General features: G+C 41.6%; 5 protein-coding genes across 6 annotated transcripts in view; 3 read left to right on the top strand and 2 right to left on the bottom strand.

Annotated features, from left to right (window-relative positions):
* Positions 1–17,989: 17,989 nt before the first annotated feature.
* LOC137258845 (coiled-coil domain-containing protein 102A-like) lies at positions 17,990–35,325 on the bottom strand. Of its 2 annotated transcripts, XM_067796539.1 has the most exons (9): positions 35,186–35,325; positions 26,608–27,657; positions 25,482–25,590; positions 24,988–25,011; positions 22,913–23,029; positions 22,320–22,529; positions 21,910–22,080; positions 21,413–21,516; positions 18,288–18,495 (listed from the first exon to the last, which is right to left on the bottom strand). In XM_067796539.1, exons 2-9 carry the CDS (start codon positions 27,363–27,365, stop codon positions 18,375–18,377), a joined length of 1,614 nt encoding a protein of 537 aa, XP_067652640.1. In that variant the 5' UTR covers positions 27,366–27,657; positions 35,186–35,325; the 3' UTR covers positions 18,288–18,374. The 2 variants fall into 2 exon arrangements, with proteins under 2 accessions (XP_067652641.1, XP_067652640.1); XM_067796540.1 differs by lacking the exon at positions 24,988–25,011 and having other exon boundaries at positions 17,990–18,495.
* Positions 35,326–36,305: 980 nt separating this feature from the next.
* On the top strand, positions 36,306–44,818 carry LOC137257777 (adenine phosphoribosyltransferase-like). The gene is made up of 4 exons (XM_067795203.1): positions 36,306–36,412; positions 40,643–40,880; positions 41,456–41,534; positions 42,314–44,818. Exons 1-4 carry the CDS (start codon positions 36,330–36,332, stop codon positions 42,448–42,450), a joined length of 537 nt encoding a protein of 178 aa, XP_067651304.1. The 5' UTR covers positions 36,306–36,329; the 3' UTR covers positions 42,451–44,818.
* Positions 44,819–45,491: 673 nt separating this feature from the next.
* LOC137257778 (NEDD8) lies at positions 45,492–52,827 on the bottom strand. Its single transcript, XM_067795204.1, has 5 exons — positions 51,632–52,827; positions 50,177–50,194; positions 47,970–47,999; positions 46,203–46,285; positions 45,492–45,804 (listed from the first exon to the last, which is right to left on the bottom strand). Exons 1-5 carry the CDS (start codon positions 51,647–51,649, stop codon positions 45,720–45,722), a joined length of 234 nt encoding a protein of 77 aa, XP_067651305.1. The 5' UTR covers positions 51,650–52,827; the 3' UTR covers positions 45,492–45,719.
* A 56-nt stretch (positions 52,828–52,883) lies between these two features.
* Positions 52,884–55,989, top strand: LOC137258185 (uncharacterized). Its single transcript, XM_067795763.1, has one exon. It carries the CDS (start codon positions 52,951–52,953, stop codon positions 55,144–55,146), a length of 2,196 nt encoding a protein of 731 aa, XP_067651864.1. The 5' UTR covers positions 52,884–52,950; the 3' UTR covers positions 55,147–55,989.
* Positions 55,990–66,209: 10,220 nt separating this feature from the next.
* Positions 66,210–72,089, top strand: part of LOC137258844 (E3 ubiquitin-protein ligase TRIM56-like) — a 9,758-nt gene continuing 3,878 nt past the window's right edge. The window contains exons 1-2 of the mRNA XM_067796538.1: positions 66,210–66,390; positions 71,975–72,089. The exon at positions 71,975–72,089 is cut by the window's right edge and continues 177 nt beyond it. Coding sequence (XP_067652639.1) covers positions 66,376–66,390; positions 71,975–72,089 — 130 coding nt within the window. The 5' untranslated portion in view covers positions 66,210–66,375. The remainder of the gene's footprint in view (positions 66,391–71,974) is intronic.

The following is a 72,089-nucleotide window of genomic DNA, read 5'->3' as shown; positions in this document are numbered from 1 at the left end:
ACATAAACGTTTGTTTGGTAGATATATGTAGGCTCGGGCTAACTGAAGTGAAAGTGATGCTATCCATGCACACAACTTCTTGAGAACACAAGTTGTTGTTTTGAATGAAGCTGTGTCCTATCTCCGATGACAGAACACATATTCACATGTCCTGTTCATATATCCTGACTCCAGGTAGTAAGGAACACAGTAATGTGACCTGTGTAATTGCTTTATACAGAAATTACCGGCATGTGAATGCATTCGATGTGCGTAACGTAAATTACACTAAGAAAAATTAGGGGTCAGCTATAACCAACAGCACAGAATTTACTTTCAGAGTTTGAGTCCTGAATATTCATATGTTTACTTTTAGAATGGTGTACTTACACCATGTTAATTTACAAAATAAAATATTGTAGTTGACTTTTCACAAGTTTGTTATGTTTAATGGTGCACATTTCGTGAGAATTGGTGTATGTCTAGATAGACATTATCGATTTTATCTACAGCCCACCCGGACCCCAAGTGTGTGTAGCGTTCTAGGTATTCTCGTATCTGCTGAAAACTGGTATCGATTGATGTATCAATGGTCTCTGTATGTGTGGCGACCTCTTGTTGACCTCGGAAGTAAGGCTGAACATACTCAGTGGTCCCTGTGGGCCCCCCAACCTGCTTATCGAGCGACATTTTCACTGTGATCTGAAACTTGATACTTCCTAGGTTATTTAGTTCCTGGTTGACCTTATCAGCTATCAGAGGCTTGATATCTGTAATGTCTATGTTTCTATCAACGTGCATGCGCCAACCTCTCAAATAGTTGCCTACAGCGCGCTCAGTGCGCACGAACTGTAGGTCAATAGCTCTATTCTGTCGTAATAATTCTACAAGCTGTGGTTTTCTCATACGGGAATACCCGCCTAAACCCAAATCGTGTGCCTCGGCTTTCAGTTGTTTTACAGTGGGAGGTTTTGCTACGGGAGCATGTGATAACAATGCGGTTAACCCGGCTCTCCCCAGGTTTGAATAACCCGTGTATCCAAGCTGTTTTGCTTGAGCTTTTAATTGTGTTACCGTAGGAGGGGCTTCTAAACCTAGTAATCTCAACAATGCTGACTTCCGCATTCGAGAATACCCGATCACACCTCTCTGTTTTGCGACCCGCTTAAGCTCGCGCACAGTAGCCATAGTGTTTACACCTAAGAGAACCAATGTCTAATTGCTTCACAGTAAAGGGAGGTAACCCTTTCACGCATTGGAGTCTATCTTGAGCAGTCGCCTACGTTCTTTTATGTAGCCTTTTTTATTCTCGTAGATGAGTTGATGTCTGACTACGTTCGCTCCGTGAGCTTTACATAGACAGTAGTGCCCTTTAACCCCGATACCACACACAGAACACGTGTAATTAGGACTTCCCATATGGAAACAACAGAACCCCTGATTCCTGCATTTCCTACCACAGGCCTCGGTCTTCCCCATAAGTATGTATTCGCATCGGTATGGAGCGGGTCTCATGTTTACTTATATAGGTATTTTAATTTAATTGCTTCGCAACCAACGCAGTAGCTGCTATACCCAACACTATGAAGACCAGTTCACGATTCATTTGTCCCTTGGATGGTGTGTAGTACTGAGCGAGTGTGGGTTTATTGAGCGGTTCCAATTGTTTACCAGTTAGTAGGTAGTATTCTTTCATTGCTTCATCGACATCGTTGAATGTTTGAACGGCATGGTTTTCACGCGTGAGTTGTTCGTTAATAAAATCGATCCTCTGGAGACGTTTTTTAGCGTACTCGGCTTGTGCTCTTTGTAATTTCTCAGTAGCGAGATCGTGCCGCTTCCTTTCTTCCTGTATTTCAGCCGCGTGATCATCTCGTAGTTTCGAGAAGAGGAAATTACTCCCGGAAAATGCCAGGGCATTCACTAACGCCCCACCGACCATCATAGCTATCGTGGCCATCCTATATTTATTTCATTATATTTTCAGGTATTATTCCTTGTTTTACTAGGATGTCTTTTGTGGCCATCGCCATACCAAGGTTCATTATGAGCATACCCATATCCTGCAGGTTGAAATCTAGCTTGATAGTTGGTTGTTTAAGCACCATTTTAGTCAACCGAGCGTACCCTACGGCTAGACTGGCGACCACTGTGGCGTGGTATGCGTCGTTGACGAACGTTTTCCCCTCAGACATTATGTATATGATATAAAATATTAAAATTATAACATGATATGCGGGTCTACCGTGGGGGTGGGGGGCTCACTGTTGGGTGGTGGCTCACTGTGGGAGGGTAACCCCACGTATAACCATGTTATAAGCACGGCAGCAGTTACACCTACAGCCAACAACAGTCGGGTTGGGTTGGTCACTTTATGTTGGTTACACCACCGTTTTTTACCGGCAGCTACTCTCTTAGGATTCTTCTGCCTGGTTACTGTTGGGGGCACCCCCACTGAAGGGGTCTCCACCGTCACCTCGGGACTCACTGTTGGGGGTGGGGTCTCCTCCATCACTGTTTCCACTGGGGTTTCCTGTGCAGCATCCATCTATACTATTATTATTATTCTTTCTCTCAAATTGACAATGCTTTGCTGTGATAATCGCCGCCGTCACTGGAGCCAACAACATACCATATTTGTGGTACAGCCCGCAGCTGATAGAGCTCACGGCGTGTTCGATAAAAGGGTCTTTCTCGAGGTCCTCCCACAGGTAAAGTCGGCGCTCTGGTGGAATGGGAAGGAAGTGTGATACAATACCGGTGTATATCTGGGTCATAGCCGATCCTATTGTCTTTGTCATTTCTGCTCCGAGCCGGGACTCGTATCTAGCGTACAGCTTATCGATTTCTTCGGCTGACATTTTGTGAATTTTATCCGGAGTGTAGTCTCCAAAGTAATGTTTGGCTTTGCCGCCAACAGCCAACGCCACCAGTTTCTCTCGCTTGGGGGAATCCCCCACACCCCCAGTGGGGGTACCCCCCAACTGTTCGAGCAATTCCTCACACTCCATCTTATAATATAACAAGTAAGATTTAGTTTTAACTATATAATACCCGATGCAGACAAAACACAGAGAAATGAAGGTTAAGTTGCACACGACAAACACTTCAAATATCATAGCTATGCTTAGCATTTGCTTAGCTTTGCTTAGCTTTGCTTAGCTTTGCTTAGCATACTATATATGCTACTGGTTGGTCGGTCTTGAGCACGAGCTTAGCGTGTTTAGTTTCAGCGAGCTGTTTCTTCACCCGTTCCCGTTCTAATTTGCTCATCACATCGTTCTCTCTCAAACACTCCTCGAACGAATCCCTGTCCTTGCAGTGAAATAAGGCCACCCATCGCGTCTGCTCCCTGAGGTCTTTCAACACCGAGTTGAACTTCTGCGTTAGCACCCAGACGCTGTGATTTGCATGCCGGCCGGAGAAGGCCAGGTACGATAGCATGTCTCTCTTTTTTGTTATCTCGCGATTAGCGCTGCAGTCGTCCAGTATGAACAGCGTCGGTTCTCCTTTAAATTTCTCGTGAAGAGCTTTCAACCAGTCCTGCAGGCGTGTTCCAGGGTCGATTTTGTGTAAGTCCGGGTCCGTCATCACCCAAGGTCGCGCGTACGTTTTATTCATGCTCAGAGTAGGGCACATGATAACGATGTTATCGAACACACCCTTGTAGTAACCCTCCAACATATCCAACACGAAAACGGTCTTCCCACAGCCAGTCTGCCCGCATATGATAGCGCAGTGTGGGTCAGTGGGTAGTTGTGGGTACCCCTGGGGGGTGTGGGGGTCTCCCCCACTAGTAGATGGCTTGCACGAATCTCCCATTGTCTATATTAAGTTGCGCGTCCATAATAACGTACAGATATAATTTCAACTTACCAGCGGGTTGAGCCTTCTTAGTAATCTGGATGGTTATCCCTTCGCTGCCGTTATCTATACGGCGCCCGCTACCGTGCAGTTTATCATCATCCATGGATCGCATGTCCAACCATAGGGCGTACTTGGTGGTCAGGTATTCACCGATCTGCACGGAGCCGAGGTCCAGGTCCTTTGTTATGTAATCCCCCACTGGTAGCTTTTTTATCTCATCCCACTGCTGGTGTGGTCTCATACCATGACTGAACAGCTGGTTGGGCACGCCCTCGATGGTCACTTCCACCTTATCAATCTCGGGGTTGAAAAACTTCTCGCTGTCCCTCCGGAATGGATCGTAATACTCCACGGGGACGACCAGGATACCTTTCATCGATCGCGCCGGCACGTTCAGGTTGATATTCCACACAGTGTCGCTCTTATCTCGCACGACTGATCTATGTCTCAGTACGCGATCGTACAGGATAGCCATCTTCCCAGAGTACTGGCTTCGAACCTGCCTGGCCAGCTCCGGGCTAGTGACCATGTCGAACTCCAGAGAGATGTTGTCTATGGCATAACTGGCCTCATCACCGTTCGGCGTACACACTACTTTGCTATAGTCGTTAAACGTGAGCTCGTATTCGAGCCTATCACCCAGCGCGGCCTGGTAAAACGGCGCGTGTCCCGTGAGCAACTCGAAGTCGAGCGGCACGCAGAATCGATTCCCGTATGCTCGAGCGATGGCTTTTTCACCGTCCGATAGCTTGTCTTGCTGGTCTTGCGTGAAGACATACCCTATGCGCGCCCGGGTTGATTTGCTGATGCCCTGGTACACATCATTGACTCGTTCTCCCTCGCTTTTCCAGAGATCCCTGTAGCAGTGAAACACGTCGCTGTCGTCGATGCTCAGCACCTCGTTACCGCTGATCTTGACGGTCGTTTTCTTGATGATAGCTCGACCCACGTTCCGCACTAGCTCGCGTTTGTCGTTGTCAGAGGTCAACGTGATATTGAACGCCAGTCGAACAGTGCCTGGTACAATGAGGTCATTCTCACCAAGGTTTGGAAATCTAACCAGCAGAGTTTGATTCTGGTCTATCTTGCTGGGATTGTTGGTGATGGTCACCGACTGTCGCACGGCTCTGGCGCCTAATGGCTCTCTCAATCTTCTGAAAGGATCTAATTTTCTACCGTACATTGTTATATAAAAGAAATATATTTTTAATACTAATGGATGAAGACATAGATATGACGGAGATGTCGGGCGATAGTGCCCAGGCATTCGATGATGACCAGGAGACCTCATTCTCACAAGGTAACGAGCTCCTTAAGGGCGCCGTCGACGATTATTACAACGCAGTTGAAAATAAATCCAAACTCAAGGGGAAGGAACTATTCCGATTTTACCCTCAGCAATGGCACGCTGCGTTTGAAGTCTCGCCCGGAGATCGATCTCATGAATAAACGCACTAGAGAACCGCTTGCCTTATCAACATTGGGCAGTAAACATGGGAATGACTTTATCCGCGATGAACTAGGCTTCATAGATTACGGTGGCGCGCGACCTAAGCAGTATCCTCCGAAGTTAGTTCAAGGTCTGCAAGACATCAGGGACGCCATATCAGATCAAAACATGACTTATGATATTAAAAAGGTGTTGGCCGACTACGAGAACAAACCCTTCCCGGGGCTCGAATTTACCGTTCGGGAACTGCGGGGGTTGGATCTGACGATGCAAACCATTCGCGGACATCTCGCGAAAAGCACGGCCAAAATGAGTGAGATAGACGACACCATCGCCTATGAAAAGAAAAAACTCGGTGAAACTGATGACGAGGCTCTGAAAGCCCACATCGAGGGACAAATACGTAATTTGGAAGAGGAAAGGCAGACCTGGCTGGAGACAGCATCCTCCTTCAAAGAAAAGCTTCGATCCCAGGTCAACCGTATACGGGAAACCATCAATCAAGTCCTCTACCGAGACACCACGTTAGCAGACAGGATTCGGATATTGTTCCGGGAGCAAGGGATCACCATCGCCAGCATTCTGACTGCATTGGGTTTCATCATATCAACCCTGATGGTGTCACTGGTGGGGGGAACCCCCACACCTGGCGGCGGGGGAACTCCCACAGGCGGCGGGGTTAAAGACTGGATAAAAAAACTCGGGGAAGGCCTAGCTAAACTGGCTGGTAAAGCCGCCGAAGCCCTTCCCGGCATCCTGGGTAGCATCGTCTCGTGGTTGTTGAGCGCTCTGTCTAAAACTGCCATGTGGCTCAGTCAAAACCTGTGGGCAGCCATCGTCGCCGTGGCGGGTCTGGTGTACGTAGCGGCTAAGAAATCTTTAACCAAATAAGTCCCAAAGTTACCCCACCAACCACCAGGGCCGTTTTATTATCAATATGCTGCTGATAGGAGGTCTGAATATGGGGGGTCACCTCCTGTGGTGTTGGTTGAACTTTAGGCTCCGGGGGCGGCGCAACTATACCCGTTTCACGTGGTGGGATGTGTGGGATATAGGGGGCGTTAATATCGGGGTTGATACCCAACTTTTGACCCGCCGTGGCTATGACTATTTTGTTGTTATGACCCACCACTTTTTTTACTCTCAGTTGCATATCACTCGGAGCCATGTACAGCCCCACGCCGAACACGTAGTTGACTTTCGATCTGGCGTATTCTAACACGTTTTGGTAACGGTCGATGGCCCGCGGGAGATCAACTGGAGAATTTATAGCATCCTCAACGTTGGAAACGAACTGTTTCTGAGCGTCGTAAGCAGTTCCCTTACCTAGGATGTTGGAACGCATCATCGACTGCGCACCCAACAACGCCCACACGTACGTTCGAATCGAGTCGTTCAAGCGTATTGTACCAGCACGAGTGAATTCTTTCGATGTTTTTGAGATCATTTTAGTCCAGGCTGTGGCTGCATCAGGATTGGTTTGCTTTATACAGCTGACATGGATCTTTTCATTCGTTGTGGGGCCTGTAAATGTATGACGGTTTGGGTTGTATGAACCATCTTTAGAACCGGCATAATATGTTCCGGACCTGTAGAAGTACACGAGAACTATACCGAGACCATGGTTCACACCAGGAAGGCGAAAGTCTTTATTCGTTGGAATCTCAAACTCCCCACAAACACGTTCATAAGCGCGTTTATCATAGGGGTTATTCGTCATACTCCACGCTTTATCTTGGGGAAGAGGAGCACTTATTTCCTTCAATATTCGTCTCGTTTGATAATAAATATGAAACAAAATAACCGCCATACTCAGTTCGTCTATACCGTAGTCTGGTGTCACACCCGACCCTGTCGTCGCACACCACACAGCAAAGTTGAGTTGGTTCTGCCAAAACTGCATTGGGTTTTGATTCCAGTTTACCACCGCCTGCGCGTTATTAACGGACACGATATAGTTTTCAAAGATATTAATAAAGGTTGTTTTAAACCCCGTACCATCTGCATTCACCACGATTTTCAAGTGTGCTAAATCCATATTATAATATATAAATTATATATTATAATATGTACATAACACTTCCAGGAATAACGAGCGGTGAGGCCGTTCAGCTGACGCACGCGATCGATAACACATCAGGTCAACTCGAAGTCGCACTCTGCGATATCACCTACCTACCGCAATGGACTAACATCAACGCCAGCAACAATAAGCTGTTCGTCAGTGGAACTCGCAGTCAGAAAACTGACGGCTACTACAGCGTGTGCTCTCTAAACGACGAGGTCTTCAAACCCCTGGGAGCCGAACTCAAGATGAACGACTCAAACGGTACAGTGGTGTTAATCAACAACGGAAGAAACCCCTTGAGGCTCGGCCGACCATTAGCGAGGATACTCGGTATGTCTCCTGACGAGATAAAACCAACAACAACCGTCACAGGCACGAAGTTACCCGACCTAGTACCGTACCGAGAGCTGTACATTCATCTCGGTCAGGTGAGCACAACGTACAACATTCAAGGAGGTCACCCTTCCACTATACTGAGAGCAGTGCCGGTGAAAACTGAGAAATACAACGACGGTAGAACCGAGTCGTTTTCACCACGGCAGTATAAGAGATTAATCCAGGGCAACATACCTGAGCTGACAATATCGGTGTTAGATATAAATCATAATCCTGTAAATATAGGATACCTCAGCTTAACGCTTCATGTAAAATGACCAGCGCACAAGGGCCCGGAGTGAAAAAATGCGTCAATATCGGGATCTCCGACCTCGGAGACACGCGCGGTTTCGACGCTCCCGGAGTAGATGGTAAATCGTACGACTTGCAACTGAAAAACAACATTTACAAACGCGTTGAAATCCCCTCCGGTGGAACCCTAAGTGATATAGTAGATACCACAAGAGCAACAGTCAACACTAAGTACGCCCTTGTCAACACCGGTGATAATAATTGGATAATATACCCATCGTTCGGGGGTAAACTGTTCGACTTAGACGATGTTGAGAGCACTACCGTCGTCCAAAACAAACCATATATGCTCGTCTTCACCGAAGATGACAAGTGGGTGTTGTTACCCAATAACGACGACTGGTTTCTCAATATTAGACTCGTCTCTCCCTACGTGTTTACTGATAACAAAGACAACCACCTAAACAAAGTCGTGAACAATGGAACCCTGCTCGTGGCTTACGTCCCAACTCAGAGACGTAGCGTAGTCGTCAGCCCAGTCAACACTATGGCAGCCCACATGCTATCGAGTAAACCGACCATACAAAACGTGACATTGCAGTTGGTGTCTGAATTCGAAGGCGTGGTCAAGATACTAGAGAGTCTACCGGCAAACTCAACACTGATCATCAAAGTCTACCTAGGGGAACCATCGGTGAATGATGTCGAGATCGTGAAGGGGATCAAACTCGGGTGGGTGAAACGACACCAGTATCAAGTTTGCAACGTTTACGTGCGGGTGGGTGTTGGAGCCGACACCAGTATGGAGGGGGTCAACGTGATCGTGGAAAACAAGATATCACTAACCAAGATCTTCCTGCCTGACAACATACACTTCATGGGTATGAAGTTAACCCCTGAATTATTATCAAAAAACCAGTTGGAAATTATATCGTAATAGTATAATAATGACCAGTCATCGTCCCAATACTACGCTTAACGACCTAGGAGATACGGAGGGATTCGATCAGCCTGGTGAGGAAGATGAATTATACATCCTGCACTTCAAAGACAACGTGTACAGACGGGTGCCGTTACCAGATTTAAAAGAGCCCAAATGGCTGATCAACTTAACATTCACCTCACCTTATATCACATTAAATAATGGGGTTGTCTCTAAGATTAAGAACAACGGTATCTGGGCCGGGGATTTCATTCCGGAGAATACATTAGTACACATAGCATCTACTGGTTACGAAAAAAAGGGGTTAAGTGCTTATCCAAACAATAAATTAACATTTAGCAGTAATCTTGATAGAATATCCTCCCCTTTCACCCTCATCATAGAAGTCTTCTTTACGTCTATATTCCATGGAACCCCCCCAATAGTACACCAAATTTTACCCGGGGTGTCAATACGCTGGTCTTACATAGACCAATATTGTCGTATTGTTATACAACGGGATACCACGGGTCCTATAAACCACTTAATAAGCCTCCGTGGGGTTTCTATTACAACAGGAAATTCTATTAGCCTCTCACCTATTGCCCTGACTAGTAGTCTAGAACTTGTAGACTTCAAATTCATTGATAGATTTTTAACTGAAACCCAATTAAAATATCTTTCAAAATATACATTATAGGATGGGTCTGTACCCAGTCGTAGAGGAAGTAGCGAAGACGCTGGAAACCGTAGATGGGTTCCGCTTGAGGCAGTTATGTGATGTGAAACGTCAACTAGAACAAGACCGTGACACGCGGAAAGCTCTATGTAAAAAGTACAATAGAGCTTTCAATATCGTGGACGGGGCTGACACTACCCTTATGGCAACCAGCATGGGACTAGGGGCGGCAGGCGTTGGGTTGTTGGCTACCATCGTGGCTGCACCTATAGTGCTAGGTATTGAAATAACGGCTGGGATGGCAGGGTTGGCAGGATTGGCGCTTAAGTTAGTATCACGCAGACTTAATCGTAAGGCATTGAAACACGACGAGATCAGGGTTCTGGCCGAAGCAAAGCTGAACACAGTGAGTGAGCGTATTTCCACGGCACTCTCTGACAGTAAGATCTCAGAAGAGGAGTTTCGTTCAATCCTCTCTGAACTCAAAAAATATAACGGAATGAAACAAGATATTCGATCCAAGTCTCGTAAGTCTGCTATCAGCGAGGACGAGAAAAAAAAGTACATAGAACAGGGGATACAAAAAGCCCAGCAAGCCTTTATTATGAACACCAAAGAGATCGTAGGCGGTTCACGTTAAACTGTTTCATCGATATAAACATAACATAGGCACAGACGTTAAGTAGTAGGGGTAATGTATCTATACCAGCTGGGGGAACACGAGGGTGATAGCCGTAAGCGAGCCACCGATCCTATATGGTCAGTCAAAACTTACAACATAGATAAAGTGGATATGAAAGCCGACGAACCTAACTTGTACTACTTGAGGGGTGGGCCGGGTAGGGGGTTTGTAAGAGAAGAATTATTGATCGTACCGTACGGCACAGTGTTACCTCCAACACACGTTAAGTAGTAGGGGTAATAGTAGCAAGAGCTAATGACCCAACCAAAGCCTTATTTAGTAAATAAGGCTTTGTAGAGACATTTCTTGAAAGTGGTCCAGAACCCCCATTGTATATACTACTAAAGATGATCCAGAAATATCATTGCAACTGTGTTCATCTTGCACATTCTTCTTTAATCACAGACATAGGTACCAAACGGTAGGAAAACCATTCTCATTCGCCTTTACAACATCTTACACACATCTGTTCCAATGTATGGATAAACAAAGAAAATCCCGATGATTCATACATAGTTTATTTGGTTGTTGTGAGGGACTGTTAGCACTGTGTCACGTACAGTATATTGACATTAGGATCGCTGGGATTACAGGAATACACGAGGAACCCCGTCAAGGTTTGGTCAAACTGCTGGAGAGAACCATCACACTTCTATGAGTATACAGTATTGCTGGTGTTACAGTTGAAATTCCTAAACATGTAATTACATCAAAACACTCACAAATACTTAACGTTGTATATGTTGTGTATCAAAATTAATGAAGCCTTATCTGACTTACATCTGACAGAACCAACTGTTGGATAGTTAAGTGAGTCAGGTTCCAGTCTGAGGCTATACAGTGTATATACCTTCTACAGAGGGACATCAGTGTGGAGTCCTGAATCCTGAACAGTTGATACAAAGTAAAGTTCACAAGTGAAACAGCTGGAAAAAATGGTTTAGCTAACATTTTTGGTGACACTTCCAGAACATATCAGAAACAAACATAAATCTTCAACAAACATACAAAGGAAATCATTGGTATATGACTAGTTTCTGGTTGAAAGTAGAAACCAAATAAATATGCCATTTCACATGTTTTCAGTAGCAGGCAAGGGAGTTACTGGTGAAAACAACAGACTGTTCAAGCTCTTCTCCTGTCAGCCATTTCATTCAATCAAAGCATACATGACATATAAAAAAGCAACAAAGTTAAATTCATTTCTGTAACAGATTTGTTAATAAATCTGTCAATCTAAACATTAAACATGAACAGTCAGTATTAAATTATAAAATGAAAAGTTACTTGTTATCATCACCCTGAAGGCTGTTACGGTTAATAACAAAATCAGTCCTAAAGAAATTCCAAAGCCAATTTCAACAGCAAGTTTTCCCTCAAAACTGCCATAAACACAGCTTCAGTTTCTGCATGTATCTAATAACCACTGTTTCTCTTCAAATGTCACCAGATTGTCAGACACTTGACAAAATCAACAGAAAAAGTATGGTAGCTATACTGAGACAGCTGCAGTACAGGGACACAACAGATCAGTTTTCTCCCAAAACATGCTCACATCGCTCTTTGTCTACATTGAACCACCCCCCAAAAAGTACTAGAAGCAATAGGCAGTCTAAACATAGCATAAGTTCAATAAACACTTTTAGGTAATACAGCACTGACTTCATAATAAAGATGACAAGGGCATTTATTGGAGGACAAAATTAACAAATAAATGCCAGAAACTGGACAGTTCTTTTGCGTCATATTCACATGTAATGTAAGAAGGTTGATAGAAATGTTCCTCAATGTCTAACATACAACAGCATTTGAATGACTTTGCAGATTATGCTGATATCAATTACACAATATATAGCTCAAACTCAATAAAATCAGATATCTGCAGAGATATACCAGACAGTTACCCTCAAGGTGTACCACATGCAATCTATATATTGTGACAAACTGCTGAAAATGATCATACTAATATACATACCATGTCCATGCTAACAGTTATATTCACCTTACCTGTACTAGCATGAACACAGATTAACTACTGACAGCCCCAGGTGTAAAGATACTGCTCCCAATATTGATATTCAGTCTCCTCAGGCACATCCATACTAAATCATCATGATCAAGGGCCTACTCTTTGTACTCTGCATTCTAATCCTGTGAAAACGTGCAGGTATTAACATGTTCTCATCACAATGCAATATCATCACAACATATCAATAACAATTGACCAATAGTGCTAAAACCATTTCTATTTGTACAGTAATATTCACATGGATTTTAGTTTCACAATCTCTAAGCCATTCTTGTACAATGGCAGCATGTCGGTACTAAAAGATATGAACCAAGTACATTAAAACTACAAAAAGAGTATATCAAATGTCTTCCATAAACAGAAGAAAACGAGCGATTATGTATAACGGTACAAAAATGTATAAGATTAAATAAGATAATGATAGTGAGAGGACCGTGTACGGAGGCTAATGACATGGGGTCCTACCCTGCCATGCTGCTGGCAAACATCTCAACATCCCGCAATCAGGTCAGTCTGGAGAGAATGAGTTGGGGTTTACACTGCTTTTAGCAATATTCCTGCGATACCACTGTGGGGTACACCAGAAATGGGCTTCAGACATTGTGCCCACACGTGGAATCAAACTGTCTCATCTCTTAAGGTTACTTTACAAAATGTATCACGACCTCCTTCTGGAGCTTAGTAGAGTACTCTACCCTCTTTTTGTTTTTCTCACCATATAACTGTTTTACAACTGGATACTAATTAGTATCCCCAAATGCACCTGATAAAAAGACAATGATCTTGCATGTTGGCACAATCTCACTGATAATTTATTCTTTGTTATACAAACTAAATTTGCTATGATGTCCCATTCAGTTGGCTTGGCCCCACACAGCAGCATGACAGAGGAGGGCCCCAGGTTTCTCTGAATTACACAGGAAGTACATGGTAAGCCCATGCCTTTGGCCAGTTCTGAAGATATGTGTCAAAATGTTTCTGTGATCAGACAAAAAAATAACCAGAAAACTGGTGTGGATATGTACTGATGGACAAAAGATGAAAGGTCTAGTCTTGGTTTTGTTTCCTGTTTTGCTGTGAGCAATATTCTAACAGCTGTTGTACAATAATCTTATATAAACCAGACAATCCTCAAACCAATCCTGGGCTTCATAGTCTTTACAGTCCAACTGTTCATGCATGGCCTCAAGAAACGTTTTATCAATGCCTGCTACCATCAAGGTGCCTGGAAAGATTGTACAGCTACCACAGAGGTGTCTCATGCATGCACAGAAACATCCACATGCATGCACTGTCTGAGAGTTGGACACATCTTAAACTGCTGCATTCAACATCAGGTACATAATATTAATATGAATAAGAAGTCCTATGAAAACCAGTGTCCTTTGTCGTACAATTCAAACTGTGTTCACAAAAAGATGAACATGCCTTGACTTACTGAAGGCACCCATCACAAAACCAGAGTCCAAGGTAGTTTTCATACCTGATGTATGAATGTAAAATCAGATAGTGTAAGATGCTGGTGGAAATAAGAAACATTTCAGAAATATGAATGAGGGAGAGAGTTTAGTTTTACACTGCTTTTAGCAATATATCAGCCATATCATGACGGCACACCAGAAATGGCCTTCACACAAGCTGCCCCACAATATTGCCTTGGCCAACACTGACAGGGGCTACATCCACCAGTCTCTCGTTACATGACTCCTGGAACCGAGTCCCAGTTTATCTACATGAGACTTGCTGTGCTGGTCATGAACGTTAGTCGATGTGACATAGAATAATACATGGAACTGAGTTAACAACACGCTGGAGGTGCCACAGTTATTGATCTGTACTGTATGATGGCAGTCTGTAGTTCACCAAAAACAGCTAATGGCTGATGACGGAGATTCAAACCAGCTACAGCAGCAGTAGGATTACTCGTAACCTCAACACTCCTGACACTGATGTAGAACAAAGCAAACATTCACCTCTGGAATGAATATATATATACAACATCTGTTAGATTGCCATACAGACAGAAGTCATGAGACTGTGTTCAGTTACAGATATGATAAGATGACAAAACAATAAAGACTTGATGACTTGCTAACACCTTAAACCTATTATCAAAGGACTGTTTATCTAATCTTTCAAACTGGTGCAGTTATATACAAAATAACTTAACACGAAGCACTACATCAATAAACCAGCAGGTGCCACTTCTTGTCCAATGGTTATAATACCTTCCTAATACTAATTCTTCTCAAAATATTTACGCGTATTTTGGCAGTGTGAAGTACATACACTCAATCATGATAAATCCAATCTTTGGTGAATGATTAGTACCATGGAGAGAGAGTATGGTTTGAAGTTACTTTGAACAATAATCCAACAATGGAGTGGGGTACAAGAAAAATGGGCTTCACACACTGTACTCATGTGGAGAATCAAACCCGAATCTTTGGCATGATGCGAGGGTGCTTTAAGGGATGTCCTTTAATAGCATGGAGTCCCATGGAGTGCTGTAAAACAACAGTAACCTGGTCTTACCCAGTTTACAACATCCAGAGTAACCAATGATGGTCCACCCTTGACAACATGGAGTTTCTCCCGTCTCCTTATGAATGATGGGCACTGCTGATCCCGACTGCCACTGCCAGAGCTGCACCTGGCAAAACACCCATAGCATTGCCTCTTCTCAGCTGCAAAGATCTGTTCATTTGGTTTTGTTCAAAACCAGTTTTACCTAAATGACAAGAAAATGGACAAGGTGTTTCAAGCATGTTTAACAAACTACACATCTGTGGGAGCTAATATCTAATACCTTACTGCATCTCATCCCAAACCATTGCCTAAGTATGTTAAAAAGGTCCTTCACATCTTATAAGACTTTGCTACCCTTTGTAGAATCTACTGGAGACTACATGACGCTTACATCTCTATACAATGAGATTGCTGAACACTATTTGGAGAATATTCAGTAGCAGCTTCTTCAAAACACACACATGATATATCAAGCTAGTTCCTGCCCCTACATGACAATAAAGAAGTCTATAATATCCACGGTCAGAATCATATCCAACTTCTAAATGCCTGTTTCTGTACTGAGGAGTACATATCACTAGTAATAGACTAGTCACAAAGCAGTCAGGAAATGGAACGCTCTTCTGCATTTAACAGTCTGGACTACCACAATGCATCTACTCCAGCAGGAAGCACTGAGTATTGAAAACACACGCAACATAAACTGACTTGGGAGACACACATTTGATTCTCTGTTTTAAATATGCTACATGACTATTATATCACAATGCCCAATTCACCTCTACACAAGTGTGTGCCTGCGACTGTGGTCTTGTGACACTATAACACAATATCACAGCAAGGGATGTAGTACTAGGCTTCAGAGTGAGTGAGTGATCCTCTTCACCTAAAAGGGAAGAGGTTAGGTAAACCTTCATTTATCCTTGGAACCACAACCAAGGGTCCCAAGATCTCAAATTACTCACCGTCTTTATCACTGGCTATTTTGATTTGATACACTGTTTACTGGGATGGATCAGTGAGAATGTGAGAAGGGAAGCATCCTCAATGTTGGGTTGGTGCTATTAACAATAAGACTGCTAGTCTCTTTGATCATGATAGAGTTTTCCAGGGGTTAGTTAAGTTTACTGAAATGTGATCCAGAAAAATAGAGGATGTGAGTGAGTCTGTGAGTCAGTGACAGATATATCAACCAGTAGCTGGGTAATGTCCATGTCAACCTAATGAGGGAGAAAAGACTGAGTTTATCACTTCCATAAAACTTTCATAAAAGTATGCAGGCTTAACTGTAAACATAGTCTAGGCAAATATAGAACAAAACCCATATCTGAGGTTTCTGCCATGTCAAAGGGAATAATTCTGTCACATTTGAGACAACTGCACCACCTATGCATCCTGACAAAAGATACAGCTGTCAGACCCAACCTCAATGCAATAACTCCCACATACTGCCAACATGATGAGACAAAGCAAGGTTAAGCATACTGCAAGATAATAAACATTGCGAGACAGGCTAAGATCAGTCACAAAGATTGCATTTGGATGAAGGAACTAAAGAAATAAGGGAGAGAATCACTTGTGACACTTCCACTGGGATGAAGTAGGTATAAGGTCATGCTCTGTACACTCATGTCTTGTCATGGAGGGATTGTGGTGATATAAACCTTATGACGATCATAATGAGATCTGTAACAGGATATACCATTGTTATCATACACTGATCAGATACATTGTAACCTAGCATCAACACATCATCAACATACAGTAAATTTTTACGTAGCACCAGAGGCAGATCCAGGACTTTCAAACACAGGGCTGTACACAAAATGGATAAACAACACACAACAGGTGGGCTGCTGAGGTGTGTGCAGCAGTGTGCACACCATCCTATCTCCCCTGGTCCTGATCTGCCAGTGAGCATAGCAGTAATCTCTCTCTGATAACATTCTGTCTGGATGTGGAACAATTCAAGGGAGATAACCAATCTAACATGCCACAGTGGTTCATCAGTAATGAATGGCAAGGATTGTGCCAGTATTCACAATCACATACAGTTACATCTTCTCTGCAAAGTCTGTAATCAGACTGACAATGGGATCTGTTCTAAATCATGATAAATATACATGAGGAGGGACTTCTCCAACAAACCAACCGTCCAGAGTTAAAATATTCAACCCACTATTGTAATGTTCAGTGGTGAAGGAACAACGAATATAAATCTATACATAATGTTCACTTGTGTTATAGAGTCAAACATATACCACAGCCACTTGCATGTAGTCCACATGTTCTCATGATATACTGACAAGTACGCAAACAGTATTCCACAACTCCAAGTTTCTGAGCAACTTGGCGAAATATGAAGCTTCACAGCTCCCACATCTGAGTCCTGCTCCACAAGCAATCTAATGCAGGACCATTATAATGTCCACTTTTTATTGACGACCACTGATGAGACTCACCAGAAACACATGACATGTGATGTAAACCCAACAATGTTGTGTCGTTGGAAGTTTCAATGTGTTTCTGTTCAACATTTGTCTAATGTGCAACACTGATGACTTCATGCGATGAAGGAGTAAAACTGTTCTCCAAAATGTAGTGTTCCTCAAAATACAGAAGTTGATATCCATAAATCCTTGCCCTTATGGATGACTTGTCAAGATGTGACTTGTAGTCCAACAACAACATGTGGAAGCATGCAATGTCTTTTGTCTAAATGCTGGAGATGGGTCTCATGACAGCTGTTCCCCACGGTGACACAAAAACATATGTCACTAGTGAAGGAATGGGACGGTCAGGTTACCTGATATTTTGGCCAAAGACCTGAATGAGTATCAACCAAAGTATTGAAGTATCTGGAAACTCCTGGACGAAACAAACACTTACAAAAATCTGTAGGACTAAGGCCATAGAAGAGTTTCTGGTCTGGAGTTTCTAACTGAAGACGTCCATGAACTTAAGACTTTTACTGATGTACACTTACAGGACTATGCAGTTCACTGAATCAATGTTCTACTAATCTAGATCCCCTGAAGTCCCCAGATAACTATCCTCAGACAACAGAATTCTGTTTCAGTACAGTTTGTGGTCAATGCAAATCTATTTTGGACATTAATTACCAACTTTACAAAACAGTCAAAACTTGTGAAAACTATTTTGGGATGTTAAAAAAGGATCAGGAATTAACTGCCAAAATTCTGAAAAAGAAAGCACCAGAGAACTTTGATAGAGTTGTGGAGGTACTGGTCTTAAGTGTTGCCATTGCAAATTTGAATCAATAAACAACCTCACAATAAGACATGACATATGTTAACTCAAGAGACCATATCACTCTCTATTCCGTCAAACCTATGTCAGCTTAAATAGAAATGTTTGGCAGTCATACTATAAGTTGTAAATTCACACTCATCCAAATACAAATACAAATACAAATACAAATGTTGTCACAAAACAATTGTAAACCTTCAACATTTTCTACATCTCGACTAACTCGCCATATTTTGATTCAGATTGAGATTCTCATGGGCTGGAGGTCCTAGTCATGACATGTCGTCCATGTCATCAAGGTCACTATCATCAGCATCTGCGGGGTCATCCAGAGTGAAGGATTTTAAACTTGGTGCTCGCCCTGTGGACATCGGCTGGCTGTTTCTACGCAATCTGGAAAATAGGGAACATTGTCAGACTTAAAACCTGTACTCTGATTACACTGTTGATGGTGGATAATGTGCATAATACAGTGAGACCTCAGACATCCTGACACATACATTTTTACGTAACTTGTCCGGATAATTGAATATCCGAATATCTGGATTTTAGCTTTCCATTCACTTCAAGGAAAACCCAAAGTGTTTATAATCCTCAAGCCTTTATTGCACATGTATAGACATTAAAAACAACATCACAATACAACAAACCATCACACCGTGACATTTGTTAATCTCACATTTGGACAGTTATTACTAGCGGCATTGTACAAAAGCAATATGACACGTCTACCACTTGACCTCATTTGACTATCAAAGCAGAGAAGCCAATCGCTGAACAGGTCAGACGTCATCCATGCTTTAGTGTTAGACCTATAGCGAGCATACACCTCAGCATTGAAATCACTTCCAAAACGTGGTCTTCTTGATTTGCCAATAACAAACGATCCAAAATGTTTGCTTATGTTTTCCAAGGTTACTTTGAGATTCTGTTCTTTGTAAAGACAGATCTCTTTCTTTTCCTTGGTTGTCACTGCATATCGCTTGTGTTTAGTAGGTTGACTAGCCATTGTTAACACCAACTGACTTGAATATGGACACAGAGCACTTTTATTGCTTTGACTGAATAAACACTTTAACAGTAGGAACTCTGTGGTTAACTCAATGTCAGCTACGCCTAATAATCACTACGTACACCTTGTGAACCGGTCAGTAATCCAGATGTTAACTCAGTGTCAGCTACGCCTAATAATCACTACGTACACCTTGTGAACCGGTCAGTAATCCAGATGTTAACTCAGTGTCAGCTAGGCCTCATAATCACTACGTACACCTTGTGAACCAGTCATTACTCCAGATGTTAACTCAGTGTCAGCTACGCGTAATAATCACTACGTACACCTTGTGAACCAGTCATTAATCCAGATGTTAACTCAGTGTCAGCTTCGCCTAATAATCACTACGTACACCTTGTGAACCTGTCATTAATCCAGATGTTAACTCAGTGTCAGCTACTCCTAACAATCACTACGTACACCTTGTGAACCAGTCATTAATCCAGATGTTAACTCAGTGTCAGCTAGGCGTAATAATCACTACGTACACCTTGTGAACCGGACAGTAATCCAGATGTTAACTCAGTGTCAGCTACGCCTAATAATCACTACGTACACCTTGTGAACCGGTCATTGATCCAGATGTTAACTCAGTTTCAGCTACGCCTAATAATCACTATGTACACCTTGTGAACCAGTCATTAATCCAGATGTTAACTCAGTGTCAGCTAGGCCTCATAATCACTACGTACACCTTGTGAACCGGTCAGTAATCCAGATGTTAACTCAGTGTCAGCTACGCCTAATAATCACTACGTACACCTTGTGAACCGGTCAGTAATCCAGATGTTAACTCAGTGTCAGCTACGCCTAATAATCACTACGTACACCTTGTGAACCGGTCATTAATCCAGATATTAACTCAATGTCAGCTATGCCTAATAATCACTACGTACACCTTGTGAACCGGTCATTAATCCAGATGTTAACTCAGTGTCAGCTACGCCTAATAATCACTACGTACACCTTGTGAACCGGTCAGTAATCCAGATGTTAACTCAGTGTCAGCTACGCCTAATAATCACTACGTACACCTTGTGAACCGGTCAGTAATCCAGATGTTAACTCAGTGTCAGCTACGCCTAATAATCACTACGTACACCTTGTGAACCGGTCAGTAATCCAGATGTTAACTCAGTGTCAGCTAGGCCTCATAATCACTACGTACACCTTGTGAACCAGTCATTAATCCAGATGTTAACTCAGTGTCAGCTACGCGTAATAATCACTACGTACACCTTGTGAACCAGTCATTAATCCAGATGTTAACTCAGTGTCAGCTAGGCCTAATAATCACTATGTACACCTTGTGAACCAGTCATTAATCCAGATGGTAACTCAGTGTCAGCTAGGCCTAATAATCACTACGTACACCTTGTGAACCAGTCATTAATCCAGATGTTAACTCAGTGTCAGCTAGGCCTAATAATCACTACGTACACCTTGTGAACCAGTCATTAATCCAGATGTTAACTCAGTGTCAGCTAGGCCTAATAATCACTACGCACACCTTGTGAACCAGTCATTAATCCAGATGTTAACTCAGTGTCAGCTAGGCCTAATAATCACTACGTACACCTTGTGAACCAGTCATTAATCCAGATGTTAACTCAGTGTCAGCTACGCGTAATAATCACTACGTACACCTTGTGAACCAGTCATTAATCCAGATGTTAACTCAGTGTCAGCTAGGCCTAAGTACACCTTGTGAACCAGTCATTAATCCAGATGTTAACTCAGTGTCAGCTGAAAACTCAGTGGTTAACTCAGTGTCAGCTAGGCGTAATAATCACTACTTATACCTTGTGATCCGGTCATTAATCCGGATAAGAAGACCACATCTCATGTTAAAACACGTGGGACACACACGCTTCACCTCACATGGTCAGCGGTAGATCAAAGCTGTGTCCGGATATGCAAGTCAATTTTGTGTTGATTTGGTCGGTGGTTTGTAAACTATACCGTCCGGAGACAGAAACCAAATATCCATTCTAGACAGTCACTTTTATATAAATATTGACCGGAAGGCAAGGTTTCCAGATAACTGGGGTCTGGGTATCTGAGGTCTCACTGTAATGGACAAGACAAACCCATGATTAATATTGTGATCCATGGTGTATGTCACACTGACATCACCACCTACAAGCTGTTCAGGTTTACAGGGACCAATTCTACCCCAGAATACTGCCAGATGCAAACCATGTACCAGGAGATGTTGTGGGGGACCTGTCGAAGCTGTAGGGTCATTCATTGTACCTGGACTGTAGGTGTTCCACCTGCACCTGCAGGTTGTCCACCTGTTCCTGCAGCTCATCATTTGCCCTCTGCAGCTTCCTCACACTGTTGGCCTGTGAGTCCACCTAGAAACACACAGGGACAGAAATGCTATCAGTTTCGCACATGCCACAGGGCACTTGTGAAGGCAGCTAGGTACTTATTTAAATAGAACTAGTTAGATGTGTGAAAATTGTGAAAAATCACTGATATTTCTTTAGAACATAATTTCCAAATGTGTCTGTAAAGCACTTGAAATGCAGTCACATGTACTTAAGGAATTTTAGTTTCATTGTACGATCAACTGAGAACTACAAAGAAACATTCATTAATAAATCGGAGGTTTGGTTAAAAAATATATACTTTGCAAAACATGAAAATGTGAGGCTTACAGCAATAATAATATATGTTACATAAGCAAAGGGTACATGGTCTCGAAAATATTAGTCCTTTAACAATGAACCCTGCACAAATACCACCTCGTCCTCGGCTCCCGCCAGCTCCTTCTTCAGTTCCTCAACCCGACAGCGGAGTTTCTTCACCTCCAGCTCGTACTGCTCTGCCCTCCTCTTGGTGTGGTCCAGCTCTGTCACCCGGTCCTGCAGGGTCTTTTTCAGCTTCGCGTGGATGTGACGGAGGTCATTCAGCTCCTGGTTGGGAGACAGTGGGAACACAAATGAAGCTTCTGAGTCATGAAATTTTTTAGTGGCAATTTTAAAACTGGGAAGAGCAATAATGACTTGATTTGTACATCTCCGGATGCCATATGTAATTCCTAACTACCAACAGATTTTATTTTATAATGCTGTTACTAGATGTAACCACATCAAGCCCAAAAAGTAACATTTCTTCCCCTCATAAGTTAAAGAAATTAACAGCAAGTGTGTACCTTATTTTTCTCAGACAGCTCAAACTGCAGTGTTTTCATGTCAGAGTCCACCATGGCTGAAGTCTGCTGGTGCTTCCTCTCCAGCTGTTCCTCCAGGTCCTCCATCTGATGCCTCAGCTTCTTGTTGTCTCTCTCCAGCGCCAGCTTCTCCGTCTCCAGCCGCTCACGCTTGCCCCACTCTGCCGCATTCTCAGCCTGGAGGCGCTCCAACTGACAACAGAGCACCATTACCACTCATGTTATATGCCACAATTTTAGTCAAATCTGTCAGGTAAATAATATTCTAAATCTCAAAGAACTGTTTTTTCTTTCTTTAGAAAAGCATCCATCAAGATTTCCATGACAAACCATTTGAAGCACAATAAAATCATCCTCCTTGCCCATCAACCATGGTCAGACTTCTGGGACAAACTAAATTCCTGTTGGTAAAGGTGAAAATGCCTAAAACATTTCTATAAAAGGTAATATAGGAGACATCTGGCACTTTTCTTTCCCTCTTTAAAGCATTTTGTATGTGTTTTGAACAGAATCAACCACTAAACCATATATCAGATGCACATGCTGTCAATAAAACCAGTCTGATGTCTGCTCACCTCTCTGCGTAGCTCCCCAAGTCTGCGGTCAAGGGATGACCGGTTACAGTTCTCATCCTCCAACTCAAGAGTCATCCGGCCAATCTCATCCTTGTGATCTTCTCGGACCTTATTCAACTGAAACATCATAGTATCAGTATCTTGGGTACTAATCCTCAGTGCTAATCCCACCATTTGAGGCTCAAACCTGGGATTGTCTTTTTGATGATAGTTCTACTATTTGAAAACACAATCATGGCACCAGACAGATAGTTCCACTGAGAACATTTGGTCAGCATTCTAACCATCCATTATGTAAACAGCAGTTGTAACGACTGCAGACTCCTAAGGAACAAAGCGAACTATGGAATTAACAGAATCAATAAAACAGGAAGCATATTAATAAAATGTGCATCTCAGTGTTTTGACAGGTGCAGACTGGGACTAGGAAGAGTGAACACGACCTGTTACTGCTTGAAACAAAACACTATCACCTACCTCATCAAGGACATGTGGCGTCATGGCATCACGAATAACTCGTACAGTATGTCACATTTATAACTTCACACACAAATGTGTGTCATTGTCACCCTTCTTACCCACAGAGGATCATGTGATACACCATTACACACAACATCAAGTCAGTAGTCCCACCTCCAACATAGGCAGACTAGTTCCAGCTATGTCATATCACCTCATAGTTCCCTTGAATACGCTGGGGGAGTATACTGACACAGACACAGACACACACACCAAGGAGTCTGACCATCCAATCCACATAGGTTGCATTACAATGCTTGTAATTGTGGTAACATAGGTCAACATCAAGATGGTACTTAAAAAGTACTTTTCAAAGTATTTCAAAAGAGGTAATTCTAACACCATCAATATTATTCAAATTTCCATATCATCATGATCATGGTTTGTTGGTTTGTTGGTTTGTTGGTTTGTTTGTTTGTTTGACATGTCTTATGGCAAGCATGGGTTGCTTATCCAGATCTGCACAGGGCACAACAACATGTAAAAATAGATAAACATCCTGGTAATCATCTGGTTGTTGTTGCTCAGATGCTATTGGATTTGAGATTTATCCTAGAGACAAACTGTAAACCCTAGAATATTTTTGCACGGTTACATAATTTACCACACCTGTATAGGGTAAAACCTCATACTTCCATTATGCATTCACCAGACCTGCATTATGTAAACACAAAACCTGTATAATGTAACACACTATACCTATGCTATGTGAATTACCACAATTACCAGTATCATGTAAATTACCATACCTGTGATATGTCAATTACCACACCTGTATCATGTGAATTACCACACCTGTATCATGTGAATTACCACACCTGTATTATGTGAATTACCACACCTGTATCATGTGAATTACCACACCTGTATCATGTGAATTACCACACCTGTAATATGTGAATTACCACACCTGTAATATGTGAATTACCAAGCCTCTGTTATTTAAGTAAAAACTACCTGTATTATGTGAATTACCATACCTTTATAATGTAAACACTATACCTGTATTTAGCTTATGCCTGTATTATGTGGGCCAGTTAGTTGGCTGTTTAATGCTGCACTTAACAATATTTCAGCTGTATCAGTGCTGTCTGTAAATACCTGAGCCTGGACCAGACAATCCAGTGACCAACAGCACGAGCCTTAATATCAAAACACAATGCCATACTAGTAATCTTATAAATAAAACTGGCCATCTTGATATAAATAAGAAAAATATATATATGCACTTCACATTAAAACTCTTACTAATAAACATGAAGTCTTTGGAATATATATGTCTACTACTATTATATGTGCAGTTAGTCAAGTATTAGTCAGACTAAACGTGATACAGCTACACCCCACAATACATCATGTCTACATGGACAGCTATATGTGAGCTGGAGACAAGGTGCACTTAGCCCTTCACTGTTGTTTGTGCACCAAAGAAATAGGTAATTCCTAATTAACTACATCAAATGGTGCAAAAGAGGAAGAGGAAAGAAAGGACAAAAGTATATTTCTGATAGCTTCCATGCAATATATAGTGGAGACACATGACAACATCCTCTCACCATTAGATAGGGCTCATCCACTGTCTGAAAAGTGTTCACATGAATATACAGTATTTAGAATAGACTATCTCAATAGTTAATTTTCAACATCACTTGACCATTTAGTTGGTCAACAGCCATGATGACAACTATGCTACAATGCCTCTTTCTGCCACTTTTAATCTTACCCGCTGGTTTTGCACTGGGAATAAAACCAAGTCAACAGTGTGACAAGCAGACACTTTAGCCATTAGGCTACAATACAACCCATCTACTCTCTCCATAGTGGTTCAGTAAGCAAGGGAGAGCAGATGGGCTAGTCTGTGACAAAGAGGCATGGAGGGAAGGGAGATAGCCAAATCCAGTTCAGCATGTGTTCCCCAAAGGAGTTCCCCATTCCCACTGTAAACTGTATACTAACTGCTTGCATTATCTATGGGCTGACTTGATACAAGGCATCTGGTAAACTACACGACTTGCTGCAAGTCAAGTATGACAACAAACGATCATCTAACCTGTTCCATGGTCTGTTGTTTGGTTTTCTTCAGCTCCTCATACTTGTTCCGCATGGAGTTGACCTCCATCTGCAGTTTGTCCATGGACTTCACTAAGCCTGTCTTTTCACTGGAACATAGTTCACATGTAATCAATCAACAAAAGGCAGATTTCCAAATGAAAACCTTCCATTCAGCATCATACAGTCACAAACAGTATTATTACATTAAACTGGTTACAATCCAAGTGTGTCTTTGGTAAACACAGACCCCTAGTCCATGTAATTCTATCTGATAGTCAATGCCACTTGTCAAAAATTGAGTGAAAATTTCTTTTCCTTGTATTTCTGAGCTCCAAAGAAAATCAAAGTTGGCTCCAAAGGGAATGAATGCATCCAATCTTTACTCTGTGTGAGAATGTAGAATGATATCTATGCAACAAAACAAACCAGAGATTGAAGACAGACTTAATCTTTTAGAGTAACAATTCAGAAGATGCTTGTACCTTCATCAGGCAAGTGGACAAAGATCATTTGTCTTCATTGATAATAAAGCTTCTAAACTGATCTTGAAACCATCTAGCACAAGGCCATGATGGATGTATCTCATCTCAAATCATTTACTACTGTCAGCACTGATAACAGGACTCCCTGTATAGCCCCTGAGATATCTAAATATCACCCATTGATGGCTACTGCCATGGCACAGCGGATCATGCCTAGATAAGAAAGTTAATTTGAAGAAAGAAAGTTCAGTTGAACTTAAAGTGCATTCTGTATGAATATCAATTAGACTCCCAATCCAAAAGATAATCACTGACTTGAATGTAAGTGAGATCAATCGTCAGTGGATCAATCTCTCCAGCACTATCTATAACATTACACAATATGACTTATCTCTGTCCAAGTAACTTTCAGTTTACTGACAGCGGAGCTCACTGTCTATCTGCTACAGAACCGTCCTCCTAGCATACATTATATTATTAGACAAACCAATTGACCAGTATTGACTGGTCATTGATAAATATTGGAAAGTAAACTTTGAGCCCCCAAACGTCTGAAAGAAATGAAGATATTTCACTTCACAGGTGAGTGGTGGCATGTTTATGCATGGATTACCAACAAAACACCCAACAATGACAACTTACTGTCTCTCTGCTATGATGGTCTTCTGGGCTTCATCCAACTTCATCTGCAGAAAAGCTTGTCTCTCTTCCATCAGCGTGTCATCAGATGGGCTCAACAGTTCCTCCTCCATCTTACGGCGATTCTCACGAATCTTCTCCATCTTGTCAGTGTAATCAGTGCCAGCATTTTTCTTCCCCTGTGAAACGTCTGTCTCATCCGTCTCCTTCTCACTGTCATTCTTGTCCTGATTACCTCCCTCTGTTGCCATGGTACACACATCACCATCTTTACCAGAAGTGTTCTCATTACTACTCGCCTCACTCAATTTGTCCTTATCCTCGTCTGAGGTAATGTTCAACCTCTTTTTCATATTCTCATTTTCAGATTTTAAATCTTGTCTTTGGCGTTTTAATAAATTGCACTCTTTTACAACTGCTTCCAACTTGGATCGAAGTTGTCGATTCTCATCACGTGCCTTATTTCGTTCATTGCGAGCCTTGTTCCATTTTTCGCGCCAATTTGCAGTACAGTCCGACCACCATCTCATGGTCTTTTCCATCTGTGTTGCCCGTATCCGAGCTTCATCCAGTTCCTTTGACAACATCTCTTCTCTTTGGTTCAATTCAAAGTCCATACCAGAAAACTGCGAAAGAGGAGTAATATTTTTTTCCCTGGCTGGAATAGGAGGTGGAGATTTTGCCGGCAGAGACCCTGTGGGTGTGGCTCTAATGTATGATACGTCTCCTTTTCCAAGACTCTGATTCATCTTCTGGCTCATAATTCACAGTTGCTGGTCAACAAGAAGACATATTGTCTATGCCTACATCACATATACACTGATGCCTCCAAACAGAAACCTTTTTCACTTGAACTTCACTGCCAGGATATTTGTTTCAACTTTGCAAGGAATGACAGCAGACAGGTCTCACGGAGGTTGAGATCTTCATGAGGGAAAGATATGTGTGAGTATTTGTCAGATATGTGTCAGGAAGCCAGATCCATCAGGTTGTGGAGGAAGAGGTAAGATGATGTGGGGGACAGCTGTCCCAGTAGCTGCTCGCAGCACACCCCTGAAACAAACCAGTACAACCAGTGCACATCAGCAATATCCCAAAGTCCTCACCCGCTCGCTTGCTCGCTCCCTCCCTCCCTCCCTCCCTCCCTCCCTCACTCACTCACTCACAAGTTGATGCCACACTATTCCAGTAAATTGGTGGTGGTCTGTAAACATACAATCCAAAGATTGACATCACAAGCATAGATCTGAGCAACAGTTGCACAATAGCATACTCAAGTCAGCAAGGAAGTGATGTTTAGTCAAACTCACCAAAAACCTTTAACGAAGAATCCCCAACACTGCAGGTTTCTGCCTTACCCAGCATGTAAGAAAGGATGTTTTTGTCATTTAACAAATTCAAAGTTATCAAAACTAAAGCACAAAAACATATTATTCTCAATCATGCACTGTGGCTCATCAGTTTGTGCATCAGGACATACTTACAATAAGAGGGTGTTTTACTTTCTTTCAGATTGCCCGATGGATGGTACTTTCATGTCTCAATAGTATAACACCCTGATAGTAACAATTTATGTTATATTTGGGATTACACTTTCGCAGTTAAGTCCTGATTCTAGTACTTTTTATCTGCCAAGTCCCGTGCAGGATTCGAACCCACACCCTCAAAGTCAGGCACCTAATCGCCAGCACACAAAGTCAGCCGCTTCACCTCCTCAGCCACCACGACTTCTACAAAAATGGACATCAGACAATTGGTAGTCTAGATTGCAGACCTTGTGTACCCCTCTGATAACTGTTCTCACTATGATAGTGATAACTGTTCACACTTTGCTAGAGATATGTATGTTTAAACCAACATTTGATATTTCAAACAGGACCAACTCACTCAAAGTGATAGATCTGAATCACAGAAAAGATGCTGTAACAATGACAACATACATAAGCAAGACTTAAGTTTTGGAAAGGCATTTAGAAGTTGGATAAACATGAATCATCAGGTGATCTATAAAAGTGGATATCCATAAAACATGTTATGTATTCATAAGTAATACTGGTTGATGAAGAATGTTGGTTAAAGGAGATAATTACATAACATTTAATGTTCTGATGACTTGCAGTATTCGTGATAGAGCTACATCATCTTCCCTGGTAATGTACCTAGAAAACTAATAAGCATAACATACTCATTGAAACGCTGATCATGATCAAAACATCAGACCAACTGTGTGAGGTTCTTGCACAAGTTTTGTCCTAATAACAAAAAAGTTATTCAACAAACTATCATCAAAATATTGACAAAGGCCACTGTTTATTTCGAGGGAGGAGTGCACAGAAAGGCACAGCCAGGTGTTCAAGAAGCATGTGCACAAGTGCTGATAAAGTTTATTTATTCATTAGCCTGTGCTTTGTTGTCTCCATGCTTTCTCACACACCTAGCTGTTCCTTTCTCTTCACTCCTTCCACGTGACAAATAGTGAACTGTGTCAATATTTTAAATAAAGTTTGTCAAACAACTCTTTTATTATAACAAAAATTCTGCAAAAACCTCACAGAGTTGTTCTGATGTTTTGATTATGATCAGCATTTCTTTGAGTATGTTATTAGTTTTTGAGTTACAATGCAATTCACCGGTCTGCTTTTGAGCCAAACGGACTATAAGTTGTAACTCTTTGCAGTACATCCCCCTTTTTAAGACTAGTAAGAAGAGGATTAATGTCAGTTGTGAAGCCTTCAAAACACCAAAGTAACTTTTAACTCTGTAAACCCCACAGTCCTGAGGCCAATATTCATCCCCATAAGCGAAGCAAATGTGAGTGTTTTTCCCCAAACTATTCCAAAACTGGAATAATAAATTTCTTACTTAATGTTCTATAACACAGTCTACCAGTACCACCTTGTACTGGTATACAAGCACTTGTTTATACATATTTATATACAACATATTACGGGGACATTTGAGCAAAAAGTATTTTCTCCCCTGTGGTTAGGTTTGACTGGTGATCAGTCCCCTCTGCTGTGTCTATGAGGGTGTGGACACAGTAGCCTCTCATGCACACGATCAACCAGTGTCTCACTGTCTCTGAATGAAGGGAAGATACAATGGGTGATGCTATCAGTGTTTACACATGACTGATGATCGTGATTACCTTCAGTAGTCATGTTGATAATATCTGTTAGGGTTATGACTCACCAGCCTTCGGGTATGATAAGTGTTTATCTCTACAAGCATTCCACAAAGGAATTTCATTACTGAAACTCAGTTATTCTGATCTTGAGTCTATCTGGTAAATAGCTGCATTATTCTTTGCAAAACCACACATGCTATTGGCAATATATTGATCTGGTACTTCATGATTTAGCAAGCCCGCTTTTTGTCAAATTTGGACCAAAAGATCTAGTGACTGATGTCATGAACAGCATCCCATGCCAGGATGTAGCCTGACATGCTTTTGCACAGGTCACCACTCATTCATAACTTCTCCCCAAGACGAGAAGAGGACAATTCTAAACCAGAAACCCCACTTCCCAAATGAGTGATCTCTTTCTGGGGCAGACACACTCCACCAAAGGTCCATACATCACTGTACATGGTGGTAATAAATACTTGATACAAATAAGAACAACATGAATCAGGCAAGGATATCTTACTTGGTTTTACAAAACCATCATTGTCAAATCTTTCAACAGACTACAAGACAAACAAATGTGTGACGAGAACAAAATGTTGTACTATTCTCATGATCAATCATTTCTGAAGGACTATGATCTCAGACTATATATGACAGCATTTGTCATTCGCTCACTGTTTCATTTTAAAAAGATGAATATGATCAAAGAGCATCATATACCAAATAAATTACCTTCAGGCCAAGCATTACCTCACCATATGGCAATCTGTCATGTAATGTATGTTATGTACGTCGTAAGAGTTGAAATATCATAGAAGAATCAAACAGTAATTATCCTGTACTGTTTCATGCCAAAATGCCCATTGTCCTTCACACAGTATACATGATAACAAATGTACTTTGCCTGAAAAAAGTATCCACTGAACCCCAGAGTCTAGAGTATATCAAGGATGCCATCCTAGGTCACCATCAAACTACTTCCACCACTTGCAATACACCATACAAAAACATGCATAAGCAATACAGACCTGGAAATTACTATATACTTTGACATTTGTAGCATACTTTATAATTGGGATTACACTTTCTTAGTAAAGTACAAATTCTGGTACTTTTCTGAGTCAAGTCCCATTCAGTATTCAGACCAACACCCTCAAAATGAGGCACCTAATCACCAACATGCAAAGTCAAACGCCTAACCCGCTCAGACAGTTTGATATTAACAAACCTGAAGAAAACCTGGGTCGTAACGATGTTGAGTCTCCAATAGAAATTAATTGATGGTAGAAACGAAACACTATTATGCACCTATAGTAAGTTGACTTTGATGAATGTGCAGTGCAAAATACAGAAACTAACAGATTCCTTCAGTTTGATTTAGAGTTATCTGCCCCTGTCACCTCTTAAACAAACTTGACCTGGGTTTCAAGTTTCTTGTCAGTTAATAAAATAGACTGAAACAACTTTAACTTCTTTTTGTTTCAGATAAACTGTACATTAGGGAAATGACTTCAAATGGGATAATTCAAGGAGAAACAAAACATTTGGTTGCAACCATCCCTATCACAATATTTGATTCCCCTTCATTAGTCCTGAGAAAACCATATGAAAATAAGCACAAACAAAATAATCACAATACAGACAACAAACTGTGAAATAAGGTACCTGTACAAACAACTGAAAATCATTTTGATTCATAATTTAACAATCTGTCAATATTCCTTCCACAGCAAACCTGTCCAATTCTCTAGGCAGAACAAGAAACAACAATAACTCACCTGCCTGTAGACAGTGCAGGCCTGGGAGGTAATACCAAGACAAACACAAGAAGCACTGCGCATCTCCCCAACTTCACACACAGCTTATCGTGACAATCCACACTTCCCACCTCAACAAACATGGTCCTCTATCATATTTACCTGAATCTCTATCGCCCTGCTGTACTCATACCTTGCCACTACCAAGTCCCAGTAATACATCTCTACTTCATAAAAAAACCACTTAGGCTAACATGGCTAATTATACTCTGAATGTTTAATAGACTTGGTTAAACATAAATGGGGAATTATTTTCTTTGTTATGTGAAATATGTTCAGCAAAATGCTGGTTCTCTGAAGACAGGAAAGAGCTGAGTCTAAGGGGGTCCAGTCATGCAACGTCAAGGGTCCTGTGTTGGAGGGATCAATTACGTGCCTTCCTGGTCCAATGCATTAATGAGCCGTGCCACTCATTTGGAAGAAGGAAAACAACTAAGCCTGAATTGTTGAAATGATGGCTGAGGTGAATTCACATTTACTCCCTAGATACCTGACCCTACCAGGTAACAGGCCCCCTTACACCCTGAACCTAGCAGGTAACTGGCCTCCTTATTACCTGATACTACCAGATAACTGGCCTCCTTATAACCTGACCCTACCAGGCAACTGTCCCCCCTTGTTACCCGACCCTACCAGGTAACATGCCCCTTGTTACCTTAACCTACCATACTATCACTCTTGTACCTTGTGCAACAGTGTTTTTTCCTCTGTTACACATTGTACCTGAAAATTCTGCAAGGGCAGTGACAGGCTACAATGGCTATAAGGACTATATTTCATGCACATCAGGGCTAGCACATATATATACATAGAACTGGTCGTGTGGTCAGGCTCACTGACTTGGTTGACACATATCATTGTATCCCAGTTGTGAAGGCCAATGCTCATTCTGTTGATCACTGGATTGTCTGGTCCAGATTTGATTACTAACAGATTCCTGGTATGTTACTGAAACAACAACCCACCAAACTCATCCCATAATTTGCCTAAGAGAGGTGTATGACAGGAGTTGGCTATTGCCTTCCATCTCACATCTCAAGTCACCAAACCAGCACTTTGTTTGATGATCACTTTGTACAATGCCTAGGCCTATCATTGCAAGTTACTCACAGTCAACAATGCCATAATAGCTGCTGCTTTAAGGTGTTACCTTGAAACTGGTAGTGGTACTGCCAGTTGATTTATGAATAAGATTGTTAATTACATCCCAGGGCTTTGTTGCTTTCACACATAGTTCTCTTCCAGCCTGATTCCTGGTTAAATGCTTAGTCTCCAGTTCTGAATCAACTTTTAACAGCACTTAGTTAAAGTTACTGGCAATGCATCACAAAATCAATATCTTTTTCAATTTGGAAATACAGTATATCCACCAACATTGCAACAGTTACCAGAGCAGCTCAAAGAATTTCAGAAGTTATGTGATACATATGTATTAGCAATTGTAACACTGACTATATCCATAAGCATTGGTCAAGGTGTCATTTCTTATGTGGATGTATTCACTCTTATACACAAACAACGTGTACATGTTTTAGATATAAATTTTTTTTAAAAAAATGGTTATTTGTGAGGACTTTGATTTAAATAACTGCTATGGTGTGGCCATTAGTTATAACTGTTGACAACAATGTGCATGTTGACTGTACCAGTATTTGTTTGTTAGCTTGTTTGCTTAGGTTTTAAGTGTTACACTGAATATTCATAGGATCTGCGAAAGCAAGGTATGATGTATCATGTTAACTACACCTCCATTCTCCAGGCTTTAACCCATGAAGGTCCCGGGGTAAAATAGGCCTTTAAGCAACCCATGCTTGCCATAAAAGGCGACTATGCTTGTCGTAAAAAGCGACTAATAGGGTTGCTGAAGGCCTGTTCTACCCCGGGACCTTCACAGGTTCCTAAACCTGCAATCATGACAACTGTTGTGAAAAATGAAAGCTTTTTGGTCATAAATCGTTGTTACAAGCTGTGTCATGCAAAATTCATTTGGTCATGACTCAAAAATATATCGAACTACCAGCAGGAAGTAGTTTTGATTTTCTAACCTGATGAAAACAAACCATAATCAAACTGACTCTCGAACTGACTTTAGCCTGTAACACCACGATTTTAAAAAAAGGTGGTGCAATGTTGCAAATATCTGCCAGTCTGAGAATAAATGTTATTTAGGTTGGTTTCACCGAGTTACAATATCAACACTAATTTCTACTGGTCATGACATATGTATTAGTCTGATGGACTACAGATTTTGCACGACATTGCTTATTACATAACAATTTCAGTCTTGGAAGCTAGGGGGGTGTCAATATAATTCTACTTGCAGTATTATCGTCACTTCAACCATCACTTCGCTTCTAAAGAAGAAATCTTTATGTCATAATTTGTGCCATGCAAAATCCTTTTGGTTATCAATCATTTACTACAACTGGTAAGTACTTTTGATTTTATTAACCCTATGAAAATAAATCCAAATAGGATTTTATATCTTGGAAGCAAGGCAGGGGTCAAACAATCCAATTTAACGTATACCACAGGCTTCCTCAACACTTACTTCACTCTCACAAACATAACTCATTTAGCACAAACTGCGTCACTTGCTAAAAATCTGTGCATGGTTACACCAACATCTGACCCCTAGGAGCAACTGAGCAATGATTCAGCATCAAAATCAGCAAAATGACAAGCTTGTTACACATTTTATATAGAGCTAACTGAAAATCTTTTATCACATGTCATCACAACAGTTCACTGCAGTGCTCTGGAGAAAGAATTTGTTGGTGAGCTGGAGTATTAATTACCTACAAGTCTTTTCAGAATGAATTTGGTATTCCACTTATGATTAACCACAGATCTTTTATATGTAAAGGTTAAAAGTGTACCAAAAAAAAACAAAGATTATTTGTCATTCAACATTAATGCTAGACAGGAAATTACAGATCAAACTCTTATCTCTAAATTTGCAATATGATATTCTTTTCTCTTGGTACTACTATTAGGGATCATCATACTAAGAGGGAGACATAATACTTAACAATGGATGTAACTGTGGTTGACCACAAACTCATAAAGCCTAGTAAATGGCATTCAAATCACAACATTGCTTTGCAACATCCACTGACTGACATTATCTAAACAAAACATGCATAGATGAAGATTTGGGAGCTTTCCATGTTTATCAATAAATTTTACAGACATTAAAGATGTCAAAAGCACACACTCATGATACTGGCAAAACATAATTACTATCAGGTCGACTGACAAGTTGGTCCTGATGTCAATGAAAACTACCAGGAAGAACTCATAAAAAAACAGAAAGCTTAAACGGCTTAATATGAACAAATTCAAAACATTATTGATTTGTACTGTCTGTCCATACGAAGTGTTTCCATGATGTTAATTTCAAAAGCGTTCAAAGTTGCAGCAAAATTACATTACATTTCTGACATTCTTTTAACAAACACATCAGTTAAAATCGCCACGTTACAATGCGTTCGAAATGGGTTTGATTGAGTTCACATCTTGGAATAAGTTGACATTTCCAGACAAATTTCTGTCGATTTTCAGTCAAGTCATGTGTCTGTCATTTCTTCCCAAGCATGGAGCATATCAGAGCACATGACGGTGAACAGCTTACCATCTAAAACTGTCATCGAACGATCACCGCCAGTGTCGATAGGATTACCCCATGAATTAGGAGACACTACTTCTGATCTGTCAACTTTTGTTGTTGTTCTCAGTTTAATTTCAGCATGGCCTCCACATCTCGTGTTGTGCGGCGAGATAGCGCGAGAAAATAAAATAGTGTTATAGATTGTTTCAAAGTTCTTATGCGAGATTCCTGCAATACTCGCGAACTGGTGGAACGAGTACCTTCAGAATAATGGTATTGCGAATAAGTGCCATCACGGAATCCATGTGTATGCTGAGCCAATATATATAACTTATAACTTTGGGGACTGCATGTTTTGCAAATATTCGTTTTTGTTTAAAAGTGCTTGCATGTGTCTTAATTCATGTTTCTAAATCCACTTGTAATTGACCGCCTATCAAAATATTACCTGCATAACTTCCTTTACTTTTCATGATTGTATTGATCAACTCAGTCTGGGCATAGGCTATGTTGGACAGGTCACGAAAGCATGTACTTTTTAATGTAATGTTTTGAACACGTTTTAATTCAAGTCGAACATTTGTTCAGTAAACCATATAACAATCTAACCATGAACTACAAACTATTAAAGCTCCAAGAGAAGACAGAAAATAATCAGTAATTCATATTACATCAAGGTGAAAAATATGGTGAACATATATTTCTTTGAAAATATAAACTGAATAAAACTGCATCGGTGCGTCATCTTGAACAGTCCTGGAACTTTTTGCAGTAGGGCAGGTAAATTAGTAATGATACAACACAAACAATGTTTGTATCCCCGGGGACCGTTATATACTTTTACTTATATATTTTATATCTTTTATAATTAAACTCACAAAACTAAGACAATATTTTTCGCCGCTACAGGCATTTACCATCACCCCCCATCCTGCTGTACCGACGTACAGATTTTGAAAACTTTACCGACATCCTCCAGCAATTTTATTTTCTTCAACACAGATACATTAGTAAGCATTCGGTGCATTTGCACCATCAAGGTTTGTCACTGTGCTAATTAATTTTCATTTCATACACGTGGATGACTACTAATACAGATAAGATCGCCACTGAAGTTTGATAAGGCCCCTGCTATATTGAAACAGACTGTAGGAGTGGACAGAGCAACATGGCAGAGGACAAGAGGATTGAGAACGTGAAAGCGGCTATTGGAGCACACCCTGACTTCCCGAAGCCAGGTATTTTATTCAGGTACGAAGTGTTTAATGACGAGGAAAGCTACCCCCCTTTGCAGTATTTTATCACGAGTGTCATTGTCATTTAATGTGGATATTTAGTGTGCCACATGATTACCACAAGTTGAAGGAATAAGTAAGAACATGCCGTTATGTGGGGCCCTGTTCAGGTTGGGTTAAGTATGTATATTATGTATTATTTATTGACTCCTTGTTGACCATATACCATACCGGACATGATTAGGAGTGCTCGATGTAGGCCTTGGCTGAAATACGAGTTTATTCATATGAACTAGGTAAATTTTACAAGTTACCAAAATTTTAACATAAAATAAGGTTCTCGAACCCAAAGCTGCTTTATTAAGTTTAACTACACGTGTACTAGCTAGACAATGAGCTTCTATTACAACCCCCTTCTATGTCTTATTTAGGAGATCTAAATATCCCAGCCACCTAGTAACAAGCAATATGAATACGACTAGCTGGCTTACAGTCACAGTGACCTCATCTGCTATGTATGCACAACCTGTGCGCTGAAGCGTATAACAAAAAAGCTTTGTGCTGCACTGAAAAGACAGACAGTGCATATATCACTGAACTAGTTTGGCTCAAAACCTGAATGATCATAACTATTTACTAGTGAATTGATTTGTGTTTGTCTAGACACGCTTCCGATACCAGCTTAAAAACAGACCCAGCCTAGACCCAAGCACTGTATGATCAGCATCTCGGTGGAGTGATGGCAGGACTTGTAATCAGGCGATGCAGATTCAAGACGGGGTAACGGCTGAAGCTTTTGCAGTTCAACCTGACACAGGAAGGCGGTGCAAGGCGAAACAAAGATGGTGGCCTAATAACAGCGGCAATCCATGGCCACTTGCTTACTTGTGAACACTGGCTTAACACTGGAAGGCGTTGCTAGGTGAAACAAAGATGGCGATGGAGCTTAGTAACGCGGCCATGGATGGCCGCTTGCTTACCTGGTGTTGACACTAGAAGACTTTGCTAGGCAAAAAGAAAGATGGTATCCTAGCTTAGCAACAGGGTTTGGACTGGGTTTTATCCTGATGACAAGGTGTGGCCTGATGATGAACGACAAGAGTTGGTCCGTGTTTTATTTTCACATGTACTTCCAGATCAGATGCATCCTCAAAGAAATCACTTCCCCGCTTCCGCAGGACGAACTTTTTTGGAAGCATTAAACAGTCTGTACGAACGGCGTACGTACAAACAGATTTGCAATGAATTCAACATTGGCAAATATACCAGTAGGAGCGAATCATGGGTGGGTGATTCCATGAAGTGATGATCTTCCTGTGAAAGAAGAGCTGGTGATGCTTTGTTTAAAAGAGATATCATACTTACACCGTCCTATGTTACTGAATGTAAGGAATGGAGAGATGATCGCTCAAACTTTACATGTGCCGGTAGAATTCCTTTCAAAATCCAATACGTCAAGCAGCCCCAATATCTGGAAGATGATGTGGAAAATATGTATGTTGAAGACATCAAAAGGGTTTAGTTGCACCGGCCCCATCCGACTGAACGATTCATCTGGTTTTGACTTGAGCATACATACATCAAGAATGCCATTGCCGGTGGAATTTACCAGCAGCCATCCCAATTACAAGACGATCCCGATCCCGACTTCATGGGAGCTGTGTCATGGTAGCAAAGCCTGGTAGGGGCTCACCAAAGCCAAGCCACCATTGAAATATTTAACAGGACTTTAGCCTAGATAGATAGATAGATAGATTGGATATTTATATAGCGCACATATCCACGCACTAGTGCATGCTCAAGGCGCTGGTATTTTTCCCTCGATCAGCGGATGTCAATCTCAACAGCACATTGTATTTCAATCTCAACTCCCTGGGGTGTATACAACTCTTGCTGCCACTAGGCACACCGAGTTTATTGTGGCTCTCTCATCCTAACGAGGTACCCAATTAACAGCTGGGTGGACTGGGACACATAGTCACAGCACTTTGTCCAAGTTTACTGCACGTTGCTTTACCCGCAACTAGGTGTATGCACGTGTTCATGTGGCCACCATGTGGTCATATACCAACGGATTCGTGGGTTCTTTTAAGTGCACAGGGTTGTGTACTGTACACTAGGGGTTATGACAACACTGAAAGAGTCTGCACACAAAGTTGACTCCTAGCGTTTGTTCAGACGTCAGTATGCCCTAGAGATGGTCAACAAAAAAAAAAAGAGCAACAGAATGGGTGGCACGCTTACCACAAATGCTGTTGGCGATCAACAACAAAGTCAATCGACTCTTCGATTAAAAGACAAGTCGAAGCCATCGAATGAAATCTTTCAGTGAGAAACAGTACTACTAAATCCTTCATAGTGAGCGATCTTGAATGCAGATCAAGCTTGACAAAGAGGCAGACACTACAGCACACACATTTTCATACATAGCTGAACAGGTCACTGTGACTGTCAGCGAGCTAGTCGTATTAAAATAGTCTTGTTACTGGGGGCTGAGACGCTTAGATCCCCTACATAAGTCTCAGAAGAAGATGTAATAGAAACCCCATTGTCTAACTACTCGTGTACCTGTAGAATTAAGGTTAATAAACGTATCGACCGCTAAACTAAGGCTGGGACGTGTCAAAATTTTCTACCCAGCTGCCCCACCCCCTATGATTGATAAAATAAAATATACTTTACTATACTTTATTATAGTTTATTATACTTTATTGTCTTGAGAGCCAAAGAGCCAATACAAATTAAGCATAAGTAAAAGTATATATGCACAATGTCAAGCTGATCAGTGTGTAATGATGAATCATGACATAATCAAAGTACATGATGTAATAATCACTCATGCTTCATCATGGATTTCACTATTTTAGAGGAGGATGTACAAGGTTTATTCTGTATGGGGCAGATGATTTTGAAGTTATATTAGTGTTGTAATACATGCTTTTGAAATGGTGGCCACAAGGTTTCCTGCCCTGCCCTGCCCTGCCCTGCCCTGATATGTTATTTCCTGACAGCATGTTTGTGTAAATGGCAATATATTCTTCAGCTCTGAGGCTAAAATTTTTACTTTTTCAGTATCTTAATCTTGAAAGAACAACATACATACATTGTTTTACATTGTTTAATGTATTAGTCACATGATCATAACAGTTCCAGGTATTCAGACATGGTTCAGAGTCATTACCTACCTGTCCTTGGTATCTGGGTTACCCAGAACAGCCTTGCTCTGAACACTGTAAGAGTGCTGAAACTCTCTCTACTCTATTATGCAACAAGAAAAAGTATGATTTTAGATTGTCCTTTAGTTTCAGAAATATTGGAAATAATATGAGATGTCTCTGCCATATAGATACCAAAACAGTGCATGTAGATCTAGCAAGACCAATACAGATGGCATTAGTACTACTGGAATACGTGCTTGGTCTGTCTTAAGACAAAGTGTTTACACCGGCAGACGATGTACATCAGACTGATGATAAATAAGCAAATGCTGTTTGCATCAAATTGAGGAACGGAATACAAGCATGGAAATGTTGAACTGATGGAACAAAGTCACAACATCATTTTTACTCACGTGTTCAAGGCTCTGTATATCAGTGTTCACAATGCAGTGTATTAACCAAGTCACCAACCGGACAAATCCAGTGTGTTATGTCATATCTTGGGACATGGTGAAGCTCAGTTCAGACCTGATCATCATGGTGTAGAAAACGCTAAAGTGTGATATGAGTTGAAGTGAACATATGTATAAAATTCACACAGCCGCTAGTGTGGATAAAAGGCAGATGTTAGCTTTAAGTGATGGTAAGCAAGTTCTTATATAAGTTGATATAATGAATCCCTTTGAAGAAAGCAAAACTTTACTAATTGTCCCTTTTAATAACCAAAGTGGCCTGAGTTCACAGAAAGAATTCAGAGACAGAGTGTATACATATCCACCACTCTATGTTACAATCATTACAGAACATGGCTAATGATACTCCACTGACAGATATCAAAACAGTTTTGTCGTAAATATCCTGCTGTAATGGAGGATTTAGCTCACTCACGCACTCTCGCACTCACATACTAACTCACGCACTCACATACTCACTCACGCACGCACTCACACACCTGACTGGATGTTGCATTGGTGGCCATTTGTTACTTCTCATAGTTGTGCCCTTTGACTTGGTTTATTGTTGACTGTAGTTTTGAGCAACAGATCCTTGCTACAACCCCTCATGCCAAATGATCTGTTTACTTCCAGAGATATATTTCCTGTTCTAAGAAATCCACCCGTATTCAAACAGCTTCTGGACATCATGACAGAATATCTTCAGTCACAGTGTCCAGGAGTTGAGATTGTTGTTGGCCTTGAATCCAGAGGTTTTTTGTTTGGACCAATTCTGGCTCAGAACCTCAACATTGGTTTTGTGCCAATCAGAAAGAAGGGAAAGCTGCCAGGGCTGACGGAGAAAGTGACATATAAACTAGAATATGGCGAGGTATGTTAGAAATATTCTGGACCTCTTAGCTAGTTGTCTGGCATATCAGCTCGGCGTGCCCTGTAAGAAAGTTGCCAGCCATATTAGAAAGTTACCATTCTTTATAGAATGTACCATCCCTGTATACTCCTTAATTCTGTTAGAAAGATATTGGATCTACCAGCCTCTTAGAAATTTATCAACCCTTTAAATAAATTACCTTTATTACTCACCCATGGAAGATACTGCAGTGTAATAATTTTACTGCTATATTACACTAGTGAAATGCTGCTAAACGTATGACGTCATAATGCATCAGTTACGTCACAATGCTAATGCCTCTATCTCAGTGGTAGTAGTAGACTTGGTTGACTTACGGAAGCTGAGAGTCATCACACTAGACAATTTCTATCAATTTATGTTGGAGAGTAAATAAACAGAATACTGTAGTCGCTTCTGTGAAATACCAGTTTTATTGAAGGAGTTATGAATGATTGCTGTTGTTTGCAGGACAGGTTTTATGTGGGTTTGGAAGATTTCTGCTGTTTTGCGGGATTGTCTTGATGTTGTTTTGGAAGATTGCTGTTGTTTTACAGGACTGTTTTGAGGTTCAGCGAGATTCCATCAAGCCTGAACAAAAGGTTGTGATTGTTGATGACCTCTTGGCAACAGGAGGTAAGGTCAAGGTCATTCTGAGATTCTTTAAATCAAAAATTGTAAATTATTTGTCCCCACAGAAATGTGATACAGAGATGCATACAGAAATGGCACATGCATGCACACACAGACACACATGGCATGCATATGAGCAAACACACAAATACACATGACAAGCACACACTGCAAGCACACACACTGCAAGCACACACACATACAGAGATGGCATGTGCATACACTTTCTGCGTCACAGTTTGTGAGAATTTTATAGATGGTTCTGGACATGCAGCATGTATATTCATCTGCACACATTTATCACAGGCTGTAATCTAAACCTTCAAAATATTACTGGCTTCCTTACGATTTACTTCAATATGTTAATTATCGTGTTTACAAAGGTATTAAAGTAGACACATGGCGCATGTGTATTTACTAGTGGTGGTCCAATTCAGTGGAATAATCAAAGACTGGTCACAATGACTAAATGACTAAGCAATCGATCAGGTTTTCTGATAGTCGAAGTCAAACGGCTTTTGAACACTTGTTTGCATGAAGAATATTTTACAGGGTTGGTTTTGTCTGTTACATTTCATAAGCACTACAAACTCGAACCTATGTCATCAGCATTGTACAAAATCTGCTGCCAAAACGATATTGCCTAATAAATATTGTGTGATCTCACAGAAGCAATATCTGCTGTGGAACAGTTTGGGATGACAAAAATGTCATCTTTTATGATAAGCGTGATTCTTCTGGTTTCCTTTAATAGAAACTGAAAGCTGTATCATTCGTTTCAGGTACAATGAAGGCAGCCATTGAATTGATGGAAACGGTCAAGGCAGATGTTCTTGGAGGTCTTGTTGTCATTGAACTTGTTGATCTGAAAGGACGCGATAAGTCCAACAAACCCATAAAATCCCTCATAGAATATTAGATGCTTCATAGAACAGAGCCTCTTCCGCTTCCATTTAGATGCAACTGAATGCATGGGTTTGTACACTCAGCAATATTTTAGTTATACAGCAGCATTTTAGATGGAAGATTGAGTTCTGTAGATGCAGGTGTCTTGAATGGTCTGCAGTTGATATTCCACAATCAGAGTTTTCATGGAATATGGATATTCATTCCTCATCCCTTGAAGATATCACTTTTAATAGTGAGTGAGTGAGTTAAGTTTTACGCCGCTTTTAGCAATATTCCAGCAATATCACGGCGGGGAAATGGGCTCACTTTTAATAAATCTGCACTGTTATTACACATTGTGTAATAACATCACATAATGCCAGACGTATGACATGACAATGCTAATACATCTGCCACATTTTTGTTAGACTTTGCATGACTGGCCAAAAGCTGTGGCATCACACTATCAATTTTGTATGAACTTGTCTTGGAGAGAAATAAACAGAATACTAACCTCACTTCCATGAAATACCATTTTAATATAACTCATTAAAAGATTTAGTATCAAGCTCACTTTAGCACGTTTGATACCAAAACATTAACTTGTTCGATAAAAATTGTTATTAATGATGTCTCAGGGAAGGTCATTTAGTGTCCTCTGTATATCGGACTGCATGCACATTAGGGATGTTAGAGTGAGTAATATAGATGCACTTACTTCAGTCAACTGGTCTGAACTAGAACTTGCAACATATCCCATACTGTTTAAAGCAACTATTTGAACTCATGTAAAACAAATTCATAACATTGAAAAACCTGTTGTCAGAGATCAATCAATGATCAAATTCATTGAAAATTGGGTGAATTCTTGACAAAACTTTCCACCGAAACCCAGCTGTTGACATGCATGATATTGGCACATGCTTTCAGCAGTTTGATGCGTGATGATCACACAGTTTATCTGCATAATGTTTGCAGTTGGTTCCCACAAGCTGGTGGAGACTTTCATCTTCATTTTAACCATATATTTATTCATAACTTGGTGAACATTTCAAGTGAGTGTAAACTTGTGAAGGGTAGTAATGTGACTCTTTCATACTCATTTACATATCAAAAGAGCAAACATCCAAAGTTTGTTTTGTAGCCGTATATCACACATCCATACTTTGTTGAAAGATTATGAAAAGCAACAGTTCTTAGTCCTGAGATAGTTCAGTTCTTTAGCTACCTCATCATGAGCTGCTGTCATGAAGCTGCCCTCATTACCTTCCTGCCATGTTGCATTGTACCCTTGATTACATTGTACTTCAAGATGGCTCATCTGCTCAGTATTAGAGATTGGTGAAACAGTAATTGTGAGGAATCCAAAAAACTGTGTGTATCAAACATTCCAAGTTGTTAGAAGAAATTAAACTAACAGGTGCTTTCTGTCCTCACACATTTTCAAATTCCAAATTACATTGTTGATATGTTGTTCTGCTCACAGTATAACCAAGCATGTGAATATACATACAGCTGATGAATGTAATGTCAGACCTCCGTCTCTGCAGCACAGACATGACAAATACTATAAACTACCGTTTCTTGTATCAAATACATCTGTGAATGGAATTCAGTGGGAGACAGTATCTTTGTTCTGTAACTAGAGCAGTTCAGGGCAAAACTTCCTCATGCCATGTATGTGTTATAATAAAATATATTTAACATAAGTTTTCTCAACAGTAGAAATTGGTTCAGTCATAGCTTGCTCCAACACCTGTCCTTTTCTGTTTGCTTTGATACTTTTAGTAACCTCAAGAAAGTTGTGTTGTCATGAGTCCATTTTCAGAAAGTGAATTTAGAAAGTTGTCATTTTTGCACAGTTGAAGTTGGGGTACCCTTGTGGTTAATGCATTCACTCGTCATGCTGAAGACTCAGGTTCCATTTCCAACGTGTGAAGCCCATTTCTGGGTCTCCCACCATGATATTGCCCAAAGATGCATAATACCCAACTCACTTTTTTGCAACATATTGATTATACAGTAATCCTTTTTAATGAACTTAATGTCATTTATATACAGTGAAGTTTGTGAGATATATCAGTCAAAGCTGGCCGCAGGACAGATGTGTGCCAAGTTTAGATATGAAGTAGCGATACAGAGAGGTAAATGTGTGTTTATTGTGAAACGATTATTTCATTAAGAATAATGTGTAGTATTAAATGTTATAAATTGATGGGTGTCTGTATGACATGGAAGATTTTCCTTTGAAGTATCTCCCACAATGTCACCCATGGCTCAATGTCATGTAGATTTTATATGGATGTGTCTCATGGATTTATACTGGTGTGAGAGGAAAACATTTTACTTTGTTACTATATTTATATAACTAGACATCGAATAAACAATTGAGAATAAAGGTGGTGGTGTCTTGTTTTTGATATCCACAGGTTGTACATGTGGTGATCTATTAGAGTCGTACAAGACTGCAGTGGACCTCAACATGTGAATATAATTTATCCTATCAAATAAGTGATATAGTCATATGTTTTCATATCTTTTGGGATTGGAGCCAGTGCATAGATACAATTCAAAACAATGGATACACAATGCCATTCAGAAAGCGGTCAAATGTAACACTGTTTATTTGGGAATACACTTTCTCAGTAAACTACAGCACTTTTGCTGGGTTGAGTCCCACACAGTATTTGAGCCCATACTCTCAGAATCAGGTAACCATTCGCCAGCACCCCAAGTGTGTGGGGTTCGAATCTTTGATGGGGCTCGACCCTACTAAAGTACTCTACTCTACCAACAAAGTGTCAGCCCAAATATGACATGTTACATTCAGACAAGATAAGGAACAGCTCATTCATAAGATGAAAGGAGTGGGTGTTTATAACTTATAATGAGTTGTGCACACATCTTTTATCATCTTTCCAGTTGACACTGGGAGAACTCTCATGGCTGCTGGTAAGATGGACCACCTAAATGTTACTACCAACAGATCCGATGTGCTTAACATCAAATGGCCATCTGACCTCTATCTCGGTTGCCCAGAACTACAGAGAAAGGAAGGGATGGAAACAACAAGACATGTACAACATTTTAATTGATCATGACATTATTACAAAGCCACAGAACACAAGATGTGAAGTGTCCATATTAATCAAATAATTGCCCACCCTACCCCTTATCTAGATGGTGCACACCTCAATTATCTTGCAAAATATGCACTTCTCCAGCATGATCGCCAAGGCATCCCCTGCCTCCTCCTCCCTGCTACATCTTCAGGAAACAGATCAGGTAAAGTTTAAATCGCTAATGTCCTCCTCGTAAAGCCAACACAAGATGGAGCACAGATCCACCGGTCACTTTGTAGTCTGACGCTGTCTTCTCATCATTCCTGTAATCAAGCAATATGTTCACATAGAGCACATTACAAGGTTTCTAAACTGCCTGCTGTTTAACACCACAGTCCGTGACCCATGTCACTGGTTCTGAAAAGCAACATACATACTTGTTTGTCAATTATCATACCAAGTTTTCTGAATCGGGTATATTTAACATATCCTGACACCATAAGCGATACACTGTACTTCTGCTGAGTAAGGACATAAGCAACAAGCATACCAGCCATACTCAAGTATTCTAGCTGTGATGGCTTCCTGGACATACGCGAGCCTGGAACCAGACAACAAATGAATTCTGCAACCAGTATAGGTTATCAAGGAACAAATGTAACCTGGAACCATGACTACAGTATAGTCTTCTGTCACACTTACAGCAAGTGGACATACTTACATCTGTTTGCCGCTGAAGATCAACCTCTGCTGCTGGGGTGGGATGCCCTCCTTCTCCTCCACCCTCTCCTTGATCCTTTCCACCTGGAACACACGGACCTGTCAGTACCATCCATCCATACACGGACCTGTCAGTACCATCCATCCATACACGGACCTGTCAGCACCATCCATCCATACACGGACCTGTCAGTACCATCCATCCATACACGGACCTGTCAGTATCATCCATCCATACATGGACCTGTCAGTACCATCCATCCATACACGGACCTGTCAGTACCATCCATCCATACATGGACCTGTCAGTACCATCCATCCATACACGGACCTGTCAGTACCATCCATCCATACATGGACCTGTCAGTACAATCCATCCATGGACCTGTCAGTACAATCCATCCATACATGGACCTGTCAGTACCATCCATCCATACATGGACCTGTCAGTACCATCCATCCATACACGGACCTGTCAGGGCCATCCATCCATACACGGACCTGTCAGTACCATCCATCCATACACGGACCTGTCAGTACCATCCATCCATACACGGACCTGTCAGTACCATCCATCCATACACGGACCTGTCAGTACCATCCATCCATACATGGACCTGTCAGTACCATCCATCCATACACGGACCTGTCAGTACCATCCATCCATACACGGACCTGTCAGTACCATCCATCCATACATGGACCTGTCAGTACCATCCATCCATACATGGACCTGTCAGTATCATCCATCCATGCACAGACCTGTCAGTACCATCCATCCATACATGGACCTGTCAGTACCTTTCATCCATACACGGACCTGTCAGTACCATTCATCCATACACGGACCTGTCAGTACCATTCATCCCTACACAATCACATGGACCAGTCAGTACCATTCATCCATACACAACCACATTGACCTGTCTGTACCATTCATCCATGCATGGACCTATCAGTACCATTCATCCATACACGGACCTGTCAGTACCATTCATCCATACACAACCACATTGACCTGTCAGTACCATTCATCCATGCATGGACCTATCAGTACCATTCATCCATACACGGACCTGTCAGTACCATCCATCCATACATGGACCTGTCAGTACCATCCATCCATACATGGACCTTTCAGTACCATCCATCCATACATGGACCTGTCAGTACCATCCATCCATACACAGACCTGTCAGTACAATCCATCCATACATGGACCTGTCAGTACCATTCATCCATACACGGACCTGTCAGTACCATTCATCCATACACGGACCTGTCAGTACCATTCATCCATACACAGACCTGTCAGTACCATCCATCCATACATGGACCTGTCAGTACCATTCATCCATACGCGGACCTGTCAGTACCATCCATCCATACACGGACCTGTCAGTACCATTCATCCATACACAACCACATTGACCTGTCAGTACCATTCATCCATGCATGGACCTATCAGTACCATTCATCCATACACGGACCTGTCAGCACCATTCATCCATACACAACCACATTGACCTGTCAGTACCATTCATCCATGCATGGACCTATCAGTACCATTCATCCATACACGGACCTGTCAGTACCATTCATCCATACATGGACCTGTCAGTACCATTCATCCCTACACAATCACATGGACCTCATTATATACTGCTGTATCTTTGAATTCGTTTTCAGTTGAACAACTTCATACTGACAGCAGATCAACTATCAAAAACCAGCCTGCTATGACAATTGCACGATGTTTCATACATACCCTGTCTGTGGGCTCAATATCAATCTCAATCTGGAAAACAAACATAAACAGTATAAGACAGGAAAGTTTCATTGACACAAGGCTGGGATACAGGAAATACATGTTGTGCTGATAGTTCACAGTGCAGCTGATGCAGCAACGTGAGGACGTTGTTTCTTTCAAAACACGAGACATCTAAATGTCAGTCATTATTACATACTTTAGTTTACATGTGCAAACCTATTGTGATTGTAAAACAAATCCTACTCCAAATCTACAAGATACCGAGTGCTTTGTGTTGTGGAATGAGCTGGTATGGCTGTAGATGTCCTCAAGGGAAATTCTGCAGGAATGACATCTTTTCTTTTTCAATTTATTTCAGCATAAAGATATTGAAAATCCTCAACATCGCCAGGCTTAATGATCATACAAGTATAAATGATAGGTTACTGAGGGGGACAGAATACTGAGGGGAGCTACTGCACACCTGATCATGAAGTTTCTTTTTGCAACAAACCCAAATTACACACATTACATGATAGGGTATCATGATCTGACTGTTCAGTTTGTGGTGCTGAATTTCAAAGGTTCTAAGTGAAACTGTTACTTAGTACATGCACATCATAGACTGGATAAATACAGAATCTCACCCTGATATCAATAATATCAACACAAGTTGATAAATTAACAAATATCAGACACTAGCCGAGGATACTTTTACCTTTATCATGTGATGATATAACTGATATCAGTAGAAATGAGGCTGAGATTATATTTATCACTGAAAAACATTCTTCATTAGTTTTCAATGAGAAATCTCTGCAGAGTAATAGCATTAGGCTTTGCAGTGGGGCGATGTCATAGCATTGTGACATCATCAAGTTCATGACGTCATAGTACTGTGAGGTCTTTGAACAAAAACTACTATATCTGTACTGTAAAACGATATCTCCTACAGACAGCGGGTGGCCATAATATTACGCACAAATATAGCAGACCGACTGTTGATGACAAATTTTGCGGGAGTTCATGGTGTCATGACTCATTAAATACAAACAGTCTTACCTCAATATTTTGTGATGTGTCCTTTGTTCCTGACTATTTTCAACACTCACCTTGGAATAGACGAATAAAGATTTCTGATGAAATCATGGGGAATATTTTCCCAGATGTCCTTAACTTCTTGTTCCAAGTCGGCAGTGGACTGAATGTTTCTTCAGTGACATTTAAATCTTTTCTTCAGGTTGAGCCAACAGTTCTCAATAATATTTGCGTCTGGACTCCGTCCATGCCATTTTATCGCTTGTAAATGACACAGGCTCAATATACGGGCATACTGTCATCTTGGAAGATGTAGCTTTTTCCCAAAAAATGTCTGGCTAAAGGATAATGGGCCAAAGCATATCATCAGGATTTTTGTGTATTTCTAAGCATTTTTTTTCAGCCATTAACAACACAAATTTTACCAAAACCATGCCAAGTGACACAACCCCACACCATGAAACTGACGTGTGGCTCTCGTACCGGATCGTCACATTGTGGAAGGTATTCTTCACCAGGCTGTCTCCAAACATGATTGTATTCCTCAATGCTAATTTTACACTTGCCAGAGAAGATTACTCGACTCCTGTAATTATTTACTAAACAATATTGCTACACCCCTTGCCCAGGCAAATGATTTCTGACATTACAGTACATGTCTATTAAAATTCATTTTCATATAATCTTCTCCTTACAGTCCTCACCGATACACGTGTAGCCCTATTGTTGTTAGACTTCTCAGGTATTTCACCCAAAGGTGTGACCAACCTCAAAAGTTGCTGATTGTTCCTAGGAGTCAGTTTCCTCATACAGCCTGTTCTGGGAGCATTCTAGACTGATTCAGATTGATTAAACCGCTTTACCACTGAATATACACTTCTTGAGGCATTCCAAAGAATCTTGCAATATTAGAACACATTGTTGCCAGAAATAGCCAGAATATGTAGCAGACAAGTGGATTACAAATAAAGTCACATGACAGACACGTGACCCTATGATCGATCATGTGATGAAATATTACAATACACTGTATCATTTTTTACTTAAAAAATGGGCATTGCTAAACACAACATTAGACCTGTTACAATTGTACGTAATAATAAGGCCACTTGCTGCATATGATCATATGATCTCACACAAACGGTATCTCCTGTGGAACATGGTTTGGGATGATGAATATTACTCACCTCCTTTCCAGTCAGAGTCTGAAAATAGATAATAAGATTCTGTGGCACAAGCATGGGTATTCTGAACAACAAATACATGTTTTATTCTGAGCAATGGTATATACAGAATGTACATGTTCTCAAATACAAGCAGAAAAGTCAACTATATGTATGTCATTACATATGATCCCATATGAAGTGTGACTAAGCTTCATACTGAATGTTACTTTCATGTACTTCTCTCGTAGGGACATGAAGTGTCATGGTGGTCTAGCAGGCACCATTGTGAGATGTGTAACCAATGATGGGGTAAACATCACGACAAATAGTCAAGAAGTATCTTGTCAAATAATAGGAAGATATTTATACAAGCTAAAACGTAACAAACAATAGTTATCAACCATGTTCACCAACTATCTCAAATAAGAGACGGTGGGAAAGCCATGTGGTTAAAGCATTCGCTTTTCACACTGAAGATCTTGGTTCGATTCCCCATATCAGTACAGTGTGTGAAGCCTATCTTGGTATCCCCCACAATGATTAGGTCTGTGCAATATAACCCGATTATCAATATTTGCCAGTTCAGACATGAAAACATTGCAATACATTCCGAAAACTTTGTCTCACTAGGAAAACTTTGGATGTTCCCATTTTTCACACCAGATACCATGCATTTGCTGTACGATGGTGTGATGATGATGATGATGATGATGATGATGATAATTTGTCCTTTTAAATGTTAAAAAACTTCTTGCAATATACATCGCAATATATCCCAATATGAAAATTCTCTGCAATACCCCATGCAGTGCTATTGTTGGAATATTATTAAGAGCAACGTAAAAAACTTATGCACTCACTCACTGCCTCAAGCAAACTAGACAAAGTAGGCTATGTGCATCTTTTGTTTATGGGGAAGTTATTTACTTTATGACTTGAGTTCGAAGATGGTTTCAAAGGTTCTAAAATTAATCGTATGGATTCCTGTTTCGATAATATCTCAATCAATCAAAATACCTCCATCAATTTTCTCAAGGTGGTCAATAATTCATGCAAAAAACAAATATTAAACATGGAAAGACTATGGGTAGGAGTTCCTCCCGTTCCCCCATCCCAAATATTATTTATAAACTGATATATACGTGAATTTTTCAGAAAACCTCTGACACAGCACTTACTAGAGGACTCACAAAACCAACTAAAAGCCCCGGTTAAGCACAATATACAGGGTTGAACCACTTACTCTGCGGAAGAAAGAATGTAGGGGAACGGAAGGAACTCATTCCAAGCTATGTTTCTATTGGCGGCGTGGGTACTTCATTATTGTCTCTAAGATATACAAACATCACAATTATTACAATCGTATCTTTTCTCGATTTATGTTCATCGGGCACCGGTTAAGAATGGCTCAGTGATCAAACGGTCAGGTAAAATTCTTAACTAAATCGATTGAACGATATAATACGACATATTTACCTTCACTTTAATCAGCATTTTGATACCGTGAAGCTTCTAGACACTCTTTTATGAAGACTTTATGATTGTATGTGAACAGATCTCCGAAACTTCCGGTGTCTCAGGCAGTAGCGGAGCAAACACGTCCAACTGATGTCATTGGCTGAAAAGAGAAACACCGACAACCAGTTTCTCCAGCTCAGTGCGAAAACGCACTATTCATACTGACTTAAATTGTTTTTGTAAGCGTTTATGAAACATAATACATGCCGGATTAAGCAAATAATAAACGTTATTGTTGCTGTAAACGTTTATGCTTCAGATATAGGAGTGAATCCGGATAGACCAATTGTGAAAGGAACGGGGAAAGAAGATTTGAACATCAAGACGAATCCTTGTAAAAATGTTTAAAGCATATAATAAATATTACGATTAGTATTAAGCACTAGAATTTGTACTTTCCTAAAAATAGTGTAATCCCAAATGTGGCATATGTTACATATCAAACATTAATACTTTGATCTGATACTGCCTTCCATTTCGTTTCGTGCAGGGAATATGAAAATTGAACGGTAACGGCGAATCCTTTTCATATAGTGAACTGATACTGCTTTGCATCACATCTCGCGGTTGAAGAGTGTCCTGCTCACTCAGTCATTCATGGATAGACATGCTGACAATAAGGAGTGATGGTCTCTAACAGATATAAACATATAATGTGAGGAATGAAAATATTTACTTAAACGTATGAAGTATAAACGAATGTTTTACACTAGGCATTCATCACCGAGAAGTTACATTGAATAAGGAAGGTGTTAAAGGATTGTTGTGTGTGCCTGTGTGTGTAATGATAATTTGTGTGTGCGTGCGCGCGCGCGCGTGCATGCGTATGTATGTCACCCGTTTTGGGTCACTCGTTTGTTCTGGGAAGGTATAGGGGGTCATCAATTTTGTACATAAAATTAGTAAACAGTATGTCTATGAAATGGACATTAAGGGATCACCATCCCCTTCTATATAATCATAAACGGTTCATAAAATATATCAGAGCTATAAACGGTCCCTAAAACATTTTAAAGTTTCAGCTAAGTAACCCATCGCTTCGCTGTATTGTCAGGCAAAGAAAAGACCTCAGGTGTTCATCAACGACATCATCTTCCTTGAAACATCATGTTATCAACCTTTAATGTGTTAGTCTAGTAGTAGTGACTGTATTTATTATGTACGGCAAGGCATGCAGAGTAAGGTCCCTTGTCTTGTTTACGACAATCACCGGAAGAAGCTGTCCGTTTACGGCACAGGCTACACGTGCTCGAAAAGTGAGCTTGTTGCCTGAAAGCATGGGTCGCAAACGCAATCTTGAGAACCCTGTAAAGTCAGGACCTGGTCGAAAAGCTAGAAAACAAAAGGAACCAACATTTCCTGCTCTTATCTCAAAAGAGACGCCCAAAACGCTAAGCAGTCGACAAAAGAAGCGATTGAAAAAGAGAACTGAAAAACAACTAATAAAGTCAGCCGAAAAGAAGAAGCTGCTCGAAAGTAAGTCACTGAAGAAGCAGATTTCTACGAGTGAAAAGGGCGTAGGCGGTGGGAAATCACAAAAGAAATCACAGAAGCGAAAACTGTCGGACGACGAAGAGTCTGACGACTACAATTCTGACATAGAATGGAGCGACCTGGAAGACGAATACAGCTCTGAAGAAGGCGATGATGATGTTGATGATCAAGTGAGGGGTTACACAGATGACAACAAAGAGTGGCTAAAACCGAAAAGGAAGACAAAACAACAGGATTCAGATGATGAAGATGACAGTGGTGAAGAAATGTCTGATCAAGGCTCAGAGGAAGAGATTGAGGGCGGTGATGATGATGATGATGATGACGATGATGACGACAGTGATGCAACTGATGATGATGGTGATGATGACTTGTTGCCAATAGAAAAGGCATCAAAGAAACTGGAAAAGAAGCACAAAAGAGACATGAAGTTGGCTGAAAAAGAGCTGAAAACAAACATTGCTGAAAAGGAGACATATGTTCTGCCAAGTGGTCAGGAGGTTGAGAAAGAAGCAAGTCAGCCCCCAGACTTGGCAGTGATACAGCAAAGAGTGAAGGACATTCTACTTGTACTTAAAGAGTTTAATGAAAGGAGAGAAGAAGGCAAGAATCGTAATGACTATATCACACAGCTGAGAAAAGACCTGTGCTCATATTACAGTTACAATGACTTCCTTATGGAAAAGCTGATGGAGTTATTTCCTCTTGAAATTGTGGAATTTCTTGAAGCAAATGAAGTTCAGAGACCAGTAACAATAAGGACAAATACACTGAAGACACGTAGGAGAGATTTAGCCCAAGCTTTGATAAACAGAGGTGTGAATCTTGACCCTATCGGTAAATGGTCAAAAGTCGGACTGGTAGTGTATGACACACAGGTGCCCCTTGGAGCCACACCAGAATACCTGGCTGGGCACTATTTGCTTCAGGGGGGCTCCAGCTTCCTCCCTGTTATGGCCTTGGCTCCACAGGAAGGGGAGCGAGTTCTGGATATGGCTGCTGCCCCAGGGGGGAAAACTACCTACATCGCTGCCCTGATGAGGAATACAGGTGAAATATTTGCTAATGATGCCAACGTTGATCGTGCTAAGGCTATAGTAGGTAACTTGCATAGGATGGGTGTGATGAACACTGTCGTGTGCAACTATGATGGAAGAAAGGTGCCGAAGATTATTAAGGGTTTTGACCGTGTGTTGTTGGACGCTCCATGCAGTGGGACAGGTGTTATTGCTAAGGATCCAGAGGTGAAGATGAACAAGGACCAAAAAGATATTCTACGGTGCTCACATCTGCAGAAGGAACTCATTATCGCTGCTATTGATGCCATTGATGCTAAATCGAGCACTGGAGGCTATCTTGTATATTCAACCTGCTCCATTCTCGTGGAAGAAAATGAATGGGTGATTGACTATGCTTTGAAGAAACGGAATGTGAAGCTTGTCCCTACTGGGTTGGACTTCGGAAGAGAAGGATTTGCGAAGTTCCAGGATCACCGATTTCATCCTATGATGAAGCTCACACGTAGATTCTATCCTCACACACACAATCTGGACGGGTTTTTTGTGGCAAAACTGAAGAAATTTTCCAACGTCATTCCAACTGATGATAGCACACCAAAGAAAAAAAAGAAATCAAAGGTGGAGACAACTGAGACTGACGAGTCTGGAATCGGCAGTGATGATGTAGAAGAACCATCAGTGATCCCAAAGGAGACCGGAAACAAGACAGCAAAAGGAAAACAGAAGAAGGCGAAAGGAAAACAGAAGAAGAAACATAGTGGCGGAGATATAAATCATGAGAAGGGAATCCAGGTTCAGGCTACAGATGGAAAGAAGAATGACAAGCAAGAGAAAAACTTCAAACCAGGAAAGAATAAGAAATTCAAATTGAGCGACAGTGTAGATACTGAAAATAAAGGACAAAAGAATGTGATGAAAAAGCATGGTAAGAAGAAGTCAAAGAAGGGCAAGATTGCTTGATTACAGTTGGAAATATCTTGGACTTTGTATGGAATCTGACAAGCTTGTGTGGTATATTGATCAGACAAGTTTGTTGTCACTGTTGATTGTTAATGGAGAAAGTAATGTTTGTAATTGTACCTTGACCGTAAAGGAGAGCCTTGTATTGTATCTGAGTAATTAAAAGCGACAGCCACAAACTGTCCTGTTGATATGTTGGGTGAGGTGTGGTGCCACAGGAGATGGTGGCTGGAGCAGAGATCAGTCTAAATTTACCATTCCGGTACCAGCTACCTACACACGTGCCTCTTGCAGATCTTACAGAAATACCTAGTGACTGATTGGGAATTGTTTTTTATGACCCTGGCTAAACCTATTTTGATATACATCTGAAACTTCTGACCCAACTCTGAAGTTGACGAAAGGTTTTTAACGGAATGAATACACTGCTAGAACAAATTGCACACATTAACCATTTTCCACAAAATGCGGGCCATTATCAAGCCTGTTGTTAGGTGAGGTCATAAGTAGCTCAGCTGTTGAAGTTCAATCACCTACGGCTCATTTGAACTTGGGTTTATTATTAACCCTATATCTGACTCACATTTGTCACATGTGCCTGTGCCATTATACACTTTCCAGTCTGTGCCAACCATAACAATTGTACCATAAATGACAACATACAGCAATGAAAATGTCGACTTGAGGTCTAACGTTGTTGATTACTGAAAACAATGGCAGCAGGTAGTATAGGCAAAGGTTGAGGGTCATCACTTTCAGTAGTGACGTCATCTGTGACGTGTCTATTTGTAAAATGTGTGTTGGTGACCTCCGTCGTTTGTTGTTGGCAGTAAAAGCTTCTAAACTGTTGCCGCTGTTTTTGTTCTTATTTTATTAAAAGTTCTATTCATTTTAGCTGTAATGCCTCCTTCGTCGGGCAGGCTTCTGCAAATGATAATGCCCTAAAAAATAGTGTTACCCTTACAGAATTGAGGCAGTGGAATTTTGTTGTTCTTCTCTTCAAACAATGTAGTCATATAACTTTATACAGGTCAGGGTCTGTGATGTAGCCTAGTGGTTAAAGCATTAGCTTGTCACGCCTGGGTTCAAGTCCCCACATAGGTTTGATTGTGGAGCCCTTTTTTGGCTTTCATATGACTGGAATACTGCTAGAAGCATAAACTCAGCCTCTCGTCTGTTCAGTCCAGCACCAGTGAACATTCACAAAGACGTTTCCTACAACTAGTACAAGCAACCAACTCACTGTGTGAGTGCAACCCTCTGGTGCTTGCCATCGAGAGTGAAGGGACCCCAAATATTGTCCGAATATTACTGACTTGGTACACAAATCATGTTAGCAGCCCTTGAGCAAGGTGTGTGCAGCTGTGCACTGAATCAATTTCATCATAATGCACTGCACGTGCACTAGCTTCCATCTGCTCAACCTTTTTGACAAACCCTATGGGTTGGTCATTGCTTTTCTCCACCTCTTTCCCATCAACATGTTCTCTGTGCCAGTCCATTTCATCTTCGTTTTCCAGTAGTTTATTGCTTAAGCTGCTATAACTGACCAGTGACCAGTGGTCTTATCTTTGTAGCAGAAAAAATGGCAGGACAGCTTAGAGCTTGCTGCTGTCATGCATTTTGTGATGACCACGAACAACCACTTGTAAACAGTAAACATGAGCATAATTATTGGTGGCTTGGTACTCCCGGAGCGATGGGGTAGACTTGTGGGTGAAGCATTGGCTTGTCATGCTGAAGATCCATGTTCGATGACTGGGGACATTTTATGGAGCCCATTTCTGGTGTCCACGTTCCATAATTTCTCTGGAATATTGCTGAAAGCAGAATGAAACTCTACTCGCTCACTCATTGAAACTTGCTATACAAATCAGAAATTACTTATTTGCCAATAATTTTCACGTTACAGCACAAGACTTCATCTAGGATTTTAATTCTGCCATTGCCACCAGTGGGTAAATTGGCCCAAATCACTGTTTTGTCTGAAGTTACTATTTTTCTAAATCTAGAGACGTGGTATGGTAGCCTAGTGGTTTAGGTATTCACTCATGCCGAAGACCTGAGTCCGATTCTGCACATGGGCACAGTGTGTGAAGCCCTGTGTCCCCTGGTATGATGGTGTTCACTCACTCTAAATCTGGAGGTATTTTAACATTGTGCACAATGTACTAATGTAAAAGTAAGCATCCTCATCAGTTTGGGCCCAAAACTGATCAAAACTCTGTTAATCCTCTCGTAAGGTCGAGGCAGTAGACACGTGGAACTCAAGTCTAGACCCAGGGTACCCCACTGATATGGTGTACTGGTTTTATGTGACATTACTTCTGTTGAAATGAGGAGATTCTACATAAGTGTGAGATTGTTAATATTGCAAACAATCTGAACAAATAATTCACTTTGTTTCATGTCACAAAACACTGACATGATGTGCTGTATTTGGAATACAGTGAATAGTGGACTTTAAACCTACCTTACACGTGGACTCGAGGCCTTCAGTGGACCTGTCCTTTGCATGGAGTTGCACAAAAGCCAGTGGGTTGCCATGTGGGTTTATTGGATGCAGAACCAGCATATCCTGTTTGATATGAGATGTGAAGTATTTTAATCTCTGATGATTTCAACCACACTCATAGGACTCCATGCTACTCTGGAATACATCTGTAATAGGTGGGTGGGAGCTGGTTGTGATTTACTGGATGGGGTGGTGGATTGTTGTTGCTAAATAGGTGAGATGGTAGATGGTTGTGACATGCTGGTAGGGATGTTAGATTGTGACTTCCTTGATTGGATGGTGGATGGTTGTGACTCACTGGATGGGATGGTAGATTGTTGTGATTTACTGGGTGGGATGATAGATGGTTGTGATGTACTTGATGGGATGGTAGATGGTTGTGATTTACTGGATAGGATGGTAGATGGTTGTGATTTACTTGATGGGATGGTAGATGGTTGTGACTTACTGGATGTGATGGTAGATGGTTGTGACTTACTGTATGTGATGGTAGATGGTTGTGAAGTACCTGATGGGATTGTAGATGGTTGTGACTTACTGGATGAAATGGTAGATGGTTGTGACTTACTGGATGGGATGGTAGATGGTTGTGATCTACTTGATGGGATGGTAGATGTTGTGATTTACTGGATGGGATGGTAGATGGTTGTAATTTACTGGATGAGATAGTAGAATGGTTGTGATTTACTGGATGGGATGGTAGATGGTTGTTACTCCCTGGATGGGATGGTAGATGGTTGTGACCTGCTGGTAGGGATGGTAGATGGTTTTGACTTTTAGGTTTAGTGACTGTGTTCTGGTCCAATTGGTATAATACCAAATGTTGTGTTATAGTTGAGTTGGTACAAGCGAAAGAATAAATCACTATCCAGGAAACCGCCTTGAACTTTAGGACTTAAGTGCTCCGGGTATGACGCGACCGGGAATCGAACCACAGACTTCTCAGGCGGACACTGTCCACTGTCCAGCGGAGGTTGTCAGCTGGTGAGTCCTAGCACAACATGTTGATATGATATTATTGAATGTTTTGAGAGTTTTGCACTTCATTACAACCATAGTTATTTGGAAAGTAGTCGCCTGTGAAAGATGCTTGGTGTATGGCATGTAATTGGAATGTATATGATTTTCATTTAAAACAAACGACTACAAACAAACACTAACAAATGTGTGATGCAGGATGAGTATCAAAATTAATATTTTAAGTGATTTTTCGACCTTGATAAAACATCAAAATCAAGAATTGGGCCCCATGCACATGCATATCATATAATATCAGATAATTCACAGTCACAAAAAGGAAATGAGGGGAGACAATTTCTAAAATCTCGTTCATGAATCGGAATTAGACATTTCTGTTAATGTATCTGTAGTGCATAAAGATCATCAGAATGTCTGGAGCTATAATTCGAGTGAGTGAGTGAGTGAGTTAATATTTATCGTCACATCGCCAGTGTTGCAGCCATATCGTGACGAGAACAATTAAGAATTACATTGCATATCAAGAAAATCAGAAATTAAAACCCTGTCAACAAAGAACAGTAAAACCGCTAGCATATCACAGGTATCCATTTAAGACAAGTAATAAAATCTGAAAGAGTTGGACTATAGAGGACAATACAATATAAAATGTGCTACACATTGTCAACAACAGAAGGTAGATCACCATGACAAGGACCATGGGGACTTACAGTACATTTGCTTCTTGCATGGGTCCTAGCTGGGTTTACACCATCCCTTCAGCCGTTAGCAATTTAGACACATCTAGCCATACATCAAAAAGGTGGGAAGTCTAAATGTACACGGAAATGTTTTTGCGACTTCCGTAGGAGGACGAAACTTTTGCAATACTTTACCTCACACCCTCCACCACCTCGAGGATGCAGCCACTAACAATCTAAGCTACTAATTCAAACTTCCAGTCATAAAATATTTATCTATTTACAATTCATCTAACAAATTTAATTCTTTCAAAAATGCAATAATTAAATGACAACCGTTATCGTTGAAAAGAATAGTACAGAATAGTTATCCCTTATGATAGAATACTCAACACAGTCAAGCAAGACATGCTTGACCGTGATTCTTGCATCACAAGGGATACAAAACGGAGGATCCTCACCTTTCAATAGGTATTCATGAGTAAATCTCGTATGGCCAATACGACATCGCCGCATGATGACCTCCTCAAATCTGGACTGACAACCCAAGTATGTGCGACCAATATAGGACTTTTTGCATGTGATCTATTGATACCTACTTCGGTGTCCCACTTCTCTTGCATCAGAACTCGGATATAATATCTAATGGAAGCTCTAAAATCAGTCTATGGAATAAGAAGTGGTGTCACAGATGTTTTGAGTAGTGCCTCGGCAGCAAGATCGGCCACTGTATTCCCAGAAATGCCAACGTGGCTGGGTAACCAACGAAAGACGATGTCGTATTGGCCAGTAGCAAGATCATTATACAATTCAATAAGTTCTATTAAAAGTTGATGTTTACATGATATGTTTTTTTGCGCAGCAGCACAGAGTTGAAGCACACGACTTGGCGTGACCAGTCGGTTGATAGAATTCCAATTCTACCACCCGACTAGGTGAAGTAAGGGCCTCAGTGGGGTGTTGGGCAAAAGGAACACAGTTCCAAGCCCTAATCGCCCTCTACCACCAGGTTCCTATCCTTCACCGACACAGGGCCGCACTCCGGCACGGCAAACGGGTTGGTGGACCAAATATGCCCCCGGAGGCTGGCGAGCTCCCTAGCGTTACCCAGTACTCATAACGTTAATACGGAAACTGTTAAAGATGTAGTTATAATTATACACATACGGGCTGCATCGTTTGCTTTAATTAGATGTGTTGACTCGCCAAACAAGCGTTTAGACGCTTCTCTCAGGTCTGTGAGAGCTACTATGCTGGTAGCACTTAACTCCGTGTACAAGAGTTGTGTGTGACAATCGTATATATTCAAGAACCAGTTCTAGTTCAAAATTGCACGACCGCATGATGATTTTATAAGATTTGGCCAAGATTACAACACCGATTGACTGTCACAGCTGTTGACACTCTAACAGTTGGCTAATTTCTGAATGGTTAGATCGGAAATGTGTTATTCCTGCAAGGGTTAGCGGTTCCTTACTGTCTACTGACAACCATTTGTTTGTTTGTCGCAGGAAGTATTAAGGTCTCGCGAAGTGCCGTGACCTACTTGCCGGCCTGTTCGGCCAGTTAAATTGCGTTTTGATGTCACGTGGTTAATGTTTATGTACAAGCGCGAAAATGACTTTGCCTGCTACGATGAAACCACGCCCCTATTTTCCACTTGAGAAAACGGAGCGTTTCATGGGTCATTGTCATTAATCATTCTTAATTTCATCTTGAGTTGGCTTGATAAATGAAAACCGCAAATTTTTAATTACGTTTTCCATTTGAAAAACTCAAAAGAGACGAAAATTGATGGATGGACAAAATGGTGTCTTTAATACATTATTTGCGCATAGTATTATATGCTGGACATAGTAGAAGAAAACAATCTTCGTCTTCTATAACATTATTATTATTATTCATAACTTGCCACTTTCAATTTATGATACATGAGATGAAAAACGGAGGCGAGCCAAAGCTATTCTATGTTTCTTCACATTAACACATTATAAATAGCATTCTGTATGAATGTGTGTTTTAAAGATTGAATAATAATTACATTCTGTAGCTACTAACATTGCTTCCACCATTTCTGTTGGTAAATATCGTTTAATCTTTGCGTTAATGTATTTAGACACAATGACAAACATTCAACGTTTTGTTCATAAATGATTAAATCCAGTTGAAAATAGTAGACGTTTAGCAATTTTATTACCCAATTCTTCTTACCTTCATTGTTATATAGTTACATCATATTTTTGGACATCGTTTATTAAATGGTATTTTTTATACTTACCTGGTTGAAAGCCAACAATATTGCCCTAGCGCTCTCCGATGCGCTCAATCTCTCTACTTATACTACTGAGAAGAGAGACGACCCTGTACGCAGCTTTGTCGCGACCCCTACGGTTACGTGACCCCTTGACACGTCATTTCCTGGCGGTGACAGAGGCCACCCCTTCACCCGTCTCAGGGTGCAGGTGGGGTCCATGTATATCCGCAGCGCCCTGCAAGCACTCTAACCTTATTGGGGTCCACCAAGGGAGTCAAAGAAGGAATGTGGAAAGTGCGGCCGAGTTCGTCCGCCGCTTGATTTTTAAACATGAAAGTGGGGTCGAGCCCTAGAATAGCCCATGCACAATCTGCCAGCTCGAACCTCAAGAGGTCTTGCATGAAGTACGTGGATGTCACTGATCCTAGCGGCTGAAGCCACAGCTACCAGAAAAGGCCGTCTTGACCGTCAGCCTGAGGATGGGGGCTTCCTCTAAGGGCTCATAAAAGTCCGACTTAAGGTGGTTCAGGACTATGCTCAGGTCCCACTCGGGGCCCTGGGTTTGCGCCTGCCATCTGCCTGCCTGAAGCTCTTAATGAGCTCCTTGTGTACCGACACATCCAACCCTGGGGACCGTTTCCTGATGACGGATTTGATGCCCACCATGTTGGTGTTGATGGAAGAGGCCTTGACCAGATGGTCCGCTATCTGGGGAAGGGAAGCAGTGTCAGCACAAAACCCCTGACCCTCGCAAAAGTAAACAAACGCTTCCCACTGGAAATCATACAGTTTCCTAGTTGTCACGATCTGCGAGCCCACTATGGCAGAGGCGACCCGGTTGGAGTACCCACTCCTCCTCAGACTCCATTGTATACTAGCCAAGCATGCAGATTGAGTACCTGAGGGTTCCCATGTATCTGTCCACTTGGCTGACTTAGGAGAAGATCCCTCCGGAGAGGTATCTGTACGGGCTCCTGACTGCAAAGTCATACCAAGTCCGAACCGGCCACTTGGGGGCTACTAGCAGAAGTTTGAGATTCTGCATCTCTTGTAGTTTGGTTATTGCCCGTTGTAGTATCGCTGGGGGAGGGAAAGCGTAAGCGTTCATCCCTTCCCAGTCTAAGGACAGAGTGTGTAAGGCTCGGGCCTCTGGGTCTTGTATAGGGGACATGTACGTGGGCAGTTGGTGGTTGAGTTTGGTGGCAAACAGGTACACAACTGGCCTGCCAAACTGAAGACACAGCATTTGGAAGGTCCGAGGGTGCAGTTGCCACTCCGTGGACGGAGGACTGTCCGGACAAGAGAGGGCGTCCGTCAAGATGTTCTTGGCCCCTGGGATGTGCACCCAGAATGGTCAACAGCAAGAATTACAAAGTCCCATTGTGCTTCCAGAACGGCCGGTGAATGGTCGTGATTGAATCCATCGTCCAGATACATCACGAACGGGACCCTGTGTCCGTGAAGGAAGTAGACAATGGGTTGAGTTACTCGCATGAACAGCCATGGGGTGGAGGAAATCCCAAACAGAAGGACCTTCCACTGAAAGTGGCGACCTCCCAGGATGAAACGGAGGTACCTGCGAATGGGTGTTTGATCGGGATGTGCAGGTACGCATCCTGGACTTCGAGGGATATGATGTAGTCCGAGGGCAACCAGTGACCGCATGACTGATCCAAGCGTCACGAGTCGAGAATATAGTGGCAGTATGAGGAAGGAGGAGTTGAGCCCCTTCAAATAGTGAATCAGCCGCCATTTTCCCGAGTTCTTTTTGGGCCTGAGAAATACCAGAGAGTAATAGCCGGGAGCCAGATTCTCGGGATGGAGTTCCTCCACTGCCTCCTTGGCAATGAGAGTTTCCACCTGTTCCAATATCAACTCGAACCTGTTCTGATCACTGATCACCGCCGGGAGATTCGTTCTTCCCAAGAACCCCTCACGTAGGAGATTAGTGATGCCTGCCGAAATACATCCGGCAGACAGGCTGATTTGGGCTATGCCTCCGTCAACGGATCCGAATGCACAGTATAGAAGCTCTGCACCGTCTTCCATGGCTGCTTCCCTGGCAAAAGTTGGCATGGCCTGACAGACGTGGACAAGGTAATTGGCAGAACCTAAGAGAGACCGATGTTCCTTCTCAAGGTGTGACAAGTGTACACCTTATGAGGTGTTGATGCCCTGGTCCAACGTGGGGGGTCTACTGAGATTGGGGAGTTAGCCAAGGGAATGTTGTTACGTTGTCTGTCCGTAAGGACTAACGGAGGAAGGAGACAACCTGGTCCTGCTGCAGCCACCTCCGATTGAAAATCACTTCCCGCCTCCTGAAGGAGACGATGGGGTGGGAGGGCCTTCCGAGGGGAACGGAGGGAATCCTTGCCACAACCGCCAGGTGAGCTACGGGATCTGCCATAGGTGGAGAGGTAGCGTCTTCAGCCTCCAGAAGGATGCGAATGAGGGGTTATATATATCCACCTCATCCGGAGGGTTAGGCTGTTTGATGGGGGAAGCCAACTGTACCAATAGGAAAATTGCCGTATGGAGAGAGGGACTTGGGCGGACCAGGGACCAGGGACCAGCCGCTGGTCTAGAAGGCTCGAGACGAATGTCTTCACTGAGTCGAGCACCCTAGCAATCAGAGAAGCTTCGTCCGACCTACTCTTTTTGGATCTCTTTTTCCTCCTCCTTCTGTCCGCAGAAAATGAAGGGGAGATACTGGGGGTCCGTAAGCGCTTCCTGCTCACTTTCAAGGTCGACTCCTTCGACTGCTCCCAAATAACGATCTCGTCCCCACCTGCTGAGGTCAGAGGGGAAAGGGGAGTGTAAAGAGATGGAAAGTGAGAAACCCTCGAGGAGGTGGAGGAAGCTGGGGAGGTAGACGTAGCCGAGGGCTTTTTCCTCCGAGATTCCTGTTCGGATCTCTGGATGGCAGCCAAGTAGACTTGAATTCCGGGTCAGATAGATCCTTACATTCCAAACAACGGAAATCAGCTGTACACGTTGGTTTGCACTCCCTGCAGACCGCATGAGTGTCTTTCTGACTCTTACGAGTCCCGCATCTCCCACAGTAGGGTGGTTAGACCCGATCCATAATAGGTTGAGTTGCAGACATCTGTGGTGCAACTACCCCTACGAGTACGGACCCTTAATACCCCGAAGGATTCGTCCACACACCAGGAAGGGTGAAATAAATCCGGAGGGTTTGGTACCCGAAAATACGGTACACGGAGGGTTCGGTACACGGAGGGTTCGGTACCGAGGGTTCGGAGTGTGTCATGAACCCGACGTATCCATAAAGTCGGAAGCTCCGGGACCGGAGGGTCCGTCCGTGCGTGAGGACCGCTCATTCCAGCCTGTGCGCGGAACGCACGTGCAATCCTGGACGGTAGCTACCTGTCGAACAGGTGAATAAGTGGGTCACAGCTACCTGAGACTAATGAAGGGTTAATTAGTCAATAATTCAAAGTTGTAACACCAATCCTGGTAAACCTACCCAAAGCAGGGGGTAACAGCCACGTGCTGGAACCCCAAAAGAGCGCAAAACCCATAGTAATACGCAGGTAGTGAGCGAATTTTAGAGACTGAGACAAAATGGCCTGTCGTCGCCAACCTCTAAGAAAGGAATGACGTGTCAAGGGGTCACGCGACCTGTGGGTGTCGCGACCCAGCTACATACAGGGTCGTCTCTCTTCTCTGTGGTTTAAGTAGAGAGATTGAACGCATTGGAGAGCGCTGGGGCAATTGTTGGCTTTCACCTATGATAAGTATGTAAAAAATAACATTTTTTGTAAACATTAGGATGGCATATGTAATAACCTTAATCAATATTTGATGCCCATGATTTGTGAAAATATGATGGGCGGATATTTTCCACATTCCCCAAATACCGTAACATTTGATATGCCGTAACATTACCCAGAGAAATTGCAGGCAAATAAATATACATTTTCCATGAAATCAAAGCATTTAAACACCCCTATTTCAGCACCATACGGAAGAATCGGTTTGATTTTAACCCAAAAAAATATTCTAAAGAAGGATATTCATTTATGAAGGAGGGGAAGGAAAGTGGACTGAGTACTCAACCATGACTTAGTCCAGTAAGTACATCAAGTGCTTCAGAGGGTGTAGATATTACTAAACAGGCTGAGTCCATTTGTGTTCCACAGTCCCCATAGCTTATGTCTTTGCACAGAATCAAATGCTTTTGACAATATCAACAAACAGTGCTTATGAACCGCCACATTATCTGTCACAAAACACTGAGACCGACACTAATATCAGCAGATACCAGTGTGAGAGGTTGCAAATCGTTCAGTCGGTATTGGTTAACACCGCCGGATATGTTGCACAATGCATTGACGTGTCCTAGGGGTTCGAACCCCCTGAACCCTCGCCAACAAAATTCATGGATCAGCCCATGCAATGAATGGAAACCAACATGTCTTGGGGATAATGCACTTTACCGGGAGAAAATAATTGAACCAGATCTCATTTCTCACATTGATCAAACCCAAAATTCAAAACCCTAAGCCCGAACCCCAAGGATCGTACGCTGGCATTGAAGAGAACCAGAGCTATTACCGCGATATAGCGAGACAGTGCTACAGCGCAGTAGCGTTATATGGCGCGATAATTTCTCCGCGACTAGCAGTTCTCGCTGGCTGGTGCCGTGCCCGGCAAACTACGTTCTTGCTTGTACCTTTGGTTCGAAGTGTAGATCTGTTTATGTACATTTCTTGAAGGACCTTTAGACTAATACTTTGTCACGGCTGTACAGTTACCCTCTACACCTTGAGTGACGTGAGATGATGGACAGAGAGGTAAGTCCGAAAACACACGAACACTGCTGTTGGTCATCTGATGTCTCAAGTATTCAGTATATTTATAACTGTATACATCTTGCCCAAGGATACAACACACACCTGTTTGTTGTATTCATTCAGATCTTGATGAGTAAACGATAACTTTATGATAATTAGGTGTAGCTTTTGTCAACAATGATAATTATGAGTAGTATTTGTCAACAATAATTAGGTGTAGTTTTGGTCAATAATGGTAATTAAGATGTAGATTTTGTCAACAATGATAATTAAGTGTAGTGTGTGTCAGTAATGATAATTAGGTGTAGTTTTTGTCAGCAGTGATAATTAGGTGTAGTTTATGCCAACGAATGAGTTAGTGAGTTGGGTTTACGCCGCTTTTAGCAATATTCCAGCAAAATCACAGCGGGTGGACATCAGAAATCTATGTATGTCAATGATGATAATTAGATGTGGGTTTTGTCAGCCATTATAATTAGGTGTAGTGTAAACCAAACATGATAAACAGGTGTAGTTTATGTCAGCAGTGTGTGTATAATAGTCTCAGGTCGTGGTCTCGCCACTCCTGAGTGTGTTACCGGCGTCTTACATACAGTGCACATGTAGATTGTGGACACAACAAGGAAGGCCATGTTTCTGTGTTGCATGCCGGCTGATAGTCGGATAATATCAGCATCCATGTTTTCTTGTGGGTAGGTAGGGTCAAGTATATCCACCACTTTCTCATTCTGCCTACACATCTGTGACCGACAGACCATGACTTCTGTTGTTTTTAGCTGTAGGCAGGATGAGGTGAAAGCGGAATTACATGAAGCAGTGATGCTCTACATAGGCTCCCTGGATGCAGGCAGAGTGAGCGGACACCAAACAGCACTGGGCCAATGCGGGTCAATATAACCTAGCTAACAACGTAACGAAACTCCACAATTCAGAGAGTGTAGTGCAGGAAAACAAAATCACGTCAGTTCAAGGAAAATGTATGTTTTCCAAACTACGCCTACGGAATGAACATTTTATACCTTTTCAGCACCCAGTGAACAGTTTTAAACACAATAGTTTGAAATAAAGTAAGTTACGGTAAATTGGTAACTTGTATGAAAATGAAGTCTTTTGTTTTTGTTTTGATTTAAACTTCGAATAAGAAAACAATTAGTTCATCTAAAAACAAAGCAAATGTGTACTCAGTAAAACGTATTTCACACTGCTGACGTCACATAATACCCATCTTCACACTGCTGACGCCACATAATACCCATATACACACTGCTGACGTCACACAATACCCATTTACACACTGCTGACGTCGCATAATACCCATCTTCACACTGCTGACGCCACACAATACCCATCTTCTCACTGTTGACGCCACATAATACCCATTTACACACTGCGGACGCCACACAATACCCATTTACACACTGCTGACGTCACACAATACCCATTTACACACTGCTGACGTCGCATAATACCCATTTACACACTGCTGACGTCGCATAATACCCATTTACACACTGCTGACGCCACATAATACCCATCTTCTCACTGTTGACGCCACATAATACCCATTTACACACTGCTGACGCCACATAATACCCATTTACACACTGCTGACGTCGCATAATACCCATTTACACACTGCTGACGCCACATAATACCCATCTTCACACTGCTGACGCCACATAATACCCATTTACACACTGCTGACGTCACATAATACCCATTTACACACTGCTGACGTCGCATAATACCCATTTACCCACTGCTGACGTCACATAATACCCATTTACACACTGCTGACGTCACACAATACCCATTTACACACTGCTGACGTCGCATAATACCCATTTTCACACTGCTGACGCCACACAATACCCATCTTCTCACTGTTGACGCCACATAATACCCATTTACACACTGCGGACGCCACACAATACCCATTTACACACTGCTGACGTCACACAATACCCATTTACACACTGCTGACGTCGCATAATACCCATTTACACACTGCTGACGTCGCATAATACCCATTTTCACACTGCTGACGCCACACAATACCCATCTTCTCACTGTTGACGCCACATAATACCCATTTACACACTGCTGACGCCACATAATACCCATCTTCACACTGCTGACGCCACATAATACCCATTTACACACTGCTGACGTCACACAATACCCATTTACACACTGCTGACGTCGCAAAATACCCATTTACACACTGCTGACGTCACACAATACCCATTTACACACTGCTGATGTCGCATAATACCCATTTACACACTGCTGACGCCACATAATACCCATCTTCTCACTGTTGACGCCACATAATACCCATTTACACACTGCAGACGCCACATAATACCCATTTACACACTGCGGACGCCACATAATACCCATCTTCTCACTGTTGACGCCACATAATACCCATTTACACACTGCGGACGCCACATAATGCCCATCTTCTCACTGCTGACGTCGCATAATACCCATTTACACACTGCTGACGTCACACAATACCCATTTACACACTGCTGACGTCGCATAATACCCATTTTCACACTGCTGACGCCACATAATACCCATCTTCTCACTGTTGACGCCACATAATACCCATTTACACACTGCAGACGCCACATAATACCCATTTACACACTGCGGACGCCACATAATACCCATCTTCACACTGCTGACGCCACATAATACCCATTTACACACTGCTGACGCCACATAATGCCCATCTTCTCACTGCTGACGTCGCATAATACCCATTTACACACTGCTGACGCCACATAATACCCATTTACACACTGATGACGTCGCATAATACCCATTTTCACACTGCTGACGCCACACAATACCCATCTTCTCACTGCTGACGCCACATAATACCCATTTACACACTGCGGACGCCACACAATACCCATTTACACACTGCTGACGCCACACAATACCCATCTTCTCACTGTTGACGCCACATAATACCCATCTTCTCACTGTTGACGCCACGTAATACGCATTTACACACTGCAGACGCCACATAATACCCATTTACCCACTGCTGACGCCACATAATACCCATCTTCTCACTGTTGACGCCACATAATACCCATTTACCCACTGCTGACGCCACATAATACCCATCTTCTCACTGTTGACGCCACATAATACCCATTTACACACTGCTGACGCCACACAATACCCATTTACACACTGCTGACGCCACACAATACCCATCTTCTCACTGTTGACGCCACATAATACCCATCTTCTCACTGTTGACGCCACATAGTACCCATTTACACACTGCAGACGCCACATAATACCCATTTACACACTGCGGACGCCACATAATACCCATCTTCTCACTGTTGACGCCACATAATACCCATTTACCCACTGCTGACGCCACATAATACCCATCTTCTCACTGTTGACGCCACATAATACCCATTTACACACTGCGGACGCCACATAATACCCATTTACACACTGCTGACGTCACATAATACCCATTTACACACTGCGGACGCCACATAATACCCATCTTCTCACTGTTGACGCCACATAATACCCATTTACACACTGCTGACGTCGCATAATACCCATTTACACACTGCTGACGCCACATAATACCCATCTTCACACTGCTGACGCCACACAATACCCATTTACACACTGCTGACGCCACACAATACCCATTTACACACTGCTGACGTCGCATAATACCCATTTACACACTGCTGACGCCACATAATACCCATCTTCTCACTGTTGACGCCACATAATACCAATTTACACACTGCTGACGCCACATAATACCCATCTACACACTGCTAACGCCACATAATACCAATTTACACACTGCTGACGCCACATAATACCCATCTACACACTGCTAACGCCACATAATACCCATTTAAAATTCATAATTGACGGAACCACGCATCCCACATTTGCGTTGTGTCAAAGATTAAAATCAGAAACTTGAAAACAAAACGTCCCCTTTCACGAAAACGCCATAGAATCACACAGAATGAGAACGAACATATGTTGGCTTTAACCTTTTACCATCTTACAGTTCTAAATAAGTTGTAGCTTATGATAATGTTAGCTCCCTTGACTGGATTTGGATTCAGACAGAAGGCATAAAAAACCTTCGAACCAGATATGTATTGAGAAGAGAACTGACAGTTATTCTGGAAACATAGCCTAGACAGTCGTGCAACACTGAGATATCTACAAACAACCATGACATAATGATACCATGGTATAAACGATTTGTTTACTTTTGGATTCATACTAATTAAGAGTACGTTAAAGAACAATCTGTATAGTTGACAAAACGTACACTTCAGATTCATCTACATATTTAATCATATTCGTGTGAAATTTACGTAACACTTTTAGTAATTTTCGTTAGGCTGAAAAAGTGGCATGATCTGTCAATGGAATCCATCACGAGATTTTTTGTGTCTTTTGGGTTTCCTAACCTCATGGAACTGTCACTTTAACGTCAAATACAAAACGTAGATTACATTTTCTTTATCTGACACTCATCCGGATTCTACAGTTCTGTTTCTGCGTTGATGCTGTATTAAACTATAGAACGAAATGTTTCAAAGTAACCAAAGGTCCTATAACATTTTGCAACAACGTTACGATATCATCACCGTGTTATAAATATCGATCTTTTGAAACGAACATTTTTGGTCTGTGTTCAACTAGCGTGTAACTTTCGTCGACATAACATGCCTGCTATCTACACTACAGATAAGATAAAATTAAAGATAAAATAACATAAAATAACTGTTATCTTGAAGGAGATTCTTTTGTATCAAAAACGGCCTCAAAATGAATATATACTCTATTCACAAGACATACACAATAATTACATGCACAAAATGATTGCTGATGATTTCATACAATTAACCACATAGGTAAAGATACTGAGTTTTCGCACTCCACTTACACTTCAGGAGAATCATAATCATCATTTCTGACCACTACACACGGGACATTTTGAAATATATAATTCGACCAACTGTAAGAGTGTAGCCTTTTGTACCAATTTTCAGAATTTGTACCAATTTGTTGCCAGTTGTAACGGACACTCCACCACGCTTTGGGTTCGCAGTCCGTGTTCCTATTACTGGGGCAAACAGTTTCCATCAGCGATCTTACCGCAGCGACGATCATAACAACCTTGCTTCAGTATAGACGTAAGGTGGTCGTAGACCTAACATGGCCTCGATCATGTGCATACAATAACCTTGACTGATTCGAAATCGAAATTCCACAGAACCAAATATGGTTACACAAACCACAGACACCACAGCAAGCGTTATATATACCATAAACTTAAACTGCATACTTTACTATCAGACCAATCAAGAAAACGTGATATGTGAGATATTAGCATCACCTGAGGTACACTGAGACTGATGTGTCTGTACACTTTTTTTAGTGAATTAAACTTTTCAGTCACATGTCTGCACAGAGAATCAGGACATACAACCTTCTAAATCACGTAAGTTTGACTGTGTTTGATGGATGTCAAGAATGTAGACATTATTTTCAGACTGCAACCTCCAAGAAGCTGACGGAACATTTTTTGTCCTGTACAATATGTACAGAGGTTTTTGACAAGCCCTGTACACTTGTGTGTAATCACACCTTCTGTCGGAAATGTGTCG

Source organism: Haliotis asinina, chromosome 12, assembly GCF_037392515.1.
Source record: "Haliotis asinina isolate JCU_RB_2024 chromosome 12, JCU_Hal_asi_v2, whole genome shotgun sequence".
Classification (NCBI taxonomy): Eukaryota; Metazoa; Mollusca; class Gastropoda; order Lepetellida; family Haliotidae; genus Haliotis; species Haliotis asinina.
Note: the sequence above shows the minus strand (reverse complement) of the source record. Positions and strands in the feature narration are given on the sequence as shown.

Coding starts and splice junctions, on each gene's coding strand:
- LOC137258845 (XM_067796539.1), bottom strand. CDS start 27,365: ATGAGCCAGAAGATGAATCAGAGTCTTGGAAAAGGAGACGTATCATAC. Junction 25,012..25,481: donor AACAACAGACCATGGAACAG/GTTAGATGATCG, acceptor AACACTTTTCAG/ACAGTGGATGAGCCCTATCT. Junction 23,030..24,987: donor TGGATGAGCCCTATCTAATG/GTGAGAGGATGT, acceptor ATGATGTTTCAG/TTGAATAAGGTCCGAGAAGA.
- LOC137257777 (XM_067795203.1), top strand. CDS start 36,330: ATGGCAGAGGACAAGAGGATTGAGAACGTGAAAGCGGCTATTGGAGCA. Junction 36,413..40,642: donor AAGCCAGGTATTTTATTCAG/GTACGAAGTGTT, acceptor GTTTACTTCCAG/AGATATATTTCCTGTTCTAA. Junction 41,535..42,313: donor TGACCTCTTGGCAACAGGAG/GTAAGGTCAAGG, acceptor CATTCGTTTCAG/GTACAATGAAGGCAGCCATT.
- LOC137257778 (XM_067795204.1), bottom strand. Junction 46,286..47,969: donor ATATTGAGCCCACAGACAGG/GTATGTATGAAA, acceptor CGTGTGTTCCAG/GTGGAAAGGATCAAGGAGAG. Junction 45,805..46,202: donor ATCTTCAGCGGCAAACAGAT/GTAAGTATGTCC, acceptor GCTTGATTACAG/GAATGATGAGAAGACAGCGT.
- LOC137258185 (XM_067795763.1), top strand. CDS start 52,951: ATGGGTCGCAAACGCAATCTTGAGAACCCTGTAAAGTCAGGACCTGGT.